This window comes from Taudactylus pleione, unplaced genomic scaffold (assembly GCF_031769625.1).
Source record: "Taudactylus pleione unplaced genomic scaffold, aTauple2 ptg000541l, whole genome shotgun sequence".
Classification (NCBI taxonomy): domain Eukaryota; kingdom Metazoa; phylum Chordata; class Amphibia; order Anura; family Myobatrachidae; genus Taudactylus; species Taudactylus pleione.
In genome coordinates, this window is record NW_028284943.1 from 1,095,936 (window position 1) to 1,168,024 (window position 72,089).

Genomic DNA, 72,089 nt, shown 5'->3' on the forward strand with positions numbered 1-72,089 from the left:
GGTGGAGAGAGGTGAGTCGCTGGCGAAAGGTGAGTTCTGCAGGTATATTGATGCACATGATTGTATGGAATATCTGAATCAAACATTTACTGCAAGACCTGACATACGGGATACACCTTTAGAAAATGTAGATGTGACATTTTACATGGATGGGAGTTGTCATAGACAAACTGACACTCTAGAGTTATGTACAGGTTATACTGTGGTAAATGACAAGGACATTATAGAAGCCGAACCTTTAGGCCCACCACACTCGGCCCAAGTGGCGGAACTGGTGGCACTAAAGAGAGTGTGCGAATTAGCGGAAGGTAAATCTGGTAATATCTACACTGACTCTAGGTCCGCCTTCAGGGTAGTACATGATTTTGGTGCCCTATGGCATCTGAGAAAGTTTATGACAGCAGCAGGCACACCAATTGCACATTCCAGAAATATAAAACAACTACTGACAGCAATCCAATTGCCTAAGACAGTGGCGGTAATTAAGTGTAAAGCCCATACATGTGAGGATGATCTGGTGTCACTGGGTAACAACAGGGCAGACGAAGCTGCAAAATAGGCAGCAGGTTTAAAAATGAAGGTACCAACTGAACAAATGGTGACTTTTCAAATGATTGATATGCTGAAATTAATTGAGATGCAAAATTTGTGTTCCATTTAAGAAAAGGCAGTCTGAAAGTCCAAGGGATGAGGGCAAGAGTCTTCTGGACTCTGGAGAGATAGACAAGGTAAGCCAGTGGCTCCCAAGGCATACTATCCAAGCCTGGCTGAGGCAGCACACGGTCTGACTCACTTGGGAAAGCAAGGTATGTGCAAATTGGTGAGAGCATACTGGTGTGCACCGGGTTTTTCTTCTCAAGCAGAAAAGAGAGCAATGTCCTGTCTGACCTGCTTGAGGAAAAACATTGGGAAAACGATCCCTACTGAGCCATCCCACATTCCTCCGACCGACGGACCTTTTCAGGTAATACAAATTGATTTCATCCAATTACCACCCTGCAGGAATCTCAAGTATGTATTAGTGTGCACTGATGTGTTTTCTAATTGGGTTGATGCATACCCAGCTGCCACTAATACTGCTGCATTTAACTGCCAAGAAAATTGTTCAGGAGTTTGTATGCAGATACGGTATCCCTAAAATTATTAAGAGTGATAGGGGTACTCATTTCACAGGTGATGTTTTCCAAAATATGTGTAAGTTGATGGGTATTAATAGTCAACTTCATACCCCCTACCGACCGCAAGCTAGTGCCAAGGTGGAGAGGATGAACGGGACTATTAAAAACAAATTAAGTAAAATCATGTCGGACACTGGACTGGGTTGGCCAGAAGCACTACCACTTGTCCTTCACAGTATCAGGACAACTCCTAGACCCCCTCTCAATCTGTCCCCCTTTGAAATAATGTTTGGTAGACTACAAATTGATTATAAGCCCACAGGAAGATTTGAAAGGTAACAACAAGGTAACTGTAAGGTATCTTATAACAATGAGTAAACAGTTAAAATAGAAACAGCAGAAACTGAAATTGTTGTCACATGATATGCCTGAAACAAACTGTCATGATATGGAACCTGGAGAATATGTTATGTTCAGAAATTTCTTGCATTCAGGTTGTTTGACTGATCGGTGGGATGGTCCATATCAGGTGTTACTGACGAGTACAAGTTAATTGAAGGTGGCGGAGAGAGATACCTGGGTCCATTCCACTCACTGTAAGAAGGTCAACCAACCAGTGGAGAGACAAGGCGGAGTCAAGGCAGAAAAAGTAGACCTGTCAATTGCGAGTCTGTCCCGGGAAGGTTAAAGGTTACAGTGAGATACCTGAGCTAAAGAAATTTGTAGATCATTGTTTTCAGCAATGGATTGGTCTGCTGTGGTTATCTTTGTGTTTTCTCCCAGAGTCCTCATTATCTTGGGTTGTTTCGGGATCTCTGGTTTCTGTGATGGAGGACAGAGGACGGAGAGGGGAGCTGATGGTGATATCAATGAAATGGAGTCGGGAGAAGGAGTGCTAAACCTACCGGGAGAGTATCTGACCAAACCCAGTATAGTAATTGTTAAGATATCTGCTATTCTGGATACTCGGAGGGTTCCGTGGGTCCGTAGTCAACGAGAGGTGCATCCAATAGTGCCAACCTAAGTATAACCAGTATTGGGGTGGGTATCCTTTAGAGGATTATCATACCATGGGGGGCAAAATTTTGAACCAAACCGACTGTTGGGTGTGCTCTCACGTGGCCAAAGAACAGCATAATGTAGGATTAGTGCCATTTCCATTAAATGTTTCTGAGATTTTAGAATTACAAAAAGGGAAGACACTGGATTGAAAATTTCTTAACACCAAACCACCCCATTTTAAACTCCACCAGTACCAGGTAGATAAAACACTTTTATGTTTAAACATCACCAACTGCAATGAACCAGGAAGTTGGGAGGTGACTGGGAATAACCAGACGATGACCTTCTCACTAAGAGCTGATCGTGAGCCTATGAATTATGAACTGTTACGCACAATTAGGTCAGGTGGAAGACACTTCCGGTATAAATATACACTAAGTAACACCAAAGAAATGGTTGGCAGTATACCAGAAGGGTACTGTGCTAGGGTTATACAACCAGAAATGTGTATTAGCCAGATGGGAGAACCTGAGATAGGATCATTTGTGAGGGAAATGTGTTGAATGATCATGATGCATTCTATTCCTTATGTTCTCCCCGATGATGTATATTTCATATGTGGAAGGAAAGCGTATAAGTGGCTCTCTCCGAGTTCCGAAGGTTTGTGTTATTTAGGAAGAGTACTTCCAGAGGTTATGACCCTTACACAGGGTGAAATGCTTGGTATTCATAAAAACACACCATCATCATATCTTCTGTCAAAGCTGGATAATTGGCTGAGACAAGATCAGTTTAAAATTGAAGCGTGCACGACGCCATCTTGCGAATGGCAGCTAGACTCCATTTTAGAAACAAGAATCTGCAAGACGCCATTTTGCGACCAGCGTCACTTTAAGTTACAAATCACAAGCTAAGAACAGATGGCAATGTTTTTGATAATCTACCAAGGGCAACTAGAAGAACAGCCTCTTGAGAAAAAGTAAATAGAATAGACAATGCACCAGAAACTGTGAGTGCTTTACATACAAATTGGGAATCCCAGTATGCAGATAAGTATAGTTGTGGCAATTGTAATATAATCCAGGCATTGATCTACACAATTGGATTTGTCTGAATCCTAAACAGGTTTTAGTTTCACACCCAGACAGAATGGCCCTAGCTTCAAAGCTGGAGGCAACACATTTGCATTGCAGTCTGAAACTGTGAGTGAGGAATGATATGTGTGTGTATATGTATGTATATGTATATATATATATATATATATATATAAATATGTTAAGTCCATCATGGATGGAATCTCATGCATAAACACCGCACATTACGCACAATTGAGCTGCTAACATGACACCCAGTAGCGAATGCACAATTATTAGCATCATGCGATTGCATCTTTCACCATTTCACATACACACATTGGACCTCATTCAGAGTCGGTCAAAGCGGCCGCACGGTTGTACGCCACCGATGTTCGTTATACTGCGCATGCGTAAAGTTCGCAATGCGCATGCGCAAACTAGCTGCTATGATCAGAAATTTCTCTCTCCTTGAACACAGCCAGGTCAGTAGTTTGAGTGACATATTGAGGCGTTTGTGAGTGGTAACAGGGGAAGGTGCTTGAAAACGGAGGAGTGGAGATCCGAACGCAGGCGTGCCTAATTATGCGAACGGCATTTTATGGGAGTGCATACGGTTTATGGGAGTGCATAATTAACAAAGTAGCGTCATGGCACATGTGACATGGGAGGTTTTTACACTGACATGATCGTAGAGCTTAAGAGAGGGTATGGTCAACCTTAAGCTCTACGACCAGTTCCGATGGTTCCCGATGGTCTTGATTAATCCTTATATGCCCGGAGATGACGTGTAATGTGTACGAGAAGGGGGCATATTTTTTGTCTTCCAGCTGCTTCCTCCCCTTGGTTGGCCAGCTACCGATCCGAATTAGGGACGCAACTTGCAAGGGAATCATTTGCATATCCGGCCCCTTTTCCCGTACGACCGAGCGGCCGCTTCGACCGCCTCTGAATGAGGTCCATTATGCTTAAGACCCCGAATGAAAACACCATTTAGTAGCTAAATGCGCACGCATCTGTCCCCAGTTAACTAGCGTCTTCATATCAAACCCCATACTCTCACACATTACATATTCACTAACAAAGTTCCATTAGCATTAAGGTATAAGATTTAAGTTTGTTCAGTTAATATAAACACTGTGAAATAAAGATGTTTGGTAACTAAGGTATTATACATGCTAATCAAGCCGTGTTTGGTTTTGTACTGATGCGTACTATTTCTACAGTATTCCGATGTAATCGGTGGGGAGATCGCATCATGCATTCTCAAGTTATGGACCACAGAGACTTCAAGCAACAAAATGTATTAACTGTTATGATGTTGCAGGGGGCGGGTGGGCAGAGATCACCAGCTGTTAGAGGCTGGGTGAGTCTATTTGAACCAGCCTGTTAAATGTTCTGTAACAGATGCTTCTCCCCTGGGAACCAATGATATCAGCAACAAACTTCTCTATTGTCCTGTCTATTCTGGGGGGGTATAAACATGTGTGCTCAAACACTGGGTCTTTAGTCTTCATGCTGAATGCTGACGGACGAGGGGTTTCTTGCTGATACCTAACATCTGGACCAGAGGCACTGCGTATGTATACTGTACTTGGGTCTGTATAATTCCTTTGCGCTAAATTGTACACAGATCATAGCGTGTAACTGACTATACTTTTACTTGAATAATACTTTGTGCTTTGGAACCACAGATTCCAGGTCTAAGTCTTTATTTACTGTATGACTGCGTATGCAAATTAGCATCATCCTTAGAAGGTATAGGCAGGATATTAGAAGGTATAGGAAGGTGTGTATAGAGGTTCTGATCCAATATCGTCACTTCACACACAGTATGAACACAGAGACAAAAGAAATATGATACCTGGTGATGTGCATAAAGCCACACAGTGAGACAACTGGCTTTCAAGTTTTGGTAGCATTGGATCCCACCAGGATCGCTCGGGGTACACTAAATTTTAGATATATCCAAGATCTTGCTAAATTAATAGATAATATCACCGAGATGTATGATGACACATTCAGGTACACAGGTAAGAGTTGCAAGCTTACAAGAAAGAACTCGTGCAACATAGACTAGTGTTAAATTATTTAACAGCTGTCACTGGAGGGTATTGCGTAACTTTGGCCACCCAATTTGGTGTAAAATGTTGCACTTACATTACAAACGATACCAGCGATCCCAAGGAGGTAATAGACCGGAAGATGGATGAAATTCTGCAGTTAAAATGGGAATTTCTAAAGAACCATAATGAAGTAGAGGAAAAGGTAGAGGAATGGGTTTCTTGGTTGAACCCAGTGAAATGGTTCTCAGGTCTAGGAGAGTGGGTCCAGGAAATGATTGCGAGCATAGGTAAACTCCTGATCCTTATATTGGTTGTCATCTTAGTAATTGGCATATGTGTCAGGTGTGTTCTTACTATGTTGAAATGTGGAAAATGTAAAGATAAGGTGAATCAAAGGAATGAAATTATGATGGTGGTCAGTAGTAAAAATATGAATTCTGAGGTAAATGTAGGACTGCATTACAACCTTGAAAGAGAAGGTACCATCATATGATGTATAAGATTTAGACATGCATGAAATGTGTTATTAAAATGTTATTTTAAAACATCTTAAATAATGTAAGTCCCTATTCCCCCTCAAGACTTTGTTTATAGGATTGGTGCATCCCCACATCTTTCCCATAGTCTCCCAAGATCCACGGTGTGCATATAAGGGTAGTTTTATGTCCCTTCCAGAGACACATTATTGATGGTTTAAGAACCACCTTGTGCCATCCCATAATATAACATTAAATAATATGTCATAATGTAAGCCTAAATTAATTTTAAAATCAGAGTATGATAGCATGTTGTTTGCTATCATAGGGTCTACTGTCGAAGCCGGATAATTAGCTGAAACAGAATCGGTTTAAAATTAAATCTGCATGATGCCATTTTACGAATGGTAATGAGACGCCATTTTGCGACTAGCCGCCCAGCGCCATTATAGTGAATCTCGCCCATTATAAGTACTTACGGCGATGCTATTATTTAGCGTCGTGCGATCCACATGCAATAGAAAGATGTTAAAAGTCCTCATCATATAAATTCAGACAGTCACTAAAACATATAAAATGATCAACCCTGCAAAACACATACCATGATGTACTCCACAAACACATAGTTGCACAATGATAACTAGCGTCTTTTCTCATTACCTCGATAGTTACACACTGCACACTTAAATAAAAAGGTTCCCTAGCAATTAAGGTGTAATATTCAAGGTTTATTCAGTATTAGTAATGTTGTGAAATAAATGTTATTTGATATCTAAGATTTAGTACATGGTAAGCAGACCGTGTTTGGTGTCGTTCTGATCCACTGTGATTTCCGGTACCATCGGTGAGAAGATCGCAACATGTGTTTGCAAACTATGGACCATAGAGAGTTAAACATTAAAATGTACTCTGTAATGTAGCCAGCTTAGATTTATTATGCAGCGGGAAACAGGACACAAAGAGCTGTTGGAGGCCATACGAACTGACCTATGAACTATACTGTAACAGAAGAACCAGGAAGAAGAAACAATGGAATCATGCCAAACTGTTCTATTGTATTGCCCATCTCTGCTAGAGTATATATGCATGCTGCCTGAAACTAGATGCCAGTCTTCTTGCTTTGCTGTTGACGGAGGTTTCTACTTTGATGCCGGGATCTGGGTCCAGAGTGCATGCGTATGTAACGACTATACCTTGGGGCTGTATGATTTATTTGCGCTAATTGTATTTAGATCACAGCGTGTAACTATCTGTTTTTATGTTGAATAATAACTTTTTGTGCTTTGGAACCACAATCAAACTTTGAAAGCAATTATTTATTGTGCGACTCATAACGCTAAACAGCGACACTTATTTTAGAGTGTATAGGTAGGTAGGAATCGATAGGTAGGAATCGTTAGTTGGGGGCTCACAGTGTGAATCACGCTACCAGTCATACAGTAACACTCAGTCAGCAATCTCTCAGCAAAAGGGTGGAGGCATCATAGCAGGAAAGAACGCATTCTGCCTTCGAAAATCTGCTACCACTTCGTTGCTGAGTCCGCTACCTGTTATTATGTGGCTGAAGGAGCGCTGATTAGAATCCAGGGACAAGGGAGGAAAAAGTTTGTTTTCCTTCATTGATAGAATTTTATGTTAAAAAGGGAAAGTCGCACAATTGCTTAAGAGTAATAATACGTTTGGTGTAGTACCCGCATTATTGTGTATGTGACTAGTCGCACAATAGCGTATACTTATTTCCTGTATTGCTGCCACGTGTTTCAAACAAAGCCGTTGAGATTGCATTGTGATATTGATAGATAGCATTGTTGTAAAATATCTTGATCAGTGTTGCCATAAGCTGGGGCAATGTGTATTTTTCTGCACAGGAAAAGTATGTTCCCTAGTTAAGGGTATCGTAGGATCCTTAAGTGCTAGGCGCCTGGTGTCGTCTAGTGGCTCGGTAGTAGATACCGCAGTCTATACACATAAGCAGGTGTAGTTGTTGTCTTTGTTGTAGGTTTCGGCTCTCAGTGTGATTGCAGTTTTCAGTGATCAGTAAGGGTTATTTGAGCATTGTAATTGAACTGCACAGTTGTGGCAAATTCTGTTTGTGAACTGGGTAGAGGGTGGACGAAATCACTGAAAAGGGTAGGTGTTATTGGAATGCATACATGCTGGCGGTTGAAAGGTAGTCAAAAAGGGATTAGGTGCGTGGAAGCAGCCTGGTTATTCTTCCATAGGTGTGTGGGCGCATCCTGTTAATATGGTCCACAGGTAAGTGAAAGTAGCCTTGACGTTCTTTCACCGGTCTAAATCTCTATTGAAAAGCTTAAGGTTATTCTCTCAGAAATGGGAGCCAAGCAAACAGTAGAGATGTTAGATGATGTACTGCTGTTGGAAGCGCCGCTTGGGTCGGCATGGCATATTATGCATACTAGGTACAGTGCTTATGCAACTAGGTACTGTGATGTATGGTTTAAAATGACGATGAAGAGTGTTAGACCATTTCCCAGAATTGGTAGCTTTGATAAGGAGGTATTGAACAATGTCCGAGATAGCATCTCTATGGTGCACTCTCGAATGAAATAGGTAAAATATAATGAGTGTTTAAAGTTGTAGCAGCATGAGGGGGATTCGTGGCTTAAAGGTGTGCACGCGACGCAAACTAGCATCACGAGCACAATACAGGAGAGGTCTCACGCGGCACTAAACTGCGGTGCGCGCTTGCCTCAGAATAGCACGCATGCATGGCAAGGTAGCATTGCAGAAGGTATTGGCAGTGGTTCGCGCGCACCACCACCGCCCTATGCGTATGGAGATGTAGGTCTAGTCGATGTAAAAACCCATAAAAATTTAACAAGTAACTTGTACCCTCTCTTGAGTAATCACAAAGAAAATGTTTATCATGCGGATGATGAACCTGTTGTTATGTCTGCCATTTCCCATGCTGTACACATGTTAGATGCTCATAACAAGCACAAGTGGTGGCCCCATCTTCATCAGTGATAGTACAGGAAGTGTTAACATCCACTGCACCCGTAGAGGAAGTTGTTAACCACATACGTAGCAGTAGTAGACTAAATACCCAGCCAGGTAACAAGGTCAAAAGTAGCAGTGCGGCCGGTGTGCATCCCATCCAGTCAACAACTGTTCCAAATGAGAATGCGGATACGAACGGTGTAGTGCCCACAAGGGAGGTAACAATGCATTGTCCTTGGACAAGAGCTGAGCTAAATTCCATAATGAATGATTTCCCTGATCCTAACAAGGAATTAGCGAAATGCTAAAGATTTTTGAAAAATTTGGGTAATGCTCACGAGCCAACCAATAAAGATTGGTGAGTGGTGTTAAGGGCTTGTCATCCACACAATACCGACGTGAAAAAGTTTATCACGGATTGCGTATTGGATGGAGATGGTCCCTTAACAGACGAGGGTAACCAAGGTAACATTACCCGCATAATAACTCAATTGGGTGTATATTTTCCAGTAGTAGTTAACTGGAGTAAAATTTTCACCATAAAACAAAAAGAGAGTGAAACTGCAGAGGATTACTGTAACCGAGCTCTGCAGGTTATCACCCAGTACACTGGGATAGAGGATATTAAAGATAGAACTCATCACATGGGAATGATCCTCACTGTACATGGATAGTCTAAAAGATAATCTAAAGACCCGAGTTCAGACCTCACTACTTGGCTGGAGAGGAGCTACTGTAGACACACTCATGGAATCCGCTATTGAACATGATAAAAACATCCTCAAAAAGAGAGAGACCGTGAGCGAGAAGCTAATGGCTGTTAGTATTCAAGCTCTAGAAGGAATGACTGTAACATCACAGCCACCAGATACACATGCACCTGCACAGGTACATGTCTTCACCAATCCTACACCACTACAAACACAGCCATACCCCACTTATCACACACAGCCACAAAACCCATACTATCCACAGCCACCATATTACCCTCAAAATCCTTATCCACACCCACAATCTTACTCTACCACTCAACCCACACAGCAACCCTTTCACCCACCCCACTCACAAAGGTGCTTTAACTGCAACCAAGTGGGACATGTAAGTAGGAACTGTAAGGTGAAGAAGGTAGGACCCCCTAACCAGGGAGTACCTGGACATCCTCATAAGGGATATACACAGAGCACAGGAAATTTCCAACAGTCTCCAGCTCCAATTGTGGCCTCAAATGCTGTGTTGGAGAGTGAAAGTCAATGCTAGGGGTCAGGTCATACCTGTTGTCTACAGATAATCAGGTTAACGGGAAGTATTAGGGAAGAAATGGTGATGATGGTTGATGTAGCTGGTACTAAACATCTTTTTCTTGTAGACACAAGGGCAACCAGATCAGTGATAAAATCTCCCACTAATTTACAGGTGACCAGCGAAACAGTACCAGCAATGGGTGTAATGGGTAAAGTGCAACATTATCCTTTAACCAAATCCACAGAGGTCACTATCGGGCCATTGCATACCAGGCATTCATTCCGCCTGGCAGCAGCGGCTCCTACTAACCTACTGGGAAGGGATTTGTTATGTAAGATGGGCTGTGTCACATATTGTACCCCTGATTGTATATTTCTAGATATCCCAGAGAGAGTTGCGCACAAGGTGAGGGATATGTTGGACACTCCCCAAAGGATAATGTATCACTCTACCGGTTCAGGTAAAAATCCATCTCAGGTAGATCAAATGTTATCCCAAATTCCAGATTCACTTTGGACCAAGGATGGACAGGACAATGGATTAATGGCAAATGTAGCTCCCATAATGGTAAATCAAAAAAAGCGGTAGGCAAGCTCCAAAAATTGCCCAGTACCCATTAAAACAGGAGGTAGAATTAGGGGTTTATCCCATAATTGAGCAGTTATTACAGCAGGGAATTTTAGTCCATACAGCAAGTATAGCCAACAATCCCATCTTTCCTGTGAAGAAGAGTGGTGGGAGGGGTTATAGGCTGGTACAAGACCTTAGAGGGGTTAATAAGGTAGTAGAGAGCCAATTTCCCATAGTGCCAAATCCAGCTGTCATTCTTATGAAGATCCCACCCAATGCAACCCATTTCACTGTCATTGACCTCTGTTCTGCTTTCTTCTCTGTACCTCTTCATCCTGTCAGTACCTATTCGCTTTTACATACAGGGGTGTACAATACACATGGACACGATTGCCCCAGGGTTTCATAGACAGCCCCAGTATCTTCTCCCATGCCTTACACGACTGTTTACAATCTTTTCAACCTGCCAATGGATCTGTTCTAATAAATATGTGGATGATTTATTGTTATGTTCTGATTCGATTATGTCATGTTTAAATGATACTAAACTTTTATTGCTTCATCTCTCGCAAACAGGACACAAGTTTGCTAAGGACAAACTACAGCCATGCCAGTCCAGGGTTAAATACTTGGGACATTGCCTAACCCAGGGGTTACGACATCTGACAAATGACAGAATCCAAGCCATACAGACCATGACACTGCCGCAGAATCAACAGCAAATTCGTACCTTCTTGGGAATGTGTGGATACTGCAGAATGTGGATCTCAGGTTTTTCTATTCTGGCCTTGCCATTACAGGACTTAGGCCCTCATTCAGAGGCGCTTGCAAGAAGCAAGTGCTCGTTCTGAATGAGAGCGGCCGCTTCCTTTTTTTTAGTGTGGCCTCCTGGTCGCTAGCTAAGCTGTGGGTTACCACCCACAGCTTAGCAACCGACCAGGTTGATGGTCGCGATGGTGAACACCATCGCGACCATTGGAGCTTGCAACAAGACCCTAAGGTTGGGTCTCGGCAACTGCAAGCCCCAGGGAGCTTCCTGCTCTGATTGAGCAGGAAACTCCCCACTGACATCACTGATGGTGGTTTCCATTTTGGAAACCACCCCCCCGGCCCGCCTACAAAATGGGGCGAGCTGTCAATCAACATTGACAGCCACCCCTTTTGTAGAGAGCTCTGGAGCGAGAGAGGTTCTCTCTCACTCCGGGGCTTGTGCATGTGCAGTGCGGCTGCTGATCGTGCGCAGGGCTAACCATCGACCCGATTGCGAGTGCATTGACACTTGCAACCGGGTCTGAATAAGACCCTTAGTCTCTTCCTCAAAGCCCGATCGTGTCATACACACAGAGGAATCAGAGCAGGCTTTCCTTAATCTTAAGGATAGTCTGACAAGAGCACCTGCATTGGGAATACCTGATTATGAAAAACCTTTTGATTTGTATTGTACAGAAGCTGATGGTTGTGCAGCAGGTGTCCTCACACAAAAACATGGTGATGCCAGTAGGCCCTTAGCATACTACAGTGCACAATTGGACACTATGGCAAGATCACTCCCAACGTGTTTAAGAAGTGTAGCAGCAACTGCTCTATTGGTCAGTAAGAGTGAGGATGTGGTTTTAGGTCATGATATGATTGGCTTTACTCCCCATGCTGTATCTGCTTTGCTAAACTCTGTCCAAACCAAACATGTCTCCTCAGCTAGGTTCACAAAATGGGAACTGGCCCTAATAGCACCTGCAAACATCACCATCAAAAGGTGCAGTACACTAAATCCAGCAATGTATTTACCATATGTGCAACATGATGCACAAAGGGTGGAGAGAGGTGAGCCGCTGGCAACAGGTGAGTTCTGCAGGTATATTGATGCACATGATTGTATGGAATATCTGAATCAAACCTTTACTGCAAGACCTGACATACGGGATACACCTTTAGAAAATGTAGATGTGACATTTTACATGGATGGGAGTTGTCATAGACAAACTGACACTCTAGAGTGATGTACAGGTTATACTGTGGTAAATGAAGAGGATATTATAGAAGTCGAACCTTTAGGCCCACCACACTCTGCCCAAGTGGCGGAACTGGTGGCACTAAAGAGAGTGTGTGAATTAGCGGAAGGTAAATCTGCTAATATCTACACTGACTCTAGGTCCGCCTTCAGGGTAGTACATGATTTCGGCGCCCTATGGCGTCTGAGAAAGTTTATGACAGCAGCAGGCACACCAATTGCACATTCCAGACATATAAAAGGACTACTGACAGCAATCCAATTGCTTAAGGCAGTGGCGGTAATTAAGTGTAAAACCCATACATGTGAGGATGATCCGGTGTCACTGGGTAACAACAGGGCAGACGAAGCTGCAAAATGGGCAGCAGGTTTAAAAATGACCAACTGAACAAATGATGACTTTTCAAACGATTGATATGCTGAAATTAATTGAGATACAAAATTTGTGTTACATTTAGGAAAAGGCAGTCCGGAAGTCCAAGGGATGAGGGCAAGAGTCTTCTGGACTCTGGAGAGATGGACAAGGTAAGCCAGTGGCTCCCAAGGCATACTACCCAAGCCTGGCTGAGGCAGCGTACGGTCTGACTCACTTGGGAAAGCAAGGTATGTGCAAATTGGTGAGAGCATACTGGTGTGCACCGGGTTTTTCTTCTCAAGCAGAAAAGAGAGCAATGTCCTGTCTGACCTGCTTGAGGAAAAACATTGGGAAAACGATCCCTACTGAGCCATCCCACATTCCTCCGACCGACAGACCTTTTCAGGTAATACAAATTGAATTACCACCCTGCAGGAATCTCAAGTATGTATTAGTGTGCACTGATGTGTTTTCTAATTGGGTTGAGGCATACTCAGCTGCCACTAATACTGCTGCATTTAACTGCCAAGAAAATTGTTCAGGAGTTTGTATGCAGATACGGTATCCCTAAAATTATTAAGAGTGATAGGGGTACTCATTTCACAGGTGATGTTTTCCAAAATATGTGTAAGTTGATGGGTATTAATAGTCAACTACATACCCCCTACCAACCGCAAGCCAGTGCCAGGGTGGAGAGGATGAACGGGACTATTAAAAACAAATTAAGTAAAATCATGTTGGACACTGGACTGGGTTGGCCAGAAGCACTACCACTTGTCCTTCACAGTATCAGGACAACTCCTAGACCCCCTCTCAATCTGTCCCCCTTTGAAATAATGTTTGGTAGACTACAAATTGATTATAAGCCCACAGGAAGATTTGAAAGGTAACAACAAGGTAACTGTAAGGTATCTTATAACAATGAGTAAACAGTTAAAACAGCAACAGCAGAAACTGAAATTGTTGTCACATGATATGCCTGAAACAAACTGTCATGATGTGGAACCTGGAGAATATGTTATGTTCAGAAATTTCTTGCATTCAGGTTGTTTGACTGATCGGTGGGATGGTCTGTATCAGGTGTTACTGATGAGTACAACTTAATTGAAGATGGCGGAGAGAGATACCTGGGTCCATTCCACTCACTGTAAGAAGGTCAACCAACCAGTGGAGAGACAAGGCGGAGTCGAGGCAGAAAAAGTAGACCTGTCAATTGCGAGTCTGTTCCGAGAAGGTTAAAGGTTACAATGAGATACCTGAGCTAAAGAAATTTGTAGATCATTGTTTTCAACAATGGATTGGTCTGCTGTGGTTATCTTTGTGTTTTCTCCCAGAGTCCTCATTATCTTGGGTTGTTTCGGGATCTCTGGTTTCTGTGATGGAGGACAGAGGACAGAGAGGGGAGCTGATGGTGATATCAATGAAATGGAGTCGGGAGAAGGAGTGCTAAACCTACCGGAAGAGTATCAGACCAAACCCAGTACAGTAATTGTTAAGAGATCTGCTATTCTGGATACTCAGAGGGTTCTGTGGGTCCGTAGTCAATGAGAGATGCATCCAACAGTGCCAACCTAAGTATAACCAGTATTGGGGTGGGAATAATTTAGAGGATTATCATACCATGGGGGGCAAATTTTGAACCAAACCAACTGTTGGGTGTGCTCTCACGTGCCCAAAGGACAGCATAATGTAGGATTAGTGCCATTTCCATTAAATGTCTCTGAGATTTTAGAATTATAAAAAGGTAAGACACTGGATGGAAAATTTCTTAACACCAAACCACCCCATTTTAAACTCCACCAGTACCAGGTAGACAAAACACTTTTATGTTTAAACATCACCAACTGCAATGAACCAGGAAGTTGGGAGGTGACTGGAAATAACCAGACGATGACCTTCTCACTAAGAGCTGATCGTGAGCCTATGAATTATGAACTGTTACGCACAATTAGGTCAGGTGGAAGACACTTCCGGTATAAATATACACTAAGTAACATCAAAGAAATGGTTGGCAGTATACCAGAAGGGTACTGTGCTCGGGTTATACAACCAGAAACGTGTATTAGCCAAATGGGAGAACCTGAGATAGGATCATTTGTGAGGGAAATGTGTTGGATGATCATGATGCATTCTATTCCTTATGTTCTCCCCGATGATGTATATTTCATATGTGGAAGGAAAGCGTATAAGTGTCTCTCTCCGAGTTCCGAAGGTTTGTGTTATTTGGGAAGAGTACTTCCAGAGGTTATGACCCTTAAACAGGGTGAAATGTTTGGTATTCATAAAAACACACCATCACCATATCTTCACACACAGTATGAACACAAAGAAATATGATACCTGGTGATGTACATAAAGCCACACAGTGAGACAACTGGCTTTCAAGTTTTGGTAGCATTGGATCGCACCAGGATCGCTTGTGGTACACTGAATTTTAGATATATCCAAGATCTTGCTAAATTAATAGATAATATCACCGAGATGTATGATGACACATTCAGGTACACAGGTAAGAGTTGCAAGCTTACAAGAAAGAACTCGTGCAACATAGACTAGTGTTAAATTATTTAACAGCTGTCACTGGAGGGTATTGCGTAACTTTGGCCACCCAATTTGGTGTAAAATGTTGCACTTACATTACAAACGATACCAGCGATCCCAAGGAGGTAATAGACCGGAAGATGGATGAAATTCTGCAGTTAAAATGGGAATTTCGAAAGAACCATAATGAAGTAGAGGAAAAGGTAGAGGAATGGGTTTCTTGGTTGAACCCAGTGAAATGGTTCTCAGTTCTAGGAGAGTGGGTCCAGGAAATGATTGCGAGCATAGGTAAACTCCTGATCCTTATATTGGTTGTCATCTTAGTAATTGGCATATGTGTCAGGTGTGTTCCTACTATGTTGAAATGTGGAAAATGTAAAGATAAGGTGTATCAAAGGAATGGAATTATGATGGTGGTCAGTAGTAACAATATGAATACTGAGGTAAATGTAGGACTGCATTACAACCTTGAAAGAGAAGGTACCATCATATGATGTATAAGATTTAGACATGCATGAAATGTGTTATTAAAATGTTATTTTAAAACATCTTAAATAATGTAAGTCCCTATTCCCCCTCAAGACTTCCTTTATAGGGTGGTGCATCTACACATCTTTCCCATGATCTCCCAAGATCCGCGGTGTGCGTTTAAGGGTAGTTTTATGTCCCTTGCAGAGACACATTATTGATGGTTTAAGAACCACCTTGTGCCATCCCATAATATAACATTAAATAATATGTCATAATGTAAGCCTAAATTAATTTTAAAATCAGAGTATGATAGCATGTTGTTTGCTATCAAAGGGTGGACTGTCGAAGCTGGATAATTGGATGAGACAGAATCGGTTTAAAATTAAATCTGCATGATGCCATTTTGCGAATGGCAATGAGACGCCATTTTGCGACTAGCCGCCCAGCGCCATTTTAGTGAATCTTGCCCATTATAAGTACATACGGCGATGCTATTATTTAGCGTCGTGCAATCCCCATGCAATAGAAAGATGTTAAAAGTCCTCATCATATAAATACAGACAGTCACTAAAACATATAAAATGATCAACCCTGCAAAACACGTACCATGGTGTACTCCACAAACACATAGTCGCACAATGATAACTAGCATCTTTTCTCACTACCTCAATACTTACACACTGCACACTTACATAACAAGGTTCCCTAGCAATTAAGGTGTAATATTCAAGGTTTATTCAGTATTAGCAATGTTGTGAAATAAATGTTATTTGATAACTAAGATTTATTACATGGTAAGCAGACCGTGTTTGGTGTCGTTCTGATCCACTGTGTCTTTGCAGATTTCCAGCACCATCGGTGAGAAGATCGCAACATGTGTCTGCAAACTATGGCCCATAGAGAGTTAAACATTAAAATGTACTCTGTAATGTTGCCAGCTTAGATTTATTATGCAGCGGGAAACAGGACACAAAGAGCTGTTGGAGGCTGGATTGTGTACATATTGACTGACTTATGAACTAGAAGAACCAATGGAATCATGCCAAACTGTTCTATTGTATTGCCTAACTCTGCTAGAGTATATATGCATGCTCTCTGAAACTAGATGCCAGTCTTCTTGCTTTGCTGTTGACGGAGGTTTCTACTTTGATGCCGGGATCTGGGTCCAGAGAGCATGCATATGTAACGACTATACCTTGGGTCTGTATGATTTATTTGCGCTAATTGTATTTAGCTCACAGCGTGTAACTATCTGTTTTTATGTTGAATAATAACTTTTTGTGCTTTGGAACCACAATCAAAGTATGAAAGCAATAATTTCTTGTGCGACTCATAACGCTAAACAACGACAATTATTTTAGAGTGTATAGGTAGGTAGGAATCAATAGGTAGGAATCGATAATATATATATATATATATACAAATAAATTAAATATATCCAAGTAGAGCATAGCATGCAACCTGTACTATTAATATACCCCACCGCACAGATTACTACTGCACTAACCCAGATACAATACTACAACCCTCAACCCAACTAACCCCACAAAAAATATTAGTACATAAAACCCCAGGATATATTATTACACCCCAAACCTACATCCCCTACCAAATAATATGATTACACCCCCCCTGATAATTTACATCTCTTAACCCACCTCACACACCCCTGTTAATTTACAACTCCTAACCCACCTCATCCACCCTGATAATTTAAACCTCCTAACCCTCCTCACCCCCCGATAATTTACACCTCTTAACCCACCTCAGCCGCCCCTGATAATTTACACCTCCTAACCCACCTCTCCCCCATCATAATTTACAGCTTCTAAATGATAATTTACACCTCCTACCCACCTCACCCCCACCTGATAATTTACACCTCCTAACCCACCTCATGCCCCCTTGTAATTTACACCTCCTATCCCACCACAACCCCCTGATAATTTACACCTCCTAACTCACCTCACCCCCCAATAATTTACACCTCCTAACCCACCACACCCCCCTGATAATTTACACCTCCTAACCCACCTCACCCCCCCCATAATTTACACCTCCTATCCCACCTCACCCCCTGATAATTTACACCTCCTAACCCACCTCACCCCCCAATAATTGACACCTCCTAACCCATCTCACCCCCCTGATAATTTACACCTCCTAACCCACCTCGTACCCCTGATAATTAACACCTCCTAACCCACCTCACCCCCCCTGATAATTTACAACTCCTAACCCGCCTCATACACCCCTGTTAATTTACACCTCCTAACCCACCTCATCCCCCCTGAAAATTTACACCTCCTAACCCACTTCACCCCTCCTGATAATTTACACCTCCTAACCCACCTCATACACCCCTGTTAATTTACACCTCCTAACCCATCTCATCCCCCCTGAAAATTTACACCTCCTATCCCACCTCACCCCCCTGATAATTTACACCTCCTAACTCACCTCACCCCACCGATAATTTACACCTCCTAACCCACCTCACCGCCCCTGATAATTTACACCTCCTAACCCACCTCACCCCCCCTGATAATTTACACATCCTAACACACCTCACTCCCCGATAATTTACATCTCCTAACCCACCTCACCCCCCCTGATAATTTACACCTCCTAACCCACCTCTGCTTCCTCATAATTTACACCTCCTAACCCACCTCGTCCCTCTTATAATTTATGCCTCCTAACCCACCTCACCCCCCCTGATAATTTACACCTCCTAACCCACCTCACACACCCTTGTAATTTACATCTCCTAACTCACCCCCCCTGATAATTTACACCTCCTAACCCACCTTACCCCCCCTGATAATTTACACCTCCTATCCCACCTCACCACCCCTTGATAATGGACACCTCCTAACCCACCTCACCCCCCCCTGATAATTTACACTTCCTAACCCACCTCACCCCTCCTGATAATTTATACCTCCTAACCTACCTCACCCCCCCTGTTAATTTACACCTCCTAACCCACCTCACCTCCCCTGATATTTTACACCTCCTAAGTCACCTCACCCCCCTGATAATTGACAGCTTCTAACCCACCTCACCCCCCTGATAATTTACACCTCCTAACCCACCTCATCCCCTCTAAAAATTTACACCTCCTAACCCACCTCACCCCCCCCCTGATAATTTACACCTCCTAACCCACTTCATGCCCCCTGATAAATAATTTACACCTCCTAACCCACCTCACCCCCCCCCTGATAATTTATATCTCCTAACCCACCTCACCTCCCCTGATAGTTTACACCTCCTAACCCACCTCACTTCCCCTGAATTTTTATCCCTCCTAACCTACCTCACCCCCCTGATAATTGCCAGCTTCTAACCGACCTCACCCCCTGAAAATTTACACCTCCTATCCCACCTCATCCCCCCCGAAAATGTACACTTCCGAACCCACCTCACCCCCCCTGATAATTTACACCTCCTAACCCACCTCACCCCCCGATAATTTACACCTCCTAACCCACCTCACCTCCCCTGATTATTTACACCTCCTAATCCACCTCACCTCCCCTGATAAATTACACCTCCTAACCCACCTCACCCCCCCTGATAATTTACACCTCCTAAACCACCTCACCTCCCCTGATATTTTACACCTCCTAACTCACCTCACCCCCCTGATAATTGACAGCTTCTAACCCACCTCACCCCCCTGATATTTTACACCTCCTATCCCATCTCAACCCCCCCTGAAAATTTACACCTCCTAACCCACCTCACCCCCCGATAATTTACACCTCCTAACCCACCTCACCCACCTGATTATTTACACCTCCTAACCCACCTCACCCCCCCTGATAATTTACACTTCCTAACCCACCTCACTCCCCCTGATAATTTACACCTCCTAACCCACCTCACCTCCCCTGATATTTTACACCTCCTAACTCACCTCACCCACCTGATAATTTACACTTCCTAACCCACCTCAGCCCCCTGATAATTTACACCTCCTAACCCACCTCACCTCCCCTGATATTTTACACCTCCTAACTCACCTCACCCCCCTGATAATTGACAGCTTCTAACCCACCTCACCCCCCTGATCATTTACAACTCCTATCCCACCTCATCCCCCCTGAAAATTTACACCTCCTAACCCACCTCACCCCCCCTGATAATTTACACCTCCTAACCCACTTCACCCCCCCTGATAATTTACACCTCCTAACCCACCTCACCCCCCTGATAATTTACACATCCTAACCCACCTCACTCCCCGATAATTTACATCTCCTAACCCACCTCACCCCCCCTGATAATTTACACCTCCTAACCCACCTCTGCTCCCTCATAATTTACACCTCCTAACCCACCTCGTCCCTCTTATAATTTACGCCGAGTCCTAACCCACCTCACCCCCCCTGATAATTTACACCTCCTAACCCACCTCACACACCCTTGTAATTTACATCTCCTAACTCACCCCCCCTGATAATTTACACCTCCTAACCCACCTTACCCCCCCTGATAATTTACACCTCCTAACCCACCTCACCACCCCTTGATAATGGACACCTCCTAACCCACCTCACCCCCCCTGATAATTTACACTTCCTAACCCACCTCACCCCTCCTGATAATTTATACCTCCTAACCTACCTCACCCCCCCTGTTAATTTACACCTCCTAACCCACCTCACCTCCCCTGATATTTTACACCTCCTAAGTCACCTCACCCCCCTGATAATTGACAGCTTCTAACCCACCTCACCCCCCTGATAATTTACACCTCCTGACCCACCTCATCCCCTCTAAAAATTTACACCTCCTAACCCACCTCACCCCCCCCTGATAATTTACACCTCCTAACCCACTTCATGCCCCCTGATAAATAATTTACACCTCCTAACCCACCTCACCCCCCCCTGATAATTTATATCTCCTAACCCACCTCACCTCCCCTGATAGTTTACACCTCCTAACCCACCTCACTTCCCCTGATTTTTTATCCCTCCTAACCTAACTCACCCCCCTGATAATTGCCAGCTTCTAACCGACCTCACCCCCTGATAATTTACACCTCTTATCCCACCTCATCCCCCCCGAAAATGTACACTTCCTAACCCACCACACCCCCCCTGATAATTTACACCTCCTAACCCACCTCACCCCCCGATAATTTACACCTCCTAACCCACCTCACCCCCCCTGATTATTTACACCTCCTAATCCACCTCACCCCCCTGATAATTTACACTTCCTAACCCACTTCACCCCCCCTGATAAATTACACCTCCTAACCCACCTCACCCCCCCTGATAATTTACACCTCCTAAACCACCTCACCTCCCCTGATATTTTACACCTCCTAACTCACCTCACCCTCCTGATAATTGACAGCTTCTAACCCACCTCACCCCCCTGATATTTTACACCTCCTATCCCATCTCAACCCCCCCTGAAAATTTACACCTCCTAACCCACCTCACCCCCCGATAATTTACACCTCCTAACCCACCTCACCCCCCTGATAATTTACACCTCCTAACCCACCTCACCTCCCCTGATAATTTACACTTCCTAACCCACCTCACCCCCCCTAATAATTTACACCTCCTAACCCACCTCACCTCCTCTGATATTTTACACCTCCTAACTCACCTCACCCCCCTGATAATTGACAGCTTCTAACCCACCTCACCCCCCTGATAATTTACACCTCCTATCCCACCTCATACCCCCTGAAAATTTACACCTCCTAACCCACCTCACCCCCCCTGATAATTTACATCTCCTAACCCACCTCACCCCCCCATATCATTTACACTTTCTAACCCACCTCACCTCCCCTGATAATTTACACCTCCTAACCCACCTCACTTCCCCTATTTTATCCCTCCTAACCCACCTCATCCCCCCCTGATAATTGACAGCTTCTAACCCACCTCACCCCCCTGATAATTTACACCTCCTATCCCACCTCATCCCCCCTGAAAATATACACCTCCTAACCCACCTCACCCCCCCTGATAATTTACACCTACTAACCCACCTCACCCCTCCTGATCATTTACACCTCCTAACCCACCTCACCCCCCCCCGATAATTTACACCTCCTGACCCACCTCACCCCCCCTGGTAATTTGCACCTCCTACCCCACCTTACCACATAGCATGAATATATAGGCATCATTTGGTATTTACCTGTGTTTGCTGCACTGTAGGAAAATCTGTCTTCCTGGACCCTCACCCACTGGAACTGTCAGCAAGGGAGAGGAACAGTCCTTGCAGAGCAGGAGGGGGCAGGGACTGGAAGGGGGCAGGGAGATTGAACCTTTTGCTGTGGAGAATTTGCTAGGCACAGCTGTAGGGGGCGGAGCCTCGGGGTGGGGAAATGGGGCCACAAGCTGTTTGCTCGTGAGGACATGTCAGACACAGCAGGAGGGGCGGGGACTCGGGGAGGGGGGCAGAGACTTCCATCCCCGGCAGTGCAGAAACAGATAGGACCCGGAGGAAATATATGGATAGTGTCAGTGACACATTGGACAGGTCGGGCTGCGGGCAGAGACAATGACACTGTAAGTGTAGCAGAGAGGGAGGCATCCACACTGACCAGGCTCTACAGCAGGCTGACACTGTCTGTCATAGTGTGACAGGTGCAGTGGCAGCCGGCAGTTGTAACAGCAGACTCAGCAACAGCTGCAGGGAGAGCGCCTCTCCAGCTTGGCGCCTCCCTGCAGTGCAGGATCTGAGCAGGTTGTGCCGGACCTGCAGCCGTGGCAGAGTCTGACACAGAATCAGACTCCAGGCAGCAGCCTTGGGAGATAAAGGAGAGGGTGATGTTGGCAACAGAAAAAGAGGTGAGAGGTGGAAGGGATCCTGGGCAGAGGAAAATAATAAGACGTCTATTTAGCCTTGGAGAGAGATAAAGTGGATGGAGATTAAGTACCAACCACTCAGCTCTTAACTGTCATGTCACAGTCTGTGTTTGAAAAATGACAGTAGCTGGTTGGCTGTTACTTTATCTCCATCCACTTATCTCCATCCAAGGCTGAGGGCCTGATTCAGAGATGTACGTTCCTCCAGCGATGAATGCACCTCTCTAAGGTTTAGGGGTCTGCATCTACGCATGTCCAGTATGGATCCTGCGATCTTGCTTACAGACCGTCCCAATCCGCAGCATTATTGACATGCTGTGGTGTTTGGGGGGGCAGAGCCAGGGCATGTCTGGTCACCATTCCCAGGAACCGGGGTGTGTCGCCTCCATTTTCAGGGAGTGACAAGGCCAGGGTCTGCTTCGGCAGATGCATATTCCTGGCCTCTTACATGACCAGTACCCGGTCAGGCTGTGGGAAGCTTTATCTACTGCAACCTGACCAAAGGAGCGGCCATTGGTCATGATGGAGATCCCAGCCTGCATTGTCACAAATGCAGCAAGGAGGTGTCTTATACTTGATGAACGGAGCCTCAGTTATTATATAAATCTAGTATTTTAGATCTGATACTCGATAACTAATGTTGCAGGACTCCTCTATACTTTCTTCCCCTGTTCTCTAGCTCTCTCTTCCACACCACCTGTTCTCCTTCTCTCCGATAAACCACCCTGACACATGTATATAATTTTCCTGTGGCCATCGTTTCCATTTTTCTTTTTTTCTCTCTTGCCCCGTCTCTCTTGTCAAAGTCAAATAATTGGGTATGATCGCTTTACAATTATTATCTGACTATATAGTCATAGTCTGATGGCGTGTTATTAGGACGCTACTTTGTGTCGGTGTAATCCAATGCGCTTAAATGCGAACGCACACATGTATTCACATACACACACATACACAGACGCACATATGCGAATTCCACACACAGACGCACATATGCAAAAGCATACATATAAAATGGTTCCCACGCATAATAGATAATAATCAGAGTTATTAAAGGTATTGTTAGCTAATAATTAAGATGTCAGATGTACTTAAAAGAGATCTAAGGTTCAGAATACAGTGGACATGTTATGTTTGGTATCATACTAAATCCCTGTTTATTTGCAGACATCTGTTTCTGTCAGCAAAGAAGTCGCATCATGCGTCCGCTAGTTATGGATGATAGGGAGTTATTGAGTAGAATGCTATTACTTGTATGCAGTGTTGTGACCAGTTTTAACCAGTTCTTCGGCAGGAAGAGACACAATGTGACCGTTGGAAGACTGATCCATACCCCTGATGATACCGTACGAACTGACCAATGACCAGATTGACCAGAAGCAAGAACCAATGAAAACATGCCAACTTGTCCCTTTGTTATCTCTGTAACCTGTGCCGTATATAGGCTTGTGTCCTGACCCCAGTGTACACACATCTTCTTTGCGAGTGCAGACTTCTGGACTGAATGACTGTATACTGGGACCAGTTCCCATGTGTATCGGCTGTACTTATTGTTTATTTTCTTGCTTTTTACTCTAATTGTTAAACTTATATCGTGTTACCCCTTTTTACATAAAATAACTTTTGTGCTTTGGAACCACACGATTAGACTGGAAAGCAATTCTTTCTAAAGCGGCTTGCACCGCAAAATAGCAACTGAACGGCATTAATACTCTTATATCTCTCTCCTCTCACCATGTCTCTCTCCCACTCTTTTCTCACTCTCCTGCTGTCTGTTTTCAGATGTTGGGTGATATATCACCACCGGACAATATATCTGGCAACCATGGATTGATAATATTGAAGAGTGCACAGAAAGAGGCATTTTTTGGTGTCAAGGCAGCTGCTAGTGAAAGCTGTAAGAGGAGGGAGCGGGCCGCCATTGAGTTCTTTACTGTGTAGCTGCTGGACACATGCCTAACAGCTTTATATTACAGATGTTACCCTTTGTGGTTACATTTTGTGACTCTTGGTTGATCTATTGACTCCTGTGTTTTATTTTATATGAAGTCAGTGCAATTGTAATGTCAAACTACAATTATATGTAAAAAGTTTTTATGGGGATGTGTGGCTTGGCTGTCTAAGATGGTAGATGTAAGGTGCAGTTCACCCATGCGTATGACGGTGGACGCATGGGTGAAGTGTTCCATATTCATGCCATGAAAATTGTTCTCTATTGAGAGCTTGAGCTTTTTTTGTTCCTAACTCCACCGAGTGGCTGCATCGTGCCTTCTACGTCACAGGCTATCCAGTGTGCTTTTCATGTTGGCTCCAGAATAGAATATTCGGCTTACTGACATTAGGCAAAGCTGTCTGTGGCCCAACTCCTGTTTGCACCCTTACTGTCTGTTTACCCTCCCTGTTGGCTCTGGAGTTGTTGACGTGGTTCCAGCTCCCTCCCTTTGATAGCTCACTCGGTGACTTGTCCAAGCAGATGACCATAGCCTAAGACCCAGCCTAAAGCTACTTACTGAGCCATGCCTACTGCTTTGGCTTTTTGCCAGATCAGAGAAGTCCCTTTCTGGTTTTAAACTTGGACCTGCCTCGGAACACCCTTGCCGCTGCATCATACTGGATCCTACAGTAGGAACATGTAATTATAGAAATAATCCGCCTCCACTTAGAACAGAAAGCAGCAATCTTGGTAACTGACTGAGAACTACTATCAGCTCTTCCATACAGTCCTCATGACAGCTTGCCACATTACTGGAAAACATACAATCAGCCACTTAGTCGTTATCTCACTAAAGCAGAACTTGGCCTTAGTCAACCTTCAGATCATACTGTCATCTAAAGTAACAGAATGCAATTTCCACACTCCCTAATGGGGAAAGATAAAAAGGTTTGGTAGAAGGATGTGTGAAACACCCATGCTTGTTCACCTCAGTTGGTCCTCCCTCTACTGACTCTCAGATTGACCTCCTGATTGCAGGTCAGACATTTCCCAATGCAACTCCAAATTGATGATAATACAGGACAACGAAACAATGTTCAGATATGAGGGCTCCATGAATATTTCCCCATACATGGCCTCATTGCCGCTTTTCAAAAAAGTTTGAGCCAGAGATGTTATCTATCAACTCGGAATCGATATTTATTACTGCCGGACCTAAGCCCGGCGGATGAAATCCCGGCACCAGAAGGCCGGCAGATGAAGATCCTGATTAAGGTAAGTAAGTATCCTAACCCTCCCCTCTCCCCCCCCCATAACCCTAACCATCCCTTAGAGGTGCCTAACCCTAACCTCCCCCCAGGGGTGTCTAAACTTAACCCCCTCATCCCCGCACCCTAAACCTAACCTTCCCGGTGGTGCCTGACCCTAACCCCCCTTCCCCTAGCATAACCCTCTGGGATGCCGAACACTAAGTCCCCCCGGGAGTCCCTAAACCTAACCGTCCCCCCACGGCTATGAGCTCCTGACGCCCGGGTTACCTACGTTCAATATGCCGGGCGTTGGGATTTCGGCATGGGGCTAATAATAGATGCCTATCTTTAGTCCCATGGGTCGGCAATTTGACCACTGGCTTCCTGACTACATTCCGCCAGCTCCACTATTTCTCACAAAAGGGCCAATGCTTAAATCTATTTTTAAATAAAATTATGCAAAAACTGTAGTTTCTGCATCATTTTATGTATTGATCCTATGTACTAATAGCAAAATGCAGGATATTTCACAAAAATCTCTGGCAAAGAGCTAATTAGCACTGCAGATCGCAGTCTCCATTATTATCAATGGGGACTACAATCTGATCCCCATGTACTAAACTCCTAAAAGCAAAGCTTTCCGGAGTTTAGCCCCAGTAGTTTACACCATCCTCAGATGGTGTAAACTACTGTAAGTCTATGGAGGCTCTAAGGAGCAGGAGAGAGATCTTTCCATCTCTCTCTTGAAGCCCCCGGCCGGCTCTAGAAGCTGACACTTCACGCATGTGCAATGTCAGCTTCCCCGGAGAAGTCTTTCAGTTCTTTGAAGGACTTCTACAATTAGCTGAGGATATAACTTGCAGGGACAGCGGTTACCGCAAATGCTGTCCCTGCAAGTTCCCCTTTGTACATAGCTGGGATATTTTCATTAAAAAATATCCTGGCGTTTTTTAATCTTCCATTGTCTTTAAAGGATTATTCATGTTTAAATGTTGCTGATTTATATGCACATTTGTGTATCATGTTTGATATGACTCATTGGGTTGACAGAGTCGAGAACCACCAGTTTGCCCCTACGGCATATCTTACCCCAAGCCGTGAGTTGCCCAGTGTTCCCTACAGATTTCCGGAGTGGCTTGCTGAATTCTACCCTGCTTCATTACAATTTAATTTACTGTCTTTTTTTCTCATTCCTCTCCATCTACTCCCTTCCCTACATTGTCCATCCTCCACACTATGTAGTTTCACACTTTTAATCTCCAGATCCTCTGCTCTACTCTATAGTTTAGTCTCCAAATTGCTGTCATGCTGCATCTTATCTTCAAAAATTTAATATATGTAATCAAGGGGCTGACCTTCTGTGAATTTAGTATTGATACCATCCTTTTAGATGTTATTACTTATTACTGCTTTAAATTTTAAGCTCCAACCCCCCAAGTGGCGGCTTGCAAAAGCCACCTTTTCATAAATGTAACCCTAGGACTCTTATCAGCCTCAACTCCCTTGGATCTCTACCTAACAATCTGGCTCTCTTCGATGGGATGGATACCAGGCTTACCAGCTCTTTAACGTGGAATGTTGCAGTGTCATCATTTACATTTGCCACTCTCCATGGCTTGACTGCCTCTTACTTTCAGTATATTCCACCCATTCCCCCCCCCCCTCTAACATCTTCAACTGCATAATTCTTGTAGGTTTTTCATTTCCATTTGTTATCTACTAGACAATGACTTTTTACACCTGTGTGGTGGTCCTAAACACTCTCCCCTTTGGTAGTCGGATTACCTGTTTAGTAGTAGTTTTCTAGTTGCATGCTGTTGCTATCACACTATTATACACCCAACAGCCATAATATTAAAACCACCTACTGAATCTTGCCACTCTGCTCATCTTTCTCTCCAAATGCTCTACATCTGCCTCCCCTCTCCTACAAGCCCTCCACTGCCTCCCCTTCACCTTCAGAACCCAATTCAAGGTTCTCACACTCACTTACAAAGCCCTCACCCATTCCTCTACCATTTACATCTCTGACCTCATCTCGCTTCACTCTCCTGCCCGCCCTCTTCGTTCAACAAATGCATGCCGCCTCTCATGCCACTGATTACTTCATCCCACTCCCGCCTCCAAGATTTTGCCCATGCTGCTCCCCACCTTTGGAACTCTCTCCCTCTCCCCATTGGACTATCCACCTCTCTACAATCATTCAAACGGCTGTCAAGATCCACTACTTCATCAAAGCCTTCCAGCTCTCATCCTTACTTGTCCTGCATTGTATTGTACTGTAAGTCATTTATTAAGTCATTTAGTCATGTTATTTGTTTACGTACTTTGTAAGTCGCTGCAGAACACTTGTGGCACCATATAAATAAATGATAATAACAATAATATTTTGTAGTTCCCCCTTGTGCAACCAAAAGAACTCTGGCCTGTCAAAGCATTGAGTCCACAAGACCTCTGAGGGTGTCCTGTGGTATCTGGCACCAAGACGTTAGCAGGAGATCCTTTAATTCCTGTAAGTTGCAAGGTGTGGCCTCCATGGCTCACACTTTTTCCACCAAATCCACAGATGCTTCATCAGATTAGATCTGGGAAATTTGGAGGCCAAGTCAATACCTTGAACTCTTTGGCATATTCCTCAAACTATTCCTGAAAAATTCTTGCAATGTCCTTTTCCTGCTGAAAGGGCCACTGCCATAAGGGAATACTGTTGCCATGAAGGGGTATACTTTATCTGCAACAATGCTTAGGGAGGTGGTACATGTCAAAGTAACATCCACATGAATGGCAGGACTGAAGGTTTACCAGCAGAACATTTCCTAGAGCATCGCACTGCATCCATCAGCTTACCTTCTTTCCATAGGGCACCCTGGTGCAATCTTTTCCCCAAGTAAACAACGCACCCAGCCATCCACATTATGTAAAAGAAAACGGGATTCATCAGACCAGGCCACCTTCTTCCATTGCTCCATGGTCCAGTTCTGATGCTCATGATGTGTCCATTGTAGGTGCTTTCAGCGTGGACAGGGGTCAACAAAACAGCAAGCTGTGATGCACTGACACCTTTCTATTCTATTGCAAGAGCCATCATTAACTTTTTCAGCAATTTATGCTGCAGTAGCTCTTCTGTGGGATCAGACCAGACGAACTAGCCTTCACTCCCCAGGCACATCAGTGAACCCTGGGCACCCATGTCCCTGTTCACTGGTTGTCCTTCCTTGGACCACTTTTGGTAGGTACAAACTACTGCATACCAGGAACACCCCAAAAGATCTGCTGTTTTGGAGGTGCTCTGACCCAGTCGTCCAGCTATCACAATTTGGCCCATGTTAAAGTTGCTCAGATCCTTACACTTGCCAATTTTCCCTGCTTCAAACACATCACCTTCAAGAACTGACTGCTCACTTGCTGCCTAATATATCCTACTCCTTGACAGGTGCCATCTAGCTAAATTATCAGTGTTATTCAGTTCACCAGTCAGTGGTTTTAATACTATAGCTGACTGGTGTATGTATAATGTTGTCCAACATGGGACTTGCTTGTTCACTAGTGTGCTTGTTCATGCCATGCATCTTGCTTGTATTTCTTTTCTGAAAGTCAATAAAGAAATTTTGCACTAAAAGTTTCTTTATAAAATAAATATACACAAAACAATTTAAATTAAGTGCAGTAGGATATAAATGTAGCATAACATCAGCCAATTGCACTATGTTTTATACAAAAATATTAACTTAAAATTACAATAAAATAAATGTACACAAAAAGATGTATTAAACATTAAATATAATAAAATACAAGTTCAAAATCTGTAAGATAGTTGCACTTTAATTAACACAATAAGTAGGACAGCTACCTTATTTCATGTTGCAATCTTAAAAACAGCAAGGCTAAAGCCAAGATTGGACCCACATCCTGGATGACAAAAACATAAATATTCACAGCACTAAAGCATTTTTTTTTGTAGTTGGAATTCTGTACATCAGATGTTACTGGGGTGAATTTGATCAGCGCTGTTGGATCCTAATGTGAGTTAGGGAGCAGCCAAGTACCCGAGATGTCCAGTCTTATGTTGCTAAATATATGACTAAAGTAGGGTTCATAGTCGGTGCTGCATCTAGTGTGATTAACGTGTGTACTGGATGTGTTACTCTGAGAGCACAGACCCTAATTAATTAGTAGATCATATGGTATCAGATGGTGAAAATGAAGGTTTGAAGCAAACTGAACCAGACATCTCTAAGCCACAGGCCATAGGTGCACACATAACTGCCTTCTCTTCAGCTGGTCGTAATTCTTTCTGCAGCAACTGAACAGCCTCCCTGAAATAGAGACAGGTCACACTCATATTTCATGTCTGTCCAGTGGCGTAACTATAAATTTTGCTCCCCCATGCCAAAAAAGTTTCAGACGCCGCCCTCCACCCAAAGATCAAACACACCCAAAGACTACGTTTAAGGTGTGTGGTTACATGATACAGCAACGTGCCTTACACATTATGACACACTAAGTAATGCCACTTATAACACAGTGTGCCACACCGGAATGCCCCTTACAACACATTATGCCACACCAGAGTGCCCCTTACAACACATTATGCCACACAGCAATGCCCCTTACACATCCCACACAATAATGCCACATATAACACATAATGACATACAGTAAAGCACTTATAACAAATTTATGCCATGCTGTAATGCCCCTATTTCACATTATGCCACACTGTAATGCCACATACAACAGATTATGCCACATACAATACATTATGCCACACAGTAATACCCCTTACACATTATGCCACACAGTAATGCCCCTAATAGCACATTGTGCACACAGTAATGCCAAATACACATTATGCCAAACAGTAATGCCCATTACATCCCACCCTGACAGATCTACTTCACCAACCCTCCTTTCTGCTCCTGCCAGTCCGTCACCTCAGCTCAAGACAGGTTGCACAGTTTTTATGTCCGTGTAGAACCAGATTACTGGGAACATAGTTTATAACCTGTAAACTGTATCAAATTAGTGCCCCTTATACAGTGCCCCCTGTAGTTGTGCCCCAAAATGCAATGCCCCCTATACTAGTGCCCCTTATGCAATGCCCCCTGTAGTAGTGCCCCTTTTGCAATGTCCCCTGTAGTAGTGCCCATTTTGCAATGTCCCCTGTAGTAGTGCCCATTATGCAATGCCCCCTGTAGTAGTGCCCCTTATGCAATGTCCCCTGTAGTAGTGCCCATCATGCAATGTCCCCTGTAGTAGTGCCCATTATGCAATGGCCCCTGTAGTAGTGCCCCTTATGCAATGCCCCCTGTAGTAGTGCCCCTTATGCAATGAACCCTGTAGTAGTGCCAATTATGCAGGGCCCCCTGTAGTAGTGCCCATTAAAGTAATGCCCCCTGTAGTAGTGCCCATTATGCAGGGCCCCCTGTAGTGCCCCTTCTAGTAGTTAGCCCCCCTGTAGTGTCCCTTCTAGTAGTTAGCCGTCTGTAGTTAGCCCCCTGTAGTTAGCCGCCTGTAGTTAGCCGCCTGTAGTTAGCCGCCTGTAGTTGCTCTTCCCTCCGCGCGCACACAAACACACACACACAAAAGAAAAAACCACAAACACTTACCTTTATCCCCGATCCAGTGCTGCTGCCGTCCATACCCCGGCGTCCGCTCCTCGGCACTATGGGAGTGACGTCATTATGTCACTCCCATAGTGCCCTGCGGGACCCGGAAGACAGAGGGAGCTCCGTCCTCCGGCTGCTGCCGGGGGTTTGAATAGGAGCCGGGCGCCCGCTGGTAACACACTCAGCGGGTGCCCGGGAGATGGAGGGTGCAGGGGGTGCGACCACACCCCCTGCACCCTCCGTAGTTATTACTACTGCCCCCGTCGCCCCCAAACTACCCAGCGCCTCCAAGCCACCGCGGGGGCTGCGGGGGCTGCGGGGGCAGTAGTTACGCCACTGTGTCTGTCTGTAAAATAACATACAATAACAGTCTGAACTGCACCCTCGCAGTAATAGACTATGGGCCTGATTCAGCAAGGATCGCAACTGCAATTACAAACGCAACCGGCCGATAGTTGCATTCTGCGCATACGTAAGCACGAACACTCCACTGCGATCGGGACTGCAGTCGCAGTGACTAGGCAGACCCATCGCAGAGTGATTGACAGGAAGTACCATTTGGGGGTCGTGAATGAGGGGTGGTCGGAGAAATGCAGACGTGCCAGTGCGTTCAAACACCGTTACAAGGCGTACATAAATTAGCCATTGCGATGCCATATGCAGCCTTGGCTCATACTGCATATCGGAAAGTTAACAATTTCTGAGTAAGGTCAGAGCTTGTGCAAGTGTGCGTGAGGCAATGATTGTACTCGATGTTACCAATGTTTTTGGAGATTTGCTAAGTATTACGGTGGTGTGTAAGGTACGGTGGGCGTCTTAATGTTGTGCTGTGACGGCATAGTGATTGCAGAGGATTTGCATATCTTCGTAGTGAGACTGCGTGTGTAATCGCTATTGCATTCGCAGTTGTGATCCGTACTGAATCAGGCCCTATCTCTGTAGTTATAATGAGATGATGCTGCTTATGACAATATTTTATGTTACACTACAAATAATTCTATGCTAATCGCAAAATGCAGCAGAACTGCAGACTTGTCACCAATATCACAGCAAAATGAATAAAAATCTGTTCTTACCAGGCTGCCCGTGGCATTGCATAGTAGATATGGGATTGCGGAAAGCCATTGAATGTGGAAGATGTTGCCACTGTGTATGCGCCCATGTTGTCAAACAGGAGCCAGTCACCAACATTTAGTTCAGGCAGTTCAATATGCTCAGCAATCTGATCTAATCCATCACATGTTGGTCCCCACAAGCTACTGCTGTACACAGGCTGGCTTGGAGAAGGCTTCTGAGAAAGAGAATCAGCGAATCAGTGATAAGGTCTATATAAGGGGTTGTTGACCTATCATTTAGAAAGCGTTGGTAAACACATGTGGGCAGTGTAACATATGCCTGTTAAATGTACACTATGGTTAGCACAGCACAGTTAACACTGTTTATGCATGTCAGAATAGGGATTAATAAAACACGAATGGCCTGATTCAGCTGTGGATTCCCAATGTTCCGGAATCTGCTCATGCGCCAAACCTGTACTGCACATGTGATGAATATGCAGCACGGGTTTGCTGTTGCTCACAGTTTGGGGCAGGAGGGGAGGGGAGGCGTGTTGCCGCCGTTGCGGGGAAGTGGCGAGGCCAGGATCTCAGTCGGCTGCCTGAAATTTCCTGGCCTCTTTCAGCATCTGCAGTGACCATCACGCGTGATCCCATGGGTCACTCAGTCGGCCGATGGTATCGCAGATTATCCGAAGTTGCGTTCTAGAGCGCAACTCGGATCAGTAGTGCATGCAGGAGGCAGGACACATACTGCTGCATCACCGTATTAGAGCTATAGCAGCTGCTACCATGTAAGCAGCTGCAATAGCTATTCCATCCGCTGCTGAATCAGGACCTATGGCGCTTGCCATTTTTTTACCTGAGCAATATTGACAATCATTCAGTGTATTTAATAAGCAGGTGTTAATTGACCCACAAGTACATATCCTTCAACTGTTTTAAGCTTGTATAAGTATGTTTTAATGACTGAACCATAACTGAAACCTCATTTAATTAGACAAATAACTCAAAGCAGCTTTATAGAATTATATGCATATGAAGTATGAGATCACATAAATAGCAATGAGGACAGCTGTACCTTGAGAAGGATGGGTTGAGGAGGAGCATGATCAAAGATGATACAGTTGAATGATCCATAAACACCGTCATTAACATAATACATGATGTTCTTGTTAGGACAGATTCTTTCATCTTAAATAGAGAAAGGTAATTAAATTTAGTGTTTAAGTTTTTCTCAAAAAATATAATTATTGGGATAATGTGACACCCTCCTACACAGGTAAGGATATTCAGAGAAAGATTACAGAGGTGTTTCATCTCTCTCTCTTTAATGATGTTTGCAATAGCATTGTAATACCCCTTTTACACCGACCTAAAAATCCTGGGTGGATGTGCATCAACCCAGGATTTTTGTCGGTGTAAATGGATCCACCCGGGTTCAGGGACCCAATTATTCAACTTGGGTACTTTGCAGGGTTGGCCACGGGTCGTTTCCATGCCACCCTGCAGTGTAAACGCCGCAATCCGGGCCGCATACCGCCCGATTGGCCGTCTTCAGTGGTCGCTTGGAGTTGACATCATCTCCAAGCGTCCACTGCAACACCGAAGAGCCAGATCACTGCAGACCCGGCCCCGGTGTGAATGGCGCCCATTCGGGAATATCCTGGATTGGTGCCGCAGTCTGAAAGGAGAAAGTTCTGGGTCTGATCCGGATTGAAACCCTGTTTCAAACCCTTGTCACACCCGGAACTTTGGTATAAAAGAGATCGAAACGCATTATTTTATATTTTTAATTAGACATTTTCCTTATATGTCTGTATACCATTCTGATTTATCTTGTTTTCTCAATAAAAAGAGTTTGTGTAAAAATAAAGAGATATTAGTTTAGTAGGTGTACACTATAATACACATAACACATAACTGTACCTAACTATTACTGCTTATGGTACACCCTGATTTACTGGCAGCAGCTGGCCCTTCTGTCTCTGCAAATTACAGAATAGACAACTTTACCAAAACTCTAGCATTTCAGGAATTGTAATATATGGTGTTTACAAAACATAAAGGCAACAAGTGCTAACTTTTTGCAGCACTGAAGTTTTGGTAAATGCTGTTATCCAGCAATTAAAAGGGACCTGAGCAAAATACAAGAAGGCAACCATGAAAGAACCATAAAGTACATTGTTATCTGAACATTCTAATCATAGAACATGCCAAAAATATTATATTTCACAATTGATTTTTAGCATTCATATCCCAGTATGTGTATGTATATATGCTGCATTATACTGGGGATGTCCATGAAAACTTACAAATATAAATAAATATAACATACTATATGATCCGGAGTGGTGTAGTTGCACCTCCTTCTTAGCAATTACGTTTACGGCCAAAGTGAAAGCAGATGCCACATAATATCTCCCTGGTTCAGCAATGATCTCCACACCAGAGCCTTCTGGGAAATAAAGGTCCAGTGCTGGATTTATCACAGCTGAGATCTGTGAGAGAAAGATAAGCCATACACAGTTTGTGAGCATCCCAGTCTTTGACGTTATAAATTATATAATGTAATATATATATATATATAATATAATATAAAAAGAATTCTCACCTCATTAAACAGATTTATTTCTTCCTCTGTCCCAGGGAAACCCCCTCCGATATCCAGCAGGCACATCTTGTATCCAAACTCAGACGCCATTTCAAAAACTTGTCTGGCATCTAAAATGGACTGAGCATATGCCTTAGGACTGCTGCATCCGCTGCCCACATGGAAACTGCAATAAAAAGATCACACTGAAATCCCAGGCAACACGGCTTCCAATACAGAGGTATACATAGGCTAGACAGAACTATTTTATCCCACATTTCCAGACCTTCCCAAAATGCTACCTCATAATGCTGATGTCATATCTGCAACACGGCTTAATACAAGTTTTCTATAGGTTTTTGGAAGTCGATAAAAAGTTTGCTGGACTGATACATAGAACGACGTAGTAACTAGTTATGGATGAACTCTCCCAAACCAAATTGTATTATACATTTGTCTAACATTTACATTAAACAAATACATAGGGACAATACAATATAGGATTCTTTCATTTGGGCATATAGGATTAAGTAAACAGTAAAATGTATGTTTCCAAGTCAAATACATTCACGGTTCTATACTTAAAACATCATCTGACTTAGATGATACCCAGCTATACACTAAACAATGTGTCACTGACACCTCCTGTAATGGCTAGAAAGCAGATGCTGTACTTAAGCTATATGATTGGAGACTGGGGGGGAATATACTAGGCTCTGATTTTGAAAAACTGGCGATTTTTCTGGAGTTTGAAGTCTCCAAATGTAATAAAATACGACTAGTGGCAAACTCTCTAGAAATCTGTTTAATGAATCACTCTCAACTGGATACAAGTCATCATTCTGATTTTGTAATGTCAAACATACAAGTCATCAGATGTAATAGCCTGTGACTTGTAAACTCGCCATAAAAACGCGCAGATTAAAAAGAGGTGCCTCTGGCCAGCGAGATTGCTGAAACTGCATAGGTGTTAGTGTCATGTTAACTGTCCAGGCAGAAAGTAACAAAGAGTTACATTAAACATATGGAATACTGAATTAAGAGGTCCCAAAAAATAAATATCGTGATAGGCAGAGTAATATGTATTGTCAGATGCAAGAATCTTTCAGTCGCCTGAGTTGGGGAGAGAGAACATCCCATCACACAGATGACAATGTAAGTGCTGATACTATATTGTAGCCATAGAAGAGTATCATACAATCATGCTACCACCACTGGAGAAAACAAGGTTTACTCTATAAGATTTACTCTACTCCCTTTAATACATTTCGGGAAATGATAAGTTTGTAAGTTTCTGCTGGATTCAACCCATTTGGCATTTACCATTAGTTGATACATTTACCCCTATTACAGTACAGTTGCAAGTTCAACTCACCTAACACCAATTACATCAATATGCAGATGTTTAGCCATTTCTAGCAATTCCCTACATGATGTTAATGGAGCCCCAAACTTTATGCTAAGCGGTGTTGAGGCATTAGTGTGGTCTGTTGCTATGCGCAGTATCATCCTATAAACAATAAAGAGGACAGTTAGGCTCCAGAAACTCTTACTAGTTTATATATAAAGTGACCTAGCTTCTGAATATTATTTAATTTCTGCCCATACAACGGCGGGTACATACTTGGCATTTGAGTGGCTTTGAGACACTTTCAATAGCTCCAGGTCATTATCGAACATCAGCCTTGTGACTCCATTATCAACAGCAAATTTAATCTGTGAGTTCAGCTTGCAAGCATTTGCATAAATGATGTTTTTTGGCTTAATTCCGATGGTATTCACTAGTGTAATCTCATTCTGCAGAGAAAAAATATACAGTGTGTTACACACATGTAGTGACTCAATAATCCTTTGCCTTCCCAAGTGATATTATATCAAACAAAGGGACATATCAGTCTCTTATTACCTTGCTGGCACAGTGAAATCCAGCCCCCAGTTCAGCCAGAATCTGAACCACTCCCCGGCTGCTATTACATTTGACAGCATAGAAAGGCTTCACACGAGGTAGAGCTTTCAGAAAGCGCAAATGTTTCTTCACAACATCCCCCAAGTCCGCAACAAAAAAGGCATCTTGGTCATCCTGAGGACAGATACAGGGGATACTTTAAACAGGACAGGAATAAGTGATATAGCAAAGCAACAAAGACTGAATATCAAATGCAAGACTGCAGTACATTTTGAAGTATTTTAACAAATATTTCAGAGAAACCTATCAGTCTAGGAGTTATTTTGATATTTAACAGCAGCCACTGGGAATATTTTTACTAACAATTTTGCAAAGTATGAAGGTGCATACACACGTAACGATTTTTCAAACGATTTCTCGATAACGACGATTTTTTAAATCGTTCAAAAAAATCCTTCAGTTTATGAGTTATAACGATGAACGATAATCATAAATGCGCACTCCCGTTTGTAGTTATTGTTCATCGTCAATTTCAGACTGTCCAACATGATGATTTTCATTAAGGGAAGGAACATTGGACCTCATTCAGACCCGCTCGCAAGCGGGTCGATGGTGAGGGCCTGCACATGCGCAGCGCTCACAGTGCATGTGCGCAAGCCATGTAGCAAGTGAGAACTTCACTCGCTCCGGGGCTCGCTACAAACGGGGCGGCTGGCGATGTTGATCGACAGCTCACCCTGTTTTGTAGGCAGGGAGGGGGGTGGCCGGACAAATGGAGGCATTCCTGAACGCCTGCCGTTTGTGGGCGGCCCTACTGTGATCACTAGTGATGTCAGTAGGGAGCTTCCTGCTCTGTTAGAGCATGAAGCTAACTGGGGCTTGCGGCAGATGAGACCCTACCGCAAGGGTCTCATCGCAAGCCCCGATGGTCGCGATGGTCTCGACCATCGCGACCATCACCTGGCCGCTCGCTAAAGCTGTGGGTGGTCACCCACAGCTTAGTGAGTGGCCAGGGGGCCGGCTTCAAAAAACAAAGCGGCCGCCCTCATTCAGAGCGAGCGCTCACTTTTTGCGAGCGGCTCTGAATGAGGGCCATTATTCGTTCATCGTTCAAAAAATCGTTCACTTTTTCAAGGGAAATTCGTTGGTTACAAAATCGTTACGTGTGTATGCACCTTGACAAGTAATTTTTATTTATTTATTCTAGATTCTGTCAAATAGAAATGTATACAAGAAAAAAATAAAAGGTAATTTAATAAAAACTCTATATACTACACGTTGAAATTTACTGGAGTTATGTATTTTTCTTAGTTTAGCAACTTTAGAAGATTCAAATTATAATTTAAAACATTGGACTTTGAGTTGTTTCCGCTCTCTAAATATACAGATGGGTATAAATCCTGGCAGAGCCGCAAGGATTCCAGTGGGCCGAGAGCTGGGGGCCGTGGCCACTGGTGGAGACAGGGCTACGTCCCCCGGTCCAGTACTTATCTATGGTGCGAGAACAATGGAAGGGGGGTAAAGGGGTGCAATTGCATTGCAAGGGGGCAAGGGGGTGTAATGGCATGGCAGGGGGTGTGATAATCGGGTACTTACAATCTTTGATACATCATTAATAATTTCCTCCATCAGGTCTCTGGCCGTAAAGCCTTCCTCCACCATGAAGAAGTCCGACTCCTGTATATACGTTGGCATTGTAATGTTCTTTACATTAGGGTCCCTACTGATAACTTCTAGGTTTGCTGTTTTAGATATGAAACAAGCTGCAGTGAAGGACAGTAGTATGTTAGAGAATGCACACACACCTTTGGAAAAAAGCAACACTACCATGTGATGTATAATGTGCCAGTACTGTGAGTGATGAAGAGGAGAATTACCTTCTATAGCAGAACCCAAGGAGGATCTGATGGTAACTTCCCGATTTTGCAGCACCCCGGGCTGGTGGTGTCGCCGCCGCAGCTGGCGCCTTGTGGTTTCTATAGGAAAAGAAGAGCGATGAGACTGGGCACCGTGACAGCGCTGCCAACCTACTCCACACCTCCCCAAACACACATCCAGCCATCACCCGTCGCCTGCTCACCTTAATGCGCAGCATTTATGCAGCTTTCCATGGGTCTGAGCGATGTTTCTATGTCCTACTTGCCACGATGTTCCGGACAGCCGTGCAACTCGCTGTCATCTGGTGGTGAAGCTCTCCACACCCGGGACTCCCCTTATATAGGGCACTACAGGTACACAGTGACGTCACACCATGCCTGCAGGCAACAATCAGTGCCCCGTCCTAGCTCCCCGAGTACCCGTCACCCTGAGCCTCCTTCACACAGTACGTTTGGGGCGGGCAGTGTTGTTGTTATGTAGGGAACACACTTCACACACGTGATGGTGACTAATACTAGTGGTGGGGAAATCCTGAAATGCCAAATGACGTGATACATAATAGTGTGAAGTCATTCGTGTGAGTTAGAACAAGTTTGGAGCTGTTTTCTAAACTAAATATGTAAAGAGGAGAACTGTATTTTCGTTTCCCCTCTATATTAATTAAGAATGATATTTATAGGCAATGGCATGAGTGCTGATGCATGCTGCTGCTCGTTACGATTCTGCTGTTCCGTAGACAGGCGGGTTATTCTACATGTACTCAGCAGTTTATTCTACATGTATGTTATACCTGACATCATCTCTGAATATGATCGTAATACAATTCCACCGTGATTTAGATAATAACACTTAATTTATATGGCACAGAAGAGAAACATACACAAACGTGTAAGTATCCGTGGAAACAAGAGAAGTCACGTCACATCAGGTATGGTCAAATAAAAAACAATGTGTACAATTCTATCTCTAAGTTTAAGACACTATCATCATGTTATAAATATATTGGTATATAGTATATACATGATCTATAGAGTGTTGTAACTGCAACCCATAAGATCTCTGACCTCATATTAGTATCACATATTGCGTACCTAATAACACTACAGTGTGATGGTAAGATCCTGATGCATAAGAGACAGTTGCCTGTGACATGAACAACAAAAGTCAGTATATTCTGTACATGTGTGTGCATGTATGTATGTACGTATGTATATATATATATATATATATATATATACACACACACACACACAAAATATAGACAACGTAGAGCCCCTTGTTAACATTACAATGAAGTGTGCAATATGAGGTCAGGGATCTTATGGTTTACAGTAGCAAGACTCATGTATTTGCAAATATATTCATAATATGATACAGTGTCTTAAACTTAGAAATAGAATTATACTTTGATGATTTATACCAATAGATACCTTTATCGATATGAGATAAGTATATACTGAGAAAATGTAACTGATCACTGTGAGAGACTACAATTGTTCATAATTTAATAACTAACTTCCCTATGGCTTTTAGTGCATATATGATTCTAATATAAGAGAACCTGAAATTATATATAATTGTGAGTAGGGATTGAGATCCTCACAAATTCTGGATGAAGTACATATGTGGAGAATCTATGGTATTCCCCTGACAATAAGAGATATGTTTCCGTTTGGGAGGATAAAGATACATTATTACCCTGATTAGAACCACTAGTGTGGAACACTGAATCTGTTACTCTGTTTCTAATATTACATATTCTTCCTACAAAGGATACTTTTATTACCACTGTATGAAATATTTCAGATGCCATTTGCATCATGGTTCCATGAACAAATATGTTGAAGAATAAAGATTCACACACTATCATTTGGGAAATATATTTACTGATAAGTAAGTCCAATTATTCGTTGCCAAACTAAAGAACAATAACATTACACAAAGTTATATATGATATTAGGTTACTATATGAGCTTGGTTGTTTTTATTACACTTAACTTCTTTCTTCAATACACATATTGTATCATTTATTTTTCACTGTTTTATTTATGCATATATAGATTCATAAATAGTCAAAAATAAAAGTTATATTTTAATTTAATTTACATCCATAAATGCCATTTTATTCTTGTTGCTAATAAGGAAGGGCCATCTTAACAGTTGTGTAGGCCCTGGGCAAAGCAATGCACTAGAGCCCCTATGATTGGACACCCACTGCCCGCTCCCCCATTAATAGTGCAGACCCCAGTTCGGACACCCATTGACTTCACCCCTTTTCCAGCAGACACCCACTGCCCCTTCTCCCCAATTAATAAAATAAGACCCAGATCTGACAATGACCTCCCCCCCAAACTTTAAAAAAATCAAACCCCAAATTAAAAAAAACAAACAATAACTTACTCCTCCTGCAGACCCACCTCATCTCTCCACATGCTTCCATGCAGTGGCTGTCAGCACTCTGATTGGTGGATAGCTCTGATTTATACTTTGTAAATGTCATAGTTATAATAACAATTTGTTGTAGTGGTAGTAATAAGAATGGTTCTATTAATGATTATATCATGGTATCATTTAATGTATATGAGATTAGCTTGTGGGCTTGTAAATTACATTGTTTTGATGAGATATTTATCTACATCTCAAAAGGTGTCATCAAGTATATGTTAATAGTGGGTGTGTGTTAATATTTGATTTGGTATCTGAGCAACCTCTGAAGCCCGCATTTTGGTGTCTGCACACCCCCCCACACACACCTAGTGACGCCACTGCTCTCATGTAACAAGTCCATGAGGACTATTTACATTATCCTATTACAGGGACTTCAGTCCTCAGTTTCCATTCAGTCTTTTACTACTTTCTTTGCTGCATTTATCATTTCAGTTTTATATGTTTAAATGCAAAAAGAGCTTTATATACAGTACGTATAAATTCTTTCCTGGAACTTGTAGTCGGTCTAATAATTTTTATACTTCCACAGCATTTTTTTACTCTTTATATGTGAAGGAGATATATCAGTAGATATGCATGCCTGAGCTGGTACATCAGACTAGGTTGGTATATTCACAATTGTTTGCTGTTTATTTCTATGTGATTAACCATTGTGTAAAAAAAAGTATATGTTCTTTTATATAAATATATTGTACATATTTAATTCTTTGGACGTGTCTTGAATTTATTCTGCCACATTAGCATACAATAGTATATAAAAAGTGGTTATCAAATCTTTTCCTGCAATATAAAGGGGAAATATATAGATGGAGACCAAAAAGTCCAAATATATACTTATAATACGCCTTTTACACATGCTACAATAACCCGGGTTATGGCACTTCAATGCGCAGCAATCTGGGTTACTGTGCACTGTGAAAGGACCAGGTTGCAATTAGTCGGGTCGGGCATTTCAACCCTGGTCATGGTTCCACCCTGCTCATGATGCAGTGTGAGTGAGTAACCTGGCTCGATGTAATGAAAATGCATATACTCAGGATAAATTGTGAACTTTAAATTTGCTTTAAACTTACAAACACAACCAAAATCTATGTACAGCTTGTATTTTGTCTTCACAGCAATATAATTCCCATATTATGGGGTTTATGTAATAGGGTGCAGTGCAGGTTGACTTCACCAGCCTGATCCCTGCGATTGTGTCTTGGATTTTTATTTTTGTAATATGACAACCCTAATTTGGAGTGAACTTCAATGAGGAATTTACTTGTCCTACTAGTAAATTCCTATGGAGTTAATGAAACAAGGTACAAAATTCTGTCCCAGTTGTCACAATTCTTTCACAAACAATTTTCTTCCATCTCTAGATTTGTATCTGGTATAAAATTCCCTGATCCCCAAACTCCCATTTTATTACTACAGTTACCTGCAATGTATTAATTCGTGTTAATGAAAACTCCATTCGCATCAGATTATTCATTCAGCAGTTGTAACCTAGCCCGGCAACATAGAGGCACTAGGGGCACAGCTGTTCTGGACCCCATGGTTCCAGGGTGCCCCAGAGCCTCACAGATTAACTAGATCTAACTATTTCCTGTGCTCCAGCAGTGATCAGCAGGGCACTGGCAACGAGATCCATCCGGGGTCTTGGAGCTGCTGTAGCTTGTAGCTGCTTTACTGCACAGGCAGTGGTTTATTGCAGTGCTGCACCACTGAAACAGAGCAGAGGACCCGTGGCTACCAGAAGAAGGTAAGTGTGTGGGCTGGAGAATGAATGTGGGTTCTGGAGGGTGATTTTGGAGACTGGAGGGACATGGGGGGCTGAAGGTTCACTGGGGTCTGGAGAGTGACTGTGAGAGCTGGAAATAGACACTGGGGGTTGGAGAGAGAGACTGTGGGAGTTGGAGAGAGACTATGCGGGATGGAGGGTGACTGTGTTTGCTGGAGGTCCACTGTGGGCAGGAGAGACACTGTGGGAGCTGGAGAGAGACTGTGGGTGCTGGAGAGAGACTGTGGGGACTGGAGTAACACTACTATATGACAAAAACATTGGTTATATTCTTACGCAAATAGGCATCTTCCGCACCACATGATCTCTAATGTGAATAACGACTGCCAAACACCATCTGCCAAGGGAGGAGCAATTCCTTCAGAGGTTCCCCATTGCAGAGAAACCACATATAGGTAAGAAAGTCTCTCAAATGACTGGCCTGTACCTGCCAGAGACCCAGTGATGGGGGATCCCTAAAAAAATAGGTGCACCAGGCCCCATGATTTTTGTTGCCGGCTCTGCATGTAACTTCTATAGTACAGTATATTAGGTTGGAAGCTCTGGTGTAAGGGGTGATGTTGGTAGGTATTTATTGGTGGGATTATAAATTCAATGCATCACTTGTTTTACTAAAGCTGGTCATACATCTAACCAACTTCCACTCAACTAACCAACTGAAAGATTATCTGACCAACTTAATGATCACCAAGTTGGCTCCATACACCAAACAAACTCTTTCATCAGACCAGCCAGCGTCTCTCCAACTGAACAATTCTGGAGTCATAGAAGTATTTATTATTTATTAAGTTATTTATGCAACACACACATATAGAGAATATTTCAGTCATTCACATCAGTCCCTGCCCCAGTGAGTGGATCTTACAATCTATAGTCCCTTGTAGTAACGAAAGAAAGAAGAAAAAAAGGAGAAACTCTGTGTGGGGGCACACTTATAGGGAGAAAATACAATTAAAACTTAACTTTTAATAAATATTACTAATAAAAAAGGTGAGTTAATAATAGAAAAATATAAAATACAAAATCAACTATAGTTGATCACTGCTGCAGAAAGCGAAAATATTAACTAAGTCAAATCTTCAACCAGTATCATACTGTAATCTTGCTGCCGGTTACAAGTAATGCTCTCTGGATAATCTAATAAACAGGTATACATAATCCATACAAATGAAACTAATACATATTAAAATAATCCATGACCTCACAACCATCAGATCTGTGCATAATATCTGCAGAGACAGTAATTCAACTGATATAAACACAAAAAATAAATACCATGGGTGCACCCCTTATAGTAACTGGGAACAATTATCCTATAATAGACAACACCCTAATATAGTGTTATATATATCTCTTTAGTGGATTATCACATTTTCTGCAATATTGCAGTATTAATGAGAGTAGAGCCAGTTGATAACTGTATTTGTAAGCAATTGCATGTATATTATTACTTTTTATATATTCCTTTTATTTATCATCACTTCTTCTGCCATATTGCAGTATTTTAAAAGAGTAGATATTCGTGCACATAAATTCTATGATTGTTCCAGATGAATACTGTGCTCAATCAATACATTGAAGTTTAAGGAAAAAGATCCAATTAAATTCAGAGTGATATATTGTTCAGTTAATGAATAATCATATGCATTCTCTGTAGTACCGGTATGTGCATCCTCTGTAGGTCAGTCTTTCATTAGAATTTAAGTCCAATTTAAGATATTGTCAAGTGGATGTTAAATGTATAATCCAAGATAATATATAGTCCAAAAAATTATTTTATAGGTATGTCCAAATAGATTCTCCATTAGTTTTAAACAGACATATCCATATTTAAACAGATCTACATTCTATTAGGATTAAAGTGTGATGTTCACAGTATATCCAAACCATCGATGTATACGTTTGTTATATAATCCTAAATTGACAAGGATTTTTAATTTTGTTTGATAGATAGCCCTGATCTCAATCAGAAAGAAATAAGTGCCGATGTCTGACTAACTAGCCCCCTTCTGCTGTTTACCATCATAGGATATACCCTAGAGGATAGGAAATGAGAGAGGGGACTGTTTGCATCGTGAAGAAAGTGTGGAGAGCAGTGTGCAGGAAGGAATGGTGGCAGTCCGCCCTGTTACCCCTAAGGTAGCGCAGGGATGTCAACTCCACTTACCTAGCCAGCGCTGCTGTCCTGAGTAGCAAAGAAAAGGGAGAGAGGAAGTTGTTGGCAGCGTGTCCCTGCAGAGTGGAGAGCCTACCGGCTTGTAGGTCACATGGGCGCCCTGTCCGGTGCTGCTGTCCCGAGTGACAAAGGGAGGAGAGAAGGGAGCTTGTAAGCAGCGTGTCTGTGGGGAGATAGGAAAGCCTACCGGCCTGTTGGTCACGTGTGCGCACCACGTGACTGCTTGGCTGTGTACTGACGCGCGTTTCGCTGTGCTTGATCACAGTGCAGCTGCAGCACGAATGTGCACGAATATCTACTCTTTTAAAATACTGCAATATTGCAGAAGAAGTGATGATAAATAAAAGGAATATATAAAAAGTAATAATATACATGCAATTGCTTACAAATACAGTTATCAACTGGCTCTACTCTCATTAATACTGCAATATTGCAGAAAATGTGATAATCCACTAAAGAGATATATATAACACTATATTAGGGTGTTGTCTATTATAGGATAATTGTTCCCAGTTACTATAAGGGGTGCACCCATGGTATTTATTTTTTGTGTTTATATCAGTTGAAATACTGTCTCTGCAGATATTATGCACAGATCTGATGGTTGTGAGGTCATGGATTATTTTAATATGTATTAGTTTCATTTGTATGGATTATGTATACCTGTTTATAAATTTATTGTTTGCAGATATACAACATTTATGTCAATGTGTGGATAATTGTCCTTATATTCCAAGAAAATAGCACCTTGAAATATGTGTATATTTTGTGAATATCAGTGTGTCTTCTCTTTATTCTCTTTTCATTTCTCTGTTTTTTTGTGCTTCTCTTATTTTCAATTTTCATATGGGAGATAACAGTGAAGTTTCATGTATTTTTCTATGTTACGCCTACATTTTGAGTCGGCATGACTTTTCAACATGTGGATAATCTACCTATGTTGTTACTAATAGGCCTAGAATATGTTTATGTGGAGATACATGTATTTAATATAAAACATCTTGGAAGGAGCATATACCTAATACAATATATCAGTATAATAAGGTATATAATAGCAGGTCGGGTGGGAGATAAATAACATATAGGAATTTTTACCAATTATATTTTTGATTATCCAGAGAGCATTACTTGTAACCGGCAGCAAGATTACAGTATGATACTGGTTGATGATTTGACTTAGTTAATATTTTCGCTTTCTGCAGCAGTGATCAACTATAGTTGATCTTGTATTTTATATTTTTCTATTATTAACTCACCTTTTTTATTAGTAATATTTATTAAAAGTTAAGTTTTAATTGTATTTTCTCCCTATAAGTGTGCCCCCACACAGAGTTTCTCCTTTTTTTCTTCTTTCTTTCTTTCTTTCTTTCTTTCATTACTACAATGAATATACATGGCTCTGGGGAGCACCACTGACCAAACAGGATTGCCACCAACAAAAAAATTTTAGATGGTGGTTCTGTTTCAACTATAATTTTTAATAAATTTCTGGTTAGTATTGGGAGAACTTAAAATATATATCTAGGTGAATGTTTGAACTGCCCTATGTTTTTCCTCTGTGCGGACTTGCCTAAAAATTTATTTCTGTAAATCTATAGTCCCTATCAGAAGGACACACTAGGGTTAATTTTTATTTTATTTTTGCCAGCAGTCAATTAACCTACAGTATGTTTTGCAGTGCGGGAGGAAACCTATGCAAATAAGGGGAGAACATCAAACTCCACATAGATCATACGAAACCAAAATTGAACCCATGACCTCAGTACTGTGAGGCAGTACTGCTAACCACTATGTCAATCGTGCTGCCCTTTGCCTACTACTATTGTAAAAAAAGAAAAAAAGAAAATAATTAGAAATAAAATAAATAATTAAAAAATGCATTTAACATATGCCATCAGACCCCTTCTCCGCAGCAGAATGTCGGCATTTCACATGTCGACATTTCAGATGACATTTTGAACATGTCGATAATGTACAGATGTTGACATGTTCCATTCTGACATTTCCACAATATTGGCATCATAACTGTCGACTTTAGGATTGTTGACACAGTAAATGACATGATGACTGCATTCCGCCTGATCGATGGTTATCAGCCGGTGTTCTGCATGTGGGAACAAACTCACGATTATCACTTGATTCTACCCGGATAGCTGCATTCCAACCAGCCAGTTACTGTACTTGTAAAGCATGGCCAGTTTAAGGAGCTTGTAACTGACAGAGGTCTGGACTGAAACAGTTAAAAGATAATTTCACACATCAATTATATTTTGAAATTCATATTTCCACAATGAATAAAAGGAAGATGTTTAGATAATTCCATACATTCTCCTGCTGCTTTCTGATTGTTATGAAGACAGTAAAATTGATTTTATTTAATAAACTTTATTGAACAGGTTCAAAGAAAAACAGAACAGTGCAAATAACAATAATCTGGTAATAAGTAAAATGCTATTAAACTTTCACGAAGACAAAACAATTAAGTTAAACTGATTTTTAATTTAAAATCATCTGAAAGGAAATACTGATTATTTGTATTGAGGAAATCTGGAAATACACTATTATAAGCTTTCACTGCCACCTGCCATTCCTACCTTACCAGGGCCATAGAGAGCAGTGGCGGGCTGGTCACTGTAGAGGGTGTGGCCTAATTGTGCAGGCATGTGCGCGTCCCCTACCAACAAAAATTTCAAAAATATTAATTGTGGTGCCAGCCATTCGCCCCTCAGCCAGTGGCAGATCCAGGTGGCAGCACAATCTGTGCGATCACTCCCTCCCCCCACACACACACACACACACATAACAGACAGATAATACTGCTGGGTCCAGGGAGGCTGCTCCCTGGATCCACCGCAACAGAGCAAACACCAACGTGTCCTGGACTGGGGAGAAAGGCTGCTGCAGCTGGCAGGTAAGGCCGGGTACACATCAGGCAATAAATTGGATGATATATCGCTCCGACACAGATCATCGACCATTTTGCTCAGTGTGTACCCTCAATTGCGCTTTCATGTGCGTTGTCAGCAGGGTCAGATGCTGGCTGGAAACTTTTAGCCTAGGGGGCAAGTCCAGAGCACTGGCCCATAAGCAACGGCTCATCCTTAAATAGAGATTGAGAGAGGATATTAGGACAGGTCTTTGAATGCATAGAGGGGGGTATTAGAATGTGCCTATGAGTGCAGAGAGAGGGAGTATCAGGAAAGGGCTGTGAATGCAGAGAAAGGGTATTAGGACAGGACGATGCAGAAAGGGGGGTATTAGGATATGCCTATGATTGCAAAGAGAGCGAGTATCAGGATGTACTTATGAGCGCCGGTAGAGGGATATTAGGATTTGTTTGATGGTGTGTGTGGGTGGGGTATTAGGATGTGTTTGATGGTGCATGGTGTAGTATTAGAAAGTGCCTGTGAGTACATAGAGAGGGGTATTAGGCTGTGCATGTGAGTGCACAGATGGAAGTATTAGGACAAGAAGTGAGTCATTCATTTTATATAAGAACTTGTATTTTTAGAAATAAAACTAGAAAAACAGTTACAGAGTAAACAGAAAATGTTTCCCAGTGACTCTGGCAGAGGACTGTCTACTATACTAGCTGCTATGTGTGTGTCAGTGCTTAGCTTACCTACATCAGCTACCTAGCAGCTCTTACTCAGCAGCAGCCGGGATTCACCTTCCACAGCGTGCATCACAGCGGTCAGCCGGGATTCACCTTCCACAGCGTGCATCACAGTGGTCAGCCAGGATTCATCTTCCACAGCGTGCATAACAGCGGTCAGCCGGGATTCACCTTCCACAGCGTGCATCACAGCGGTCAGCCAGGATTCATCTTCCACAGCGTGCATAACAGCGGTCAGCCGGGATTCACCTTCCACAGCGTGCATAACAGCGGTCAGCCAGGATTCATCTTCCACAGCGTGCATAACAGCGGTCAGCCGGGATTCACCTTCCACAGCGTGCATAACAGCGGTCAGCCAGGATTCATCTTCCACAGCGTGCATAACAGCGGTCAGCCGGGATTCACCTTCCACAGCGTGCATCACAGCGGTCAGCCAGGATTCATCTTCCACAGTGTGCATAACAGCGGTCAGCCGGGATTCACCTTCCACAGCGTGCATAACAGCGGTCAGCCAGGATTCATCTTCCACAGCGTGCATCACAGCAGTCAGCCGGGATTCACCTTCCACAGCGTGCATCACAGCGGTCAGCCGGGATTCACCTTCCACAGCGTGCATCACAGCAGTCAGCCGGGATTCACCTTCCACAGCGTGCATAACAGCGGTCAGCCAGGATTCATCTTCCACAGCGTGCATAACAGCGGTCAGCCGGGATTCACCTTCCACAGCGTGCATCACAGCAGTCAGCCGGGATTCACCTGCCACAGCGTGCATAACAGCGGTCAGCCAGGATTCATCTTCCACAGCGTGCATAACAGCGGTCAGCCGGGATTCACCTTCCACAGCGTGCATCACAGCAGTCAGCCGGGATTCACCTTCCACAGCGCGCATAACAGCGGTCAGCCGGGATTCACCTTCCACAGCGTGCATCACAGCGGTCAGCCGGGATTCACCTTCCACAGCGTGCATCACAGCGGTCAGCCAGGATTCATCTTCCACAGCGTGCATAACAGCGGTCAGCCGGGATTCACCTTCCACAGCGTGCATAACAGCGGTCAGCCAGGATTCATCTTCCACAGCGTGCATAACAGCGGTCAGCCGGGATTCACCTTCCACAGCGTGCATCACAGCGGTCAGCCAGGATTCATCTTCCACAGCGTGCATAACAGCGGTCAGCCGGGATTCACCTTCCACAGCGTGCATCACAGCGGTCAGCCAGGATTCACCTTCCACAGCGTGCATCACAGCGGTCAGCCAGGATTCATCTTCCACAGCGTGCATAACAGCGGTCAGCCGGGATTCACCTTCCACAGCGTGCATCACAGCGGTCAGCCGGGATTCACCTTCCACAGCGTGCATCACAGCGGTCAGCCAGGATTCATCTTCCACAGCGTGCATAACAGCGGTCAGCCGGGATTCACCTTCCACAGCGTGCATAACAGCGGTCAGCCAGGATTCATCTTCCACAGCGTGCATAACAGCGGTCAGCCGGGATTCACCTTCCACAGCGTGCATAACAGCGGTCAGCCGGGATTCACCTTCCACAGCGTGCATCACAGCGGTCAGCCAGGATTCATCTTCCACAGCGTGCATAACAGCGGTCAGCCGGGATTCACCTTCCACAGCGTGCATCACAGCAGTCAGCCGGGATTCACCTTCCACAGCGTGCATCACAGCGGTCAGCCGGGATTCACCTTCCACAGCGTGCATCACAGCAGTCAGCCGGGATTCACCTTCCACAGCGTGCATAACAGCGGTCAGCCAGGATTCATCTTCCACAGCGTGCATAACAGCGGTCAGCCGGGATTCACCTTCCACAGCGTGCATCACAGCGGTCAGCCGGGATTCATCTTCCACAGCGTGCATAACAGCGGTCAGCCGGGATTCACCTTCCACAGCGTGCATAACAGCGGTCAGCCGGGATTCACCTTCCACAGCGTGCATAACAGCGGTCAGCCGGGATTCACCTTCCACAGCGTGCATAACAGCGGTCAGCCAGGATTCATCTCTCACAGCGTGCATCACAGCAGTCAGCCGGGATTCACCTTCCACAGCGTGCATCACAGCGGTCAGCCGGGATTCACCTTCCACAGCGTGCATCACAGCAGTCAGCCGGGATTCACCTTCCACAGCGTGCATAACAGCGGTCAGCCAGGATCCATCTTCCACAGCGTGCATAACAGCGGTCAGCCGGGATTCACCTTCCACAGCGTGCATCACAGCGGTCAGCCAGGATTCATCTTCCACAGCGTGCATAACAGCGGTCAGCCGGGATTCACCTTCCACAGCGTGCATAACAGCGGTCAGCCAGGATTCATCTTCCACAGCGTGCATAACAGCGGTCAGCCGGGATTCACCTTCCACAGCGTGCATCACAGCGGTCAGCCAGGATTCATCTTCCACAGCGTGCATAACAGCGGTCAGCCGGGATTCACCTTCCACAGCGTGCATCACAGCGGTCAGCCGGGATTCACCTTCCACAGCGTGCATCACAGCGGTCAGCCGGGATTCACCTTCCACAGCGTGCATAACAGCGGTCAGCCAGGATTCATCTTCCACAGCGTGCATAACAGCGGTCAGCCGGGATTCACCTTCCACAGCGTGCATCACAGCGGTCAGCCGGGATTCACCTGCCACAGCGTGCATCACAGCGGTCAGCCAGGATTCATCTTCCACAGCGTGCATAACAGCGGTCAGCCGGGATTCACCTTCCATAGCGTGCATCACAGCAGTCAGCCGGGATTCACCTTCCACAGCGCGCATAACAGCGGTCAGCCGGGATTCACCTTCCACAGCGTGCGTCACAGCGGTCAGCCGGGATTCACCTTCCACAGCGTGCATCACAGCGGTCAGCCAGGATTCATCTTCCACAGCGTGCATAACAGCGGTCAGCCGGGATTCACCTTCCACAGCGTGCATAACAGCGGTCAGCCAGGATTCATCTTCCACAGCGTGCATAACAGCGGTCAGCCGGGATTCACCTTCCACAGCGTGCATCACAGCGGTCAGCCGGGATTCATCTTCCACAGCGTGCATAACAGCGGTCAGCCGGGATTCACCTTCCACAGCGTGCATAACAGCGGTCAGCCGGGATTCACCTTCCACAGCGTGCATAACAGCGGTCAGCCAGGATTCATCTTCCACAGCGTGCATCACAGCGGTCAGCCGGGATTCACCTTCCACAGCGTGCATCACAGCGGTCAGCCGGGATTCACCTTCCACAGCGTGCATCACAGCGGTCAGCCGGGATTCACCTTCCACAGCGTGCATCACAGCAGTCAGCCGGGATTCACCTTCCACAGCGTGCATAACAGCGGTCAGCCAGGATTCATCTTCCACAGCGTGCATAACAGCGGTCAGCCGGGATTCACCTTCCACAGCGTGCATCACAGCAGTCAGCCGGGATTCACCTGCCACAGCGTGCATAACAGCGGTCAGCCAGGATTCACCTTCCACAGCGTGCATAACAGCGGTCAGCCGGGATTCACCTTCCACAGCGTGCATCACAGCAGTCAGCCGAGATTCACCTTCCACAGCGCGCATAACAGCGGTCAGCCGGGATTCACCTTCCACAGCGTGCATCACAGCGGTCAGCCGGGATTCACCTGCCACAGCGTGCATAACAGCGGTCAGCCGGGATTCACCTGCCACAGCGTGCATAACAGCGGTCAGCCAGGATTCATCTTCCACAGCGCGCATCACAGCAGTCAGCCGGGATTCACCTTCCACAGCGTGCATCACAGCAGTCAGCCAGGATTCACCTGCCACAGCGCGCATAACAGCGGTCAGCCGGGATTCATCTTCCACAGCGTGCATCACAGCGGTCACATACACAAGCAGAGCTGCTGCAAACCACAGCTGGAGGGCCACTTATTCATTTATTTTAAAATTACTAATTATGGTAGCCTCCTATGAAGAATGAAGCTCCCATTTATACCACCATTTTGATTTACTTTTTTGGGGGGAGGGGGTATTAATGGGCAATAGGGGCACCTAAGAAATCTGAGAGGACGGGGGGGGCCTGGGGGACAATGCCACCCACATATATATACTTAACTAACTGACACTGCTATTTATTTCAGAGCTCTTTTCACGTATCGGACCGCCTGGAGTTTATCACCATGGGCTCTATTTACTACAATCCGCATTAGTAATGCAGATTGTAGTGTGATATTACCGACTGAATTCCAGGCAATATCACAGGGATTTACTACAAATCCCTTGCAGGGACAGAGCTTGTGATAAAGTTCTGTCCCTGCGAATCCCCTTCGGAGCCTTATCACAGTATTTTCGCAAAAAATACCGTGATTAAGTGCCCCCGCATGCGCCGACCGGTCGCTGCTGCTAACCCCCCTCCAGTGCTAAGCCCCGCCCCCTGGTGCTAAGCCCCACCCCTGCAATTGCGACCCCCCCCCCGCGACCCCCCTCTCCCTTACTTACACTTACCTGTATGCTCCAGGCCTCCGGTGATGTTCTCCATTCCTCCGGTCAGGTGATCTCCCATACTGCACTGGGGCCCGATCACCTGATGACCGGGCCGCAGTGCACTGTGGGAGACCAGCTGACCGGAGGGGAGTCATCACCCGAGGCCCGATCACTGGTCCCTGGAGTCAGGTAAGTAATTTTTTTTTTTACTATTTTTTTTTTCTTTTTTTTACAGTAATCAGCTTGCGGTCTGTTTAGACCACACAGCTGATTACAGGGACCGTCTCCCGGCTCTGCTCTCCCCGTTAGAGCAGGGCAGGAGGTCGGTAACCGGGGGAGACCCTGGATAACGCCACCTCCATGGCGCCACCTCCATGGCGTTATTATCACAGGGCTTTCCCCGATATTTTTTTCACATTTATTTTTAGTAACTCTGGTCGGATCACATTTCCCATTACAATTATGGGAAATGCGATCTGCTTACTAAAAATAAGTGATACTTAGGGGTTGGAGTAGAATTTTATGAATTCTACTCCAATTGCCCTATAGTAACTATAGATGATACTAAAATAATGTGAAAAGGGTATGAAAATACCCTTTTTCACTTTATTTTAGTAAAAATAATGTTAATAAATAGAGCCCCATATGAGTAAATAACTACATTTTGGAGGAACTTTTTAAGTTAAGTATTTCCTGTTACTTAACAAGACTTTACTTTTGATACATATTGAATACTTTTCAATTCAATTCTACATGATGATTCTGCACTGTTGTTTTCCATATACCTATATTTGTGTTTATTATGTGGTTTTATTCCTTTTTTTCTTGTTATAATTGTTATACATATAATAAAACTAGATAACTATTATATTTAAATATTATTACATTCTGTTGTATAACATCTGACTCCTAGGGGTATATTTACTAATTGCTGGTTTTTAGAAGTGGAGATGTTGCCCATAGCAACCAATTAGATTCTAGCTATTATCTTCTAGAAGGTGCTTGTTAAATGTTAAGTAGAATCTGATTGGTTGCTCTGGGCAACATCTCTACTTTACCACTTTTGTAAATAGCACTGTCTGTTTTGTTTATTTTTCCTTTCCTCAATTTTGATACTTTTTTTTAAATTTTGCATATAAAGGTGCGTACACACGATACGATTAAAATGTTCGATATGAACGATAACGGTATCGATCATATCGTTATCGTTCATATCGTGCATTTTTCGGTGCCTCCAACCCACCAACAACCTGCGATGCGCGGGCACATATTGACAATAAAGATATCATCCATCGACCGTGCACACAGGCCAACCTGGTCGATATCGACCAAGTTACTCTAGGGACCCGCGATTGTTGATCGTGGGTCGCTAGCCTTCGTTGGTGAGTTATTGGTGTGCTGGATGATCGATATCGATCATCCAGCACACCTGGGAGATCGTTCAATGATATTGTTATCGTTGATGATCGTTCCGTGTTTAGGCACCATTAGTTTACATATAGTGTATTAGGTACTTAGGATGAGGTTTTTTTTGTCGTAAAGGAGTTAGTAGAAAGTCTCAGATAAAGATGTATCAGACCTGTTTTTCTTCTGTTTAAACAGACTGCATACTATTTCCCAATTTTCCTACTTGTTCCTCAATTTTGGGTATTACCTTGCTTATAGTGTACTAGGAATTTATGATCAGTGGAGGATTTTACCTAGGCTGCTGCCCCCCCAGTAAAATCCACCACATCAGTGAGTCAGTACTGTTCGTGACTGCACTGGCGACACTATGTCTGGCAGTGACTTCCCATTGGAAGCGCTATCTGCCAGGCACACACAGGACAGGAAGCCCGGGGAGATGTGTTTTCTCCCCCTCGGACTGCCAGTCTGGGCTGCGATTAGCAGAGAAAGGCTTCCACTGCAAGCTGCTCCTCTGCCTTTCCAACAGTTCTACACAGCTTCTAGAAGCTGCTGCCTATGCAGTCCCTAGAAACCGTTGTTATGCTAATACGCGGTGCCTCCACCACCTGTGCGCATGTGTAGTTCTCAGGACCTCATTCAGATCCGCTCGCAAGCGCTGAGCGATCACAAGCGGGTCGATGTTTAGGCCCTGCACATGCGCAGCGGCTGCACTGCGCGTGCGCAAGCCCCGGAGCGAGAGAGAAATTCTCTCGCTCCGGAGCTCACTACGAAAGGGGTGGCTGTCGATGGTGATCGACAGCTCGCCCCGTTTTGTAGGCGTGGCGGGAGGGTGGTTTCACAAATGGAGGCGTTCCTTAAGGAACGCATGCCGTTTTGTGGGCGGCCGCACTGACCTCAGCAGTGATGTCAGTGGGGAGCTTCCTGCTCGATCAGAGCAGGAAGCTCCCTGGGGCTTGCGGTTGCCGAGACCCAACCTCAAGGTCTCGTCGCAAGCCCCGATGGTCGCGATGGTCTTGACCATCAACCTGGTCGGTTGCTAAAGCTGTGGGTGGTAAACCACAGCTTAGCTAGCGACCAGGAGGCCGGACTTCAAAAGAGAAGCGGCCGCCAACATTCAGAACGAGCACTCACATTTTGCGAGCGCCTCTGAATGAGGGCCTCTGTGCATGCCAGATCCATTCCACAGGTGACAGAGGCCCTGATTCAGAGCCGGACGCTCTTTCAGAGCGCTCGCTCTGAATCAGGGCATTTTTTTTTTTTGGCCTCCTGACCAGTGACCACCCACAGCTTATGCGAGCGGCCAGGTGATGGTCGCGATGGTCGCGACCAGTGACCAGTGAGCTACGGCTCTAAATAGAGCCAGAAGCTCACCACTGAAATCACTGGTGATGTCAGTGGTGCCTCACACAAACCCGAAGGAACGCCTCCGTTTGTGTAGCCATCAGGGCCGGCCCTAGCCCACATTTTGTGGTAAGCGAGTATATTTTTTGGCACCCCCCTATGCAGTGCCCCTTGTGCCCCCAGTAGTAAGCCCCTTATATAGTGCCCCCAGTAGTAGTCCCCCTATGCAGTGCCCCCAGTAGTGGAACCCTCTATGCATTGCCCCTTATATAGTGCCCCCAGTAGTGGTTCCCCCTGTGCAGTGCCCTTGTGCACCCAGTAGTAATCCCCTTATATAGTGCCCCCAGTAGTAGTCCTCCCATGCAGTGCCCCCAATAGTGGTACCCTTTATGCAGTGCCCTTAAAAAAGTGGCCCAGTTGTAAATCCCCCCCTATGCAGTACCTCCAGTATTGCCCTTTATATAGTGACCCCAGTAGTGCCCCTAGTAGTAGTCCCCACTCTTATAGTGCCCCTAGTAGTAGTCCCCCCTAGTAGTAGTCCCCCCTTGTAGTAGTCCCCCCGGTGGAGGATCCACCCCTATGCAGTGCCCCCAGTATTAGCCCCCTCTTGTAGTGCCCCCAGTAATAGCCCCCCCTTGTAGTGCCCCCAGTAGTAGCCCCCCCCTTGTAGTGCCCCCAGCAGTAATCCCCCCTTGTAGTGCCCTAAGTAGTAATCCCCCCTTGTAGTGCCCCCAGTAGTACTCCCCCTTGTAGTGCCCCAGTAGTAATCCCCCCTTGTTGTGCCCCCAGTAGTAATCACCATTTGTAGTGCCCCCAGTAGTAATCCCCCCTTGTAGTTCCTCAGTAGTAATCCCTCCTTGTAGTGCCCCCAGTAGTAATCCCCCCCCTGCAGTAGACGTAATAAAAATAAATAAAGAACACTAACCTGAAACCCTGCTCCTGCTCCTGGTCTCGCCGCCGCTATCAGCTCCTCCGTCAATCCTCCCTGGCCGGGCCGCTTTGCATTATGGAAGAGACGTCATGACGTCTCTCCCATTACCCACTGTGGGAGCTGGAAGATGCCCGGCCCTGGCAGTGGGAGCAGCAGCCGATGAGAGTCAGTCTGACTCTCATCAACTGCTTAAGCAAACACACAGCTGCTGGCGTCGGCGACTGTGTGTTTGGCACTGTGTAGTGCTGACTGAACTTTTTTCAGTTCCAAAGGCAATAACAATTGGATCACAATGTCGAAATCTGAAATGTCCACATGAGAAACCCCGACATTCTCAGAATGTCAACATAGGGTTAGGCTAAGGAATGGGAGGGTTAGGGTTAGGCACTAGGGATAGGTTAGGGTTAGGCATTGGGGGGGGTTTGGGTTAGGCACTAGAGGGAGGGTTAGGGATAGGGATAAGGGATAGGGGGAAAATACTCACTGGAACACTGCTCCTTCAAGTGTTTGCACCGGAACTGCACCACATATGACCACCTGGACTCGTAAACACTGCTGCCGTCAGGATCAGGTAAGTGACCTCTGGGCCAACGGGGATTGTTTGTCAAAATTCTGTCATGTCGACATTTCAGAAGTGTCCACATGGTTGACGTTTCAATTTCAACCATGATGACTTTCTTATGTCAACGTTATGAATATTGATATGATGAATATCAACCTTTTCTACAACTTCATCTTTACATGGGGCCAGCAAGACCTAGTGCCTGGGCAAACTTGGTTTTCTAAGTGCCAGAGACACTGGCAGCCATATTAGCCATGCTTGGACCTGCTTTTTTATATTAACCAGTTCATTACCCTATACTCACTGCTCTGGGGTACACGGAAGAGCCCTGGTGTCAATGGTGCCAAGGCTGGTTATACCTGGGGGAGGGGCCGGCACACTTTTTTGTAGGCCTGACTCCCCTGGGGAAAGGAACGTCTATGCTGTATGGGCTCCCTCTATGGTTCCACCAGCTCAGGCTGGCAAAGTCCGCTGCTGGTTACCGCAAATTCAAAGGAGCCCACATTACCCCCACCCCAGATTTTGGGGTAACATGCAAAAAAATCTCCAGTTTTATGTAAAAAAAGAAGAAACACACATACATAAGTTGTTTCTTTGTTTTAAAACAAATATTCATTCTAAATAGCAGAATTAAGCAGACATTGTCTACCTACTTCAGTTACATCAGAAGTTGGAGAGAAGTTGGCTGGTCTGATGAGAAAGTTGGCTGGTCTAATGAGAAATATGGTTAGGTGTATGGAGTACCATTTTAGTAGGACAGACAAGTTGTACTGCTGGTAAACTAGCCACACATCTAAAAGATTATCTTTCCAACCATCCAACTAGTTAGCTGGTTGGAACGAAAATCTGGTAATGTATGTGAGTGAATGCCAATCGACCATTTGCCCCCAAATGACAGAATACAGCCAAACACTGTCATTTAGACAATTTGGCTAAATCCATTTGATTTAACCAATTTGTCTGAATGACCGTTTTAGTCCATATTCGAACACTTGGGAGCAAAAAGCCAATTATCCGTTGGCTGTTTGGAAAGATAATCTATAGATGTGTGGCCAGCTTTGATTGGACTGTTGGATGACAATTGGTCTACTGTATGACCAGCCTAGTATATTACAGGTCAGATCCAGTTTCTCTGGTTAGGACTGGTATAGATGTAGCTGTAACTGTAATAAATCTTTTTTTTTCTACTAACAATTTTATAAAATCGATAACATTTAAAAATGTTTTGAAAATTATGAGGAAATGGTACTTTACTCACATTACTTAAAACCTCTTCGCCAGGGCAAGCTCCTGTCGCAGCCACAGGCCCAGCAAGATTTTATTTGATATATGTCTACAAGAAATGTTACTTCTCAGGAGGACCCCTGCCATCAATGATAAATGGACCCCAAATTATGAAGAAAGATGAGTGGGCATAATTATCAAGTAACACATTTTTGATCTATTAAACATAATCTCTTATAAACACTATTCACAGTGATTAGATGGGACAATTTATCAAGAGACTCTTGCCAGGACAGCGCATTCAATTAGATGGTTACCAGGCATAGTGTTTTCAAAATAGTGATAGCTTCCACTATGCCGCTGCATTAGGACCCAGATGGGCCATCAGGCCGCACATGTGCTTAGCAAAAACCTTGCAACATGGGAGCAGTAGAGCTTCAGTGAATCAGGGAGGGATCAGAAGATCCCTCTCTTGCCGGATTTTCCAATATTAAGGAATGGATGGCTCCAAAATGACTGCAATGCAAGATAACATGCCAAATTAAATCTGTAGGATCACAATTTCCAAAGAATAACCAATGTCAGCTTGTTAATGTGGTGAGTTTATGGCAATACTAATAGGCTGGAATGAAGCCAGAAGCCTGTTGCTTGACCTGAGATATGTACAGCCTGATGTTTTATAACTAATGTAAACACACTTAATTTTATAATAGGTAATGATGTCAGTTGCTGTAAATAGCAGTTTCACATGGTGAGCACATCACTTGAAGGGTGATGTCAATAAACAAGTGTTTTTCTTGTGGCATTTTTATAGTCTGAGAATTTGGGTAAATGTAGTAGGTAAATGAAGGGGCAATAATAGATTACCAGAATGTGATCAGGGGTAAACTTTTCAAGAATAGTACAACATATATATTATTAATTATTGAATAGTATATGTAGGAATAGGAATAATTTTATTTGAAAATGAATTAGCGCCAGTACAAATCCTGAGCTGCCAGTTATATCTCAGCGGAATCTTGTATCTTTACTAGGTGTATGGTATTGTACAGATACAAAAACATATTTGTGACAGGATATTGTTACATACTGTACTCTTATGCAGTCTATAGATCTAGGCACTTCATTCTATGGGAAAGTGATGTACTTTTTATTTTTGTCTGTGACACTAGATGTTTCTGCTTTGTCCTGGATGAAACCAGTTATCGTTCAATGACAGTAATAATTACAACACTTACTGTACTTACACAGGAACCACATTGTGCAATAGGAACTCTTTGTCCAGGTGTCCACACTAGCCAGAGTACAGAGGAAACGAGTGCAGGCACGTAATATGTTCATATGGTAAAACACCATTACAGTGAAATGACAGCCTGGAAGAGTCATGTATGAGGGTGCAAAACTGCGATCTTGCAAAGCAAAAATTTAATTACACCGTCTTTTATATCGGAATCACATGTATTTGTGGGTAAAATGCATTCATCTGTGGGGGTGCAATTTTTTTTTATCTGACAGGAGAATCTGAGTGGATTGGGCATATATAGCCAGTAGAAATCTTTGTTAAAATGTTTATATGTTATGTGTCCAGTTTCTGTTTTTCTGTGTTTCTTTTTTTATAGAATTTGGTGATTATTATTTATTTTCTTGCAGTTTGTTTCATATGCAAAAAAAATGTTTACCAATAAAATAAATATAACACTCAATATAATGTCTTATTTATTATATTTTAATTTTAATCAGGTCCTGTGAGAAAAGAAAGAGGACCCAGGGGATGGAGTAATGGGAAAGAACAGTGTACCTGGGAATAGAGTCACAGGGCTCAGGGTGTCAAAGGAAAGAGTAGCAGGAAAGTGGGGGAGGGAGTCTGGGGGTAGAATCCCAAGGGAGAGAGCATGTATGTATGAAAATAGAAGATAACAAGGGTGCCTCCTAGTGCAATACTTATACCTCCTAGTGCAATCCTTAAAACACACTGCTATTGTGATTAGATTAATATAATAAAATATACAGCTTATCTGACAGTAAACCATCAATAGCTCCACGGATGTTTTTTATTATAATTATAATGATAATAGAAAGAGAACATATACATAGTGTAATCCTGTTTCCACTTTCATATAAATCAATGAAACATATATATAAAATAAATGGGATGCTCACCGGTTCAGGTACGGGATCCCAATGGGCAGGATGCCGACGGTCAGATTACTGTTAGTATTATGACCCTTACCCTAAGTTTCCCCATAACCCTAACCCCCTCCCCACCCGCAGCTTAACCCTAAACCTCCCCCTAGTGCCTAAACCTAACCCTTCCCCTAACCCTAAATCTCCCCTGACCATAATACCTCCGCAATCTGTCGGGATTCTGACAGTTGGGATGCCACTGTTGATATTGAGACCATTGGCATCACTGGGGAAATAGTGCTACCCCAATTTCTCTGTGGCCCAAGCATGTGGAGCAAGGAGGGGGTCTGCATGGAGGCTGCACACAGGCCCCTTCCTCACTTAATCCGCCCCTGCTCCCCTCCCAAAAGTACACACTTCCCAGCCCCTTGCACACATTTCTTTTTCAAAATAAAAATAATATCTATTACCTGCTCCTAGAGGGCTGAAGAGGCTGCAGTCCAGATGCAGTGATGTCTAATGCTAAACTCTGATCAAGCTCCTCTGCTACCCAAGTTCACATACATGATTTCTAGTTGTGGGGGGAATTGAAATGTTAGCTGAACAAAGTAATGTGTCAGCTCAGGGTCCCTTCCGCACATGTAAACGCAGATTTTCCAAGTCACACAAATGCACTGATTTTTTTTTATATGGGGAGCCATGCTGTGTGCGCGGCGAAGCCATGCACCACCGAAAAAGGGAACATGGCCTCACGGGCAGGTCGTGGCAACACAGAAAGAGGCATGGCCTTGTGGCCGAACCCCCGTGGTCCCGTCACCATGATTATTACTGGGGGCCACGGGGTTGTGGAGGTGCGGACTGCCCTGTGTGCAGTGCCGGCTCCCTCACAGTATCAGGAGCCGAGTGCTGCACTTAATTATACAGTGCAGCACCCGGCTCTTGTCACGGAGCGTGAGCCTGCACCTTGGTGTCACCCCTCGGCAGGTGACACCCGGGAGCGACCCACACTCCCCTTGTGACACCACTGGAGGGTCAATCAATAAGTAAGGTAACAACACCAATTTATGCAATGAAAGTCCTTGTTACCTTATTTATTAAAAAAAAACCATATGTGTATGTATGTATGTGTATATATATATATATATCTGCGGTGAATGGATGTCATGCACTTGCAGTGCTGAGAGAGCCTGGGGGCATCCAGTAGATGAGGGAATGCTGTGCATGCTTCCATTGTGACGAGAACAAGGGGCTTTCTACTAAAATGATTTGCAATGGGGCATGGCCTCACGTACCGCGAAGACACACACACACAGATTATATATACAGTATATATATGCACTGCATTATAGACAAGTCAGTAATGAGGGCATGATGGGACTTGTCATCCCCCTGTCCTGCCTGTCAGACCTGTTCCCCTCCATAAAGCTGAATAATAATCTAATCCTCTATGACCTGTGCAATAGGTACTTTGTCTCTCTGTCTCAACTGAAGTATGAGTTATGCATTGTAAGAGTCAGGCTATATGCCAGAGGCAGTGCAATAGACAATAAGACTGGGGTTGAAATAGGTGATATCACTTTAAGGAGCAGGTTTAAGGTAAAGGTACTTGGAGGCTGGATGCAGGCAAGACAGGAGTGGTCAAGTATTTGTGTAGCAAGTATAGGAGCCCAGCAGAACAGTAGACATGTACTGCTGCACCGAGTGAGGGAGGTGTGTGGCATTCTCAGCTGTCAGACAAGTAGGGTATAAGGAAGACTGAGCACCCAGCACAGCCCCGTCTCACTCGCTTTTCCTAGCTCTGGCGGGAACTTTCCTCCCAACTCCTTAGAGTCCAGCATGTGGCTGACAGCAGGGAGCAGGTGTTCCTAGTGGGTCTGCTGGATGGCTCTCTATGTGCCGGCATATGCAAAGTAATAGTCAGGTCACCCTGCATGATCCCTCCGTCGGCATTAGCATATTTTAACATTACTGCTCTTTCCAAAGATGCAGCTAAAAGTACAACTCTGAATAAGACCCATAATGAAGCCCCCACAATGCTGTCATATTTGTATTTTAAAGTATACCATGATTTTTTAATGTCCTTGATCACACACCAACCTCACACATATTGGAGACTAGGCAAGTATAGTTGAGAGGCAAAATTATTCCCTACTGATTATACTGTATCGATCCACATCATAGATAAGTGCTATAGGATGAGAGGTACAGAATTTAAACAATGGGCCAATGGAAATTGTTTCTTATCTATCCCCATTAATACAGCCCCTTGGATACAGATTCCACCATCTCTGACACACCCGGCGAGCTCTCGCTATCATGTTGGATAAAACACAGGACTCTCCCACACATTTCTTCCTCGCCTTCACCTCTTCTCTCTTCTACAATTCAGACTTTGTGCCAGGTCTCCATCCACACTTATTCCCACATTGGTGCACATCTCACCTGCTCCTTCTTGGTCAACTGGTGGAGAATGACGCTGTTGTCCCATTCCTCACCCTTCATGAAAGATGGACTCTGGCGAGTAGTGAGATATGGGAATACTTACAAGTGAAAATGTATACAAATTACTGGCTAAAATCCAGTATAGTTCTCTTCCTAATTTTACCACAGTCAGGCAGAGGGAAATGGGACTCACTATTTCTGACAGGCAGTGGGAATTTTTTTTCTTTATTCTCAAGTCTCCTCTCAAAGTGTATCCGTGATTGAAATGCACTTTAGATATCTCACCAGATGGTATAGGCAGAGCCGGATTTAGACCTCATGGGGCCCTAGGCAAGATACCAGTTTGGGGGCCCCCTCCCTCAAACAATTCAAAGCACTATATTTTCATTCCTGCTTCATGCCCCTTACATTATTTATTGCAACAGTAGCGACGCTGGCGCCATGTTTCTCTACGTATATGATCTCAGCTGAAGGAAGAAACATGCACCGAAAACAGCCATGACATGCATCCCTACCATAATCCTGACCCTAAGTCAACCCTAACCCCAAACCTCCCTGTCAAAACTGGATTATTGGCTGAGACAAGATAAGTTTAAAATTGAATCGCAGCGACGCCATTTTGCGAAATGGCCGCCTAAGCGCCATTTTAGATAAACTCACACTTTAGTACATGTGGCGATAATACTATTAACATCATGCGAATGCATCTGTGACCATCGCCATAAGTTACGGCGATTCACCAAAAGCCTATTTCATGACTTTACGTATTATAAAGGATATATTTCAGAAATGGCTTTACAGTATGTCAAAATTTGGAATGCATTAGATGAATAGTGCAAATGGCCACGTGACAACTAGCTTGTGTAGATAAGCTTCCTGGATAGTGTCTGTTCTCACTACAGGTGGCCTGGCTCGAATACACACCTTACATTAGCAAGCTTCCTGCAATGAAATGACTTCAAAGACTAGAGTGTTATCTTAGGTCTGTCTCTTGTAGCTGGGCTATTTGCATTCACACAAGAGACTGGGAGAATAAAGAGTTTTTCTTTTGAAGCCTGGGACAGGTGGGGGCTGCTGACAGAGGGGGCATGTGGAACTATCAGGCTCAGCATGTCACACTGCTAGATGTTGACTTAGCGAGATTTAAGTGCATCATTCCTCATACACACATTAATACGCACAATTGCGCTGTTAACTAGTCGCATATTAGCGAATGCATAGGACTTTGTATGAAACCGCTGTTTTATTAGCTTTATGCGCACGCATCTGCCCCAAGTTAACTAGCGTCCTTATATCAAACCCCGCATACTCACACATTGCATATTCACACATAAGGTTTAATAAGCTTTAAAGTATAAGATGTAAGTTTGTCCAGTTAGTATAAATGCAGTGAAAAAAAGATATTTGATAACTAAGGTTTTATACATGCTAAGAAAGCCGTGTTTGGTTTCGTACTGATGCGTACTCTTTCAACAGAATTCCGGTACTATCGGTGTGGATATCGCATCATGCATTCCCAACTTATGTACCGCAGAGACTACAAGCAACAAAATGTATATTTTATGAACAACTGTTAGGATGTAGCATGGGGGCGGGAAGGAAAAGACCCCCAGTTGTTAGAGGCTGGGCGAGTCTATTTGAACCAGCCTGTTAAATGCATTGTAACAGATGCTTCTCCCCTGGGAACCAATGATATCAGCAACAAACTTCTCTATTGTCCTGTCTATTCTGGGGGGGTATAAACATGTGTGCTCAAACACTGGGTCTTAGTCTTCTTGCTGAATGCTGACGGACGAGGGGTTTCTTGCTGATACCTAACATCTGGACCAGAGGCGCTGCGTATGTATACTGTACTTGGATCTGTATAATTCCTTTGCGCTAAATTGTACACAGATCATAGCGTGTAACTGACTGTACTTTTACTTGAATAATACTTTGTGCTTCGGAACCACATGTTCTGAGTCTGGAGCAGTGGCGTAACTAGGTGGGGTCGAGTGGGACACGTGCCCTGGGCGCCCTGGCAAGCCCAGCAGAGGGGGCACCAGCAGGGCATCACACCCACACACACGCCTGCCTTTCTCCCTCCCGCCATCATTATATCCATTCCTGACTTTAATAACGAGCAGGCAAGTGTGCTGTGCCTGCTAGCCTGCTGCTAATTTTGCTGCCTCTAGGGGGAGCTGCAGCGGAAGCGCGCAGCCCCTCACAGGCAGTCTTGTTGCTGAGTGCTCTATCCTGCTCCCTGACCAGCCTGAGACAAGCTGCCGTCTGACACCAGGTACCAAGTGTGAGGAGTGATCCTTCCCCAGCCCTCTCTGCTCACCACAGGTGGGTAATGGGGGGGGTGTTAATTTTCCATGTGTAGGGGGAGTGGAGGTTGGTGTGTGTTATTTTTTTATGTGTGGGGAGGGGGCTGCTGGCTGCATTTGTGTGAAAGAGATATGTGTGTATGTGTAGGCTGTCAGTGTATGTATATATGTGTCAGTGTACTGTATATGTCAGTGTGTATGTGTCAGTGTACTGTATATGTGTCAGTGTGTATGTATATATGTGTCAGTGTACTGTATATGTCAGTGTACTATATATGTGCATACCTCCCAACTTTTGGAGATGGGAAGGAGGGACAGGGCGCGCGCCCAAGGCCAAAAAAGGGCGGGGCTTCCGGAAAGGGGGCAGAGCCAAATGAAAATGGGGCGGAGCCTCACGGCTTCCTCCCGTTTTCGTCACTATAGGGGGCGTGCCCAGCACTCTCCGAGATGCTGGGCAGCCCCCCAGGCTCTCCCTACGCTAGTGAACAGATGCCGTGCGATGCGTCAGTGTACTGTATATGTCAGTGTACTATATATGTGTGTCAGTGTACTGTATATGTGTGTCAGTGTACTGTATATGTGTCAGTGTCAGTAGCGGCTCCAGGCACGGGCAAGCAGGTCCGTCGCCCGGAGCGCTACTGTTTCCGGAGGGCGCAGGAAACGCCCACCTCCCTCCCAGCGCTATAGGTCATATTTAAGCTCACGGGGAGGGAGCGGAGGAGGGAAGGGGCGGCAACATAGGACGGCGCTGGGCCCTGTGTATGTATATATGTGTCAGTGTACTGTATATGTGTGTCAGTGTACTGTATATGTCAGTGTACTGTATATGTGTGTCAGTGTGCTATATATGTGTGTCAGTGTACTGTATATGTGTCAGTGTACTGTATATTTGTCAGTGTACTGTATATGTCAGTGTACTGTATATATGTGTCAGTGTACTGTATATGTCAGTGTACTGTATATGTGTCAGTGTACTGTATATGTCAGCGTACTGTATATGTGTGTCAGTGTACTGTATATGTCAGTGTACTGTATATGTGTGTCAGTGTACTGTATATGTGTCAGTGTACTGTATATGTCAGTGTACTGTATATGTGTATCAGTGTACTGTATATGTGTCAGTGTACTGTATATGTCAGTGTACTGTATATGTGTGTCAGTGTACTGTATATGTCAGTGTACTGTATATGTCAGTGTGTATGTGTCAGTGTACTGTATATGTGTCAGTGTGTATGTATATACGTGTCAGTCTACTGCAGCATTTTTCAACCGCTGTGCCGCGGTACACTAGTGTGCCGCGAGCGGTTGTTTAGTGTGCCGCGCGGTCAGATCCACCGGTCAGATCTACCATACTGTGGTCCGGGCAGCGCTGAGCTCGTCTGGGAGTCTCAGGCCTCCCCGGGCCATCACCTATGCAGATGCGGCGGTGTGACATCACAGGTCAGGCACGCCGCGCCTATAGTTAGTCAGCCCGCCCGCCTGCCTGCTCCGCGGTTCCTAGAGAAGCCCTGCATGAAGGCCACCAGCACCCCCAGTCAACAGCTTGCCTCCACAGCAAGCCCCGCGACCACTAGCCAACCTGCCTGTCTCACCAGCCAGCCAGCCCTGCGGCCACCAGATCCACCAACACGCCTGCCTGCCTGACCAGCCAGCAAGCCCTCGGCTACCAGCACAGCCAGCCCCACGCCCAACAGCACCCCCAACCAGCCCTCGGCCACCAGCCAGCACACTGCACTCTGCTGACTAGGGACAGGTAGGGGCAGTAAAAAATGTAAATTTATATTTTATGTGTAGCAATGTGGGGGGTTTTTTCCTTTGGGAGCCAGCAATATCTATTTTTATTTTTTTTACTGTGGGGGTCAGCCAATGTTATTTTTTTTTCTGTGAGGGCCAATGTATGTGTTTCATTCCTATGAGGGCCATTGTATGTGAGTTTTATTCCTATGGGGGCCAATGTATGTGAGTTTTATTCCTATGGGGGCCAGTGTATGTGAGGTTTATTCCTATGGGGGCAATGTAAGTGTGTTTTATTCCTATGGGGGCCAATGTATATGTGTTTATTTCTCTGGGGCCAATGTATGTGTGTTTTATTTCTCTGGGGCCAATGTATGTGCGTTTATTCCTATAGGGGCCAATGTATGTGTGTTTTATTTCTCTGGGGGCCAATGTATGTGTGTTTTATTCCTATGGCGGCCAATGTATGTGTGTTTTATTCCTATGGGGGCCAATGTATGTGCGTTTATTCCTATGGGGGCCAATGTATGTGTTTTTTATTTCTCTGGGGGCCAATGTATGTGTGTTTTATTTTCTCTGGGGCCAATGTATGTGCGTTTTATTTCTGTGCAGGCCAATGTGTGTGTTTTTATATGTGGGAGCCAATATGTATGTTTTCCAGAGGTTATGCACGCCGCATCGCCGGATGGTGTGCCTTGGCAATTTCAATATCTTGCGTAGTGTGCCTCGAGTTAAAAAAGGTTGAAAATCACTGGTGTACTGTATATGTGTGTCAGTGTACTGTATATGTCAGTGTACTGTATATGTGTGTCAGTGTACTGTATATGTCAGTGTGTATGTGTCAGTGTACTGTATATGTGTAAGAAATGGTAGTTGCTCAGATCAGCTTAATTGCATAACACAGGTGCTTGTAAAGGGCGGGGTTTACTCTGAACACAGAAAAAAAGGAGATTTGCCCCCCAGCACACTGCAGCAAATACAATACTTAAATCCTACATGATAATAGCGATTCAGAGGTATTAGTTACATACATTTGCAAATATATGAATAAGCGCCAGGCCAATCGTCAAGGCTCCTTTATACTGGCGTCCCTAGCATTAAGGGGTTCACGTCCGAGAAGCAAGGCACCCCAAAAAAATTCCAAACAAGGACCATCCCCAGGGCATCACACGAAAAGGGAAAAAGTTGATAGTGAAGTATAAAGAAAAGATGTGTAAGTATAAATCAATAAGTGTTTTAATGAAATGAGAAAGAATTAAAATGACAAATAATATACAAACAAATAGAAAAGTGATAAAAGTATTCTATGTGAATTAAGTGGTGATGCCATGAGAAAGGCCCAGTCAGAACCCCCCCCGGGGGCCCCACTCCCAAACGCTCACCCCAAAATAATTATTGCTACATAATAGTAGCACCCACTCTGGGTCATATGATTACAATTGATGTACTGCATGATAACAGTACATATAAAAGCTGAGAGCTAACTTACCTTGGAGGTACCCCAAAAAACCTCCACATGGCACTATAAGCATCAGCACATCCTCCTAATGCTGACTGCCTTCATGCCTCTCCAAACTTGCAAAAGAAATGGTAGTTGCTCAGATCAGCTTAATTGCATAACACAGGTGCTTGTAAAGGGCGGGGTTTACTCTGAACACAGAAAAAAAAGGAGATTTGCCCCCCAGCACACTGCAGCAAAAACAATACTTAAATCCTACATGATAATAGCGATTCAGAGGTATTAGTTACATACATTTGCAAATATATGAATAAGCGCCAGGCCAATCGTCAAGGCTCCTCTATACTGGCGTCCCTAGCATTAAGGGGTTCACGTCCGAGAAGCAAGGCACCCCAAAAAAATTCCAAACAAGGACCATCCCCAGGGCATCACACGAAAAGGGAAAAAGGTAAGTTAGCTCTCAGCTTTTATATGTACTGTTATCATGCTGTACATCAATTGTAATTATATGACCCAGAGAGGGTGCTACTATTATGTAGCAATAATTATTTTGGGGTGAGCGTTTGGGAGTGGGGCCCCCGGGGGGGGTTCTGACTGGGCCTTTCTCATGGCATCACCACTTAATTCACATAGAATACTTTTATCACTTTTCTATTTGTTTGTATATTATTTGTCATTTTAATTCTTTCTCATTTCATTAAAACACTTATTGATTTATACTTACACATCTTTTCTTTATACTTCACTATCAACTTTTTCCCTTTTCGTGTGATGCCCTGGGGATGGTCCTTGTTTGGATTTTTTTTGGGGTGCCTTGCTTCTCGGACGTGAACCCCTTAATGCTAGGGACGCCAGTATAGAGGAGCCTTGACGATTGGCCTGGCGCTTATTCATATATTTGCAAATGTATGTAACTAATACCTCTGAATCGCTATTATCATGTAGGATTTAAGTATTGTTTTTGCTGCAGTGTGCTGGGGGGCAAATCTCCTTTTTTTCTGTGTTCAGAGTAAACCCCGCCCTTTACAAGCACCTGTGTTATGCAATTAAGCTGATCTGAGCAACTACCATTTCTTTTGCAAGTTTGGAGAGGCATGAAGTCAGTCAGCATTAGGAGGATGTGCTGATGCTTATAGTGCCATGTGGAGGTTTTTTGGGGTACCTCCAAGGTAAGTTAGCTCTCAGCTTTTATATGTACTGTTATCATGCAGTACATCAATTGTAATTATATGACCCAGAGTGGGTGCTACTATTATGTAGCAATAATTATTTTGGGGTGAGCGTTTGGGAGTGGGGCCCCCGGGGGGGGATTCTGACTGGGCCTTTCTCATGGCATCACCACTTAATTCACATAGAATACTTTTATCACTTTTCTATTTGTTTGTATATTATTTATGTCATTTTAATTCTTTCTCATTTCATTAAAACACTTATTGATTTATACTTACACATCTTTTCTTTATACTTCACTATCAACTTTTTCCCTTTTCGTGTGATGCCCTGGGGATGGTCCTTGTTTCGAATTTTTTTGGGGTGCCTTGCTTCTCGGACGTGAACCCCTTAATGCTAGGGACGCCAGTATAGAGGAGCCTTGACGATTGGCCTGGCGCTTATTCATATATTTGCAAATGTATGTAACTAATACCTCTGAATCTCTATTATCATGTAGGATTTAAGTATTGTTTTTGCTGCAGTGTGCTGGGGGGCAAATCTCCTTTTTTTACTGTTTATGTGTGTCAGTGTACTGTATATGTCAGTGTGTATGTGTCAGTGTACTGTATATGTGTGTCAGTGTACTGTATATGTCAGTGTGTATGTGTCAGTGTACTGTATATGTGTGTCAGTGTACTGTATATGTAAGTGTGTATGTGTCAGTGTACTGTATATGTGTCAGTGTGTATGTATATATGTGTCAGTGTACTGTATATGTGTGTCAGTGTACTGTATGTGTCAGTGTACTGTATATGTCAGTGAGCATGTCTATATGTGTCAGTGTGTTGGTGTACTGTATATGTGTCAGTGTGTGTGTATATGTCAGTGTATGTGTATATGTCAGTGTATATGTGTATATGTCAGTTTGTGTATGTGTCAGTGTGTGTGTGTATATGTCAGTGTGCGTATGTGTATATGTCAGTGTGTATGTGTCATTATGTATGTGTATGTGTCAGTGTGTATATGTCAGTGTGTGTATGTGTCAGTGTGTGTATGTGTCAGTGTGTGTGTGTGTGTGTGTATATATATTTTTATATATATATATATATATATATCAGTGTGTATATGTCAGTGTATGTATATGTCAGTGTGTGTGTATATATTTATATATATATATCAGTGTGTATATGTCAGTGCGTGTGTATATATGTGTCAGTGTGTGTGTATATATATGTCAGTGTGTGTGTGTATCTGTGTCTGTGCGGAGAGACAACGCAGGGGAAGATGATGGTGTGACTGAGAGACAATGCAGGGGGGAGCTGATCGCGTAACTGAGAGACAATGCAGGGGGGGGCGGTGATGGTGTGCTGAGAGATGGCGCGGGAGGGCGATGGTGTAGCTAAGAAGAGATGACACAGGGAGGGAGATGATGGTGTGGCTAAGAGAGGATGTAGTGAGATGATGGTGTGGCTGAGAGACACAGGGGGAAGAAAGTTACACAGGGGGAACAAGTCTGGTTGAACCGCTGTTTTATGTTTATTATTTTTTTAATACACAAACAGGCATCTTCCGTACGATGTGACCTACATGAATAGTGAATACCGACTGAAGACGCCATCGTCCCAGGGGGGATACATTTCTTCAGAAGTTCCACATTGTGAGAAACCCCCGCAAAGTTAAGGTCAGTGGCGGGCTGGGCTGGGGGGCAGGGTGCCATCTGCCCCCCGGGCCAGTACTATTTCAGTCCTCGGTGGCCGCCAACTGCCTGCAGCCGAGCGCTGCATGAATGCCTGGTAACTGGAGACAAGCTGTTGCAGCCGAAGCCAGCTGCCTCACCAGCGGCCGTACAAGGCCCTGCCCACAGAAACACCGGCGGTACCGCCCTCCCGACCGCCAGTCCACCGGCACCGAGCCGGGGCTTGCTAGTGAAGCCTTCCACTCTACACATCATATAGCGGCGCAGTGGAGTGGAAGGCTTCACTAGCAAGCCCCGG

General features: G+C 44.1%; 1 protein-coding gene across 2 annotated transcripts; it reads right to left on the bottom strand.

Annotated features, from left to right (window-relative positions):
• Window positions 1-29,726: 29,726 nt before the first annotated feature.
• LOC148500859 (antizyme inhibitor 2-like) lies at window positions 29,727-39,432 on the bottom strand. 2 transcript variants are annotated; one of them, XM_088451202.1, is made up of 11 exons: window positions 39,164-39,431; window positions 38,961-39,059; window positions 38,680-38,846; window positions 37,084-37,257; window positions 36,802-36,974; window positions 36,553-36,687; window positions 35,199-35,364; window positions 34,923-35,085; window positions 33,666-33,778; window positions 32,606-32,820; window positions 29,727-30,236 (listed from the first exon to the last, which is right to left on the bottom strand). In XM_088451202.1, the coding sequence occupies exons 3-11, from the start codon at window positions 38,776-38,778 to the stop codon at window positions 30,098-30,100; spliced, it is 1,377 nt and encodes a 458-aa protein (XP_088307328.1). In that variant the 5' UTR covers window positions 38,779-38,846; window positions 38,961-39,059; window positions 39,164-39,431; the 3' UTR covers window positions 29,727-30,097. The 2 variants fall into 2 exon arrangements, with proteins under 2 accessions (XP_088307328.1, XP_088307329.1); XM_088451203.1 differs by lacking the exon at window positions 36,553-36,687 and having other exon boundaries at window positions 39,164-39,432.
• Between the last annotated feature and the right edge of the window lie 32,657 nt (window positions 39,433-72,089).

Excerpts from the sequence above, each read along its gene's own strand:
- LOC148500859 (XM_088451202.1), bottom strand. The coding sequence starts at position 38,778 with ATGCCAACGTATATACAGGAGTCGGACTTCTTCATGGTGGAGGAAGGC. Across the intron at positions 35,365-36,552 it reads ATTGATGTAATTGGTGTTAG|TTTCCATGTGGGCAGCGGAT; the intron begins GTGAGTTGAACT and ends TTTTTATTGCAG. Across the intron at positions 33,779-34,922 it reads ACACCACTCCGGATCATATA|ATGAAAGAATCTGTCCTAAC; the intron begins GTATGTTATATT and ends TCTCTATTTAAG.